The sequence below is a fragment of the Erinaceus europaeus genome, chromosome 12, assembly GCF_950295315.1.
Source record: "Erinaceus europaeus chromosome 12, mEriEur2.1, whole genome shotgun sequence".
Lineage (NCBI taxonomy): Eukaryota > Metazoa > Chordata > Mammalia > Eulipotyphla > Erinaceidae > Erinaceus > Erinaceus europaeus.
The window spans coordinates 31,042,392-31,114,480 of NC_080173.1; positions in this window are offsets into that span (position 1 = coordinate 31,042,392).

Below are 72,089 nucleotides of genomic sequence, written 5' to 3' on the forward strand. Positions count from 1 at the left end.
ACAAAGTGTGCCCATTTCTCTGTATGCACTGTAGAAGTCCCCTAGATAGATGCTGTAAAACAAGGCAGGATGCGAAGACATGGCTGGAGAGGACCATGCTCTCTTCATCTGGCAGGAACAGAGGCTTGGTCACACACAGGGATAGGATGGGTGAGTTTTAACACTAAGCTGTGTGTTTTCCAGGCTAATTCTCTGCTATATATGCACAATGTGCTCAAGCTCTACTTGGAGAATGTACAGACAAAAGCTTTCAAGTTTGAAGAAAACACAACTGTGAAGCTATTGAGAGTAAACTGGAATCTCTTTCCTTTTTATTTTATGTTTTTTCCTTTATTGGGGGATTAATGTTGTATAATAGGCAATGAATACAAGTTTGTACATGCATAACATTTCTCAATTTTCCACATAACAATACAACCCCCACTAGGTCCTCTGGCATCCTTTTCCAGGACCTGTACTATCCCCCACCCCCACCCACACCAGTGTCTTTTACTTTGGTGCAATACACCAACTCCAGTTCAGGTTCTACTTGTGTTTTCTCTTCTGATCTTGTTTTTCAGCTTCTACCCAAGAGTGAAATCATCCCATATTCATCCTTCTCTTGCTGACTTATTTCACTTAACGTGATTTCTTCAAGCTCCATCCAAGATGGGATGAAAATGGTGAAATCACCATTTTTAATTCCTGAGTAGTATTCCATTGTGTATATATGCCACAACATGCTCAGCCACTCATCTGTTGTTGGACACCTGGGTTACTTCCAGGTTTTGTCTATCATAAATTGTGCTGCTATGATCATAGGTATACACAGATTTTTTTGGATGGGTGTGTTGTGTAACTTAGGATATATCCCCAGGAGAGGAATTGTAGGATCATAGAGTAGGTCTATTTCTAGCCTTCTGAGAGCTCTCCAGACTGTTCTCCAAAGAGGTTGGACCAATTTACATTCCCACCAGCAGTGTAGGAGGGTTCCTTTGTCCTCACAACCTCTCCAGCATTTGTTGCTGCTACCACCTTTGCTGATGTATGACATTCTCACAGGAGTGAAGTGGTATCTCATGGTTGTCTTTATTTGCATTTCTCTGACAATCAAAGACTTGGAGCATTTCTTCATGCATTTCTCTGCCTTTGGGATGTCTTCTGTGGTAAATATTCTTTCCATGTCCTCTCTCCCTATTTTTGGATAGGGTCATTTGTTTTCTTGTTGTTGATTTTGGCAAGATCTTTATATATTTGGTTATTAACCTTTTGTCTGATGTATGGCATGTAAAGATCTCCCATTCTGTGAGGGGTCTCTTGGTTTGGTAAAAATCTTTCTTTTGCTGTGCAGAAGCTTTTGAATTTGATGTAGTCCCATAGGTTTATGCTTGCCTTCGTCTTCTTTGTAATTGGATTCGTTTCACTGAAGATGTCTTTAAAATTTATGCGGAAAAGAGTTCTGCCAATATTTTCCTCTAAGTATCTGACAGTTTCTGGTCTAATATCCAAGTCCTTGATCCACTTGGAATTTACTTTTGTATTTAGTGAAATATAGTGATTCAGTTTCATTCTTCTACATGTTTTAACCAATTTTTTCCAACACCATTTGCTGAAGAGACTCACCTTTACCCATTGAATAGTCTGGGCACCTTTGTCAAAGATTCAATATCTATAGGTATGGGGCACTGGCTCTTTTCTTGACATGTTTCTGGTTATATTTCTTGAAATTTGACTCACAAATATTTAGTGTCATCTGAGGAACATATTAAAAATGAAAATACTGGGGTCCCTATTCAACCAAAGGTGCTGAGTCCAATTGAAGAGAGTAGGGGCAAATTGAAGGTAAATATGCCCAAATTTATGAAGTGTCCAGATGACTCAGTCTTAATAAATTCCACCACTCAACTCTGGAAGGTGCCCATTGAACAATGACTAGAGACACTTTCCAATAGTGCAGGAGTAATTCTTGAAATTGTCTTAGAAATACCCTGTATGGTTATATATGAAAAGGACAAACATTTATACTAAGAAAAAGTCTACCAGTCAGAGACACTATTTACTCTGAATGGCACCTGCTTATAAGTTGAACACTATGATGGCAGGATTCCTCAGTGAGAGTCTACTATGCATCACCATGGAGATGGAGATCTCTCTGAGTGCTGCCTACTCAGTCTTAATGGCCTACAAGACCATAAATTTCACAAATTTAAGATTTCACAAATGCAAGATTTCACAAATGCAAGATTTCACAAATGTGAGGACCAAACTACTAAGAGGTGACTTATTTGTCCAGTGTCAAATTCAGGGAAACCATACCCCAGAATCTTGTTCCTCCAAAACCTGTATATTCTCCCCCCTGACACATATACACATATATCTAGTCTCCTCTTAAAAATACTAAGAGAACTATTTATGGTTTCTGTAGTACTGTTGTTGATCTTGTCCCTAAAAGTCTTCTGCTGACACGTATGACACATAGACATGCTGTAACATGTGTTGTCAGCCAGGTGTGCCACCACCTGGCCCCCAAGTTTTCCCTCTTATTATGGCTATTTTTACTCCTTTCATATGGCAGCAGAAAAGAAATTACTCAAGGCCAGAACTTTAGGTAGCAATAAGCAAGAGATAAAACTGTTGTGTTGAAGAAGAGAGAAGAAACAAGAACTTTTTAATTGGTTTATCTTTTGATACCCTAGGCCAATCTTATGGGCAAGCAGCAAAGGCAGAATCACCACCTATGTAGGCTTCTCCATTCAGTTGCCCACTCCATGATGGAAAAAGTCGCCAAGAAAAGACACCTCCACCAAGAGCTCATATTTTTTATTTAGAAACTTCCATTCCACCATTAGGAGAAAGTTTCTAATCAAGACAGCCAGTGGCTCAGTAGAAATGAAGCTGTCAAATAGAAAGAGAAATTACACAATTAAGAGGAACTGGTTCCAGTTCCTCAGGCTCTCATTTCTGTAGTGAGCATGTAGGGGTTCTACACCCCAACATAGCTACCTCATTAAATTTACAAAGCAGAGCAATCTCAACTCAGCCTCAGGGCCTGTGAATGCCACATAAAGGTGATAGGGAGCTCGAGGACCTACCAGCATTTCCTGACAATGTTAATAACCTGAACTTTGTTTCCACCCAAAATTTCTAACCCTGTTCTCCTGGGAATAGTAGGTTACCAGAAGAGTGCCAGGAGGTCTGACTATTGAAAGAAAAAGCAGAAAACAAATAATACCTGGTGCTCTACTTATTTGTAATCCCAGCCATGTTGCATCATAGTAAATAGACTTTGCTAGTCTCCATTTTGGCAGAGCCAGATTGGAACTAGGAGGAATTACAGTGAAGAATCTGTGCAGCTATTTCTGGGGACAAAAGCAGGCCAAAGGCAGTAGACAACTTAAGACAAATGGTTCACTCTTGAATGGCGTACTGTAATGCCACTGCAATGAGATGAATGAGCTGTTACAGCCTACCCTACATAGCCATAGGAAATCCACTAATAACCACACATTTTGTTCAACCCACAGATAACCACAGTTCACAAATGAGACAAGCGTCCTCTGTGTACATACCTTACATGAAATCAATACTTCATTACAGCCAGGATTGCTTGTGTTGCTGACCATGGGGTCTGGTGAGAAGACAAGTAAAAAGCTACTCTCTACCACAGTGAGTTAGACTGAAAGAAGCTGGACACAATATAACAAGGTAGTAACTTAGGTGTTGCACAGTTCTGTTTTATGTGGTACCAGGGATTGAACTGGCAACCTTTGGACCTCTGGCATGAAAATGTGGTATGCTATTGCTGTGCTTCCCCCCAGGTCCTGTTTAGATTCAAATGAACCAAAGTTTGGTCTGTGTTGAAGAACAGGAAGCAACAAGGGAGACACAAATAATTATGTCAATAGAAGACAAGCAGGCACTGTTTGTTATGACAGTTGCTAGAAGCTGCTTCAGTTCACATTCCTTTGTGGATCTCCAAGGCCCTGTGACAAGGGCGGGAGAATCAGCATCTGAGGAGTGTCTCTAGGAAGAGGCAGTGAGGGTAGAGGGAAGAAAAAGAGAGTAGAGAATCAAGTGCTATAGGCATATATCCCAGCTAGTCTGTCACCAGCAAGCTGAAATCTTGCAGCTGATATGACTTATCCACAAAAGGGGGTGATACTCAGTCTGTCTAAGTCAGAGGGTCACTATGAGGACTGAAAGGGATCAAATAGGCAGAAAACAATTCATAGACTTTGAACCACCACAGCATTGTAAGAGTTCTTTTTATTTAAAAGAGTCATGCCATCTACATATGCAATATTGTGAATAATCAGGAAGAAGTTATAACTTAGTGCGACATTAGATAAGATATTATTGACTCCTCGACACACACACCCCACCACACTCAAAAACAGTAAAGGTGAATGAACTTTAATGGAACCTTCCAACAAGAACCAAGAATAATAAGTAGCAGAACCTATCCAATTATTCCACAATTCACCTAAGACAAACTCAGAGAACTCTACACTGGAGAGCACTCTACTTAAAAGCTGTATATTCATCCAATAACCCTCTCAATGTACTTTCTTTAGAAGTTTTCAGTTTTTTTTTTTTTTTTGTATAATCCTCTCTTTGGGTATATATTATCTTCTTGTGGCCAGGTAGTGGCACACCTGGCCGGGCTAGCTTCATGGGCGGGTAACAGAGACAACCAGAGACATACGGCTGGGCAGGGAAGCTGTATTTCTTTATTCAGGAACAACGATTCATAAACTAAGACAGACTAATCACCAAACAGAACTCTGCTGCCTCTTTGCCCGGCGACGGTGCCAAGCACTCTCTCACTCTGCAACTCTCCAACTCTCCAACTCTTGAACTCTGGAACCCTCTCGGGGTTCCTTGGGGCGGGGCCAAGCGGGCCCGCGAAACTAGCAGGACTGATCCAAATTTTCTTGGCAGGGGGAGAGCTAGAACAACCCAATGTAAAGCATACAACACCTGGCTAAGTACATGCATTGCCATGTACAAGGTCCTGGGGTCAAGTCCCTGGTCCCACCTATAAGGAAGAAGCTTCACAACCAGTGAAATAGTGCTGCAGATATCTCTTTCTTTCTCCCTATCTTCTCTTACCCTCTTGATAGTTCTCTGTTTCTATCTAATATAATACAAAAAAAATAAAATTTTAAATATGCATGACCTTTCCTATATCATATACAAAGGTATCCATGCTTGCTTATTCAAGATACCCAGTCATTACAGTCAGGTTCCAAATTTTATGGGGAGAAAAGTAGAAATTGGCATTAGAGCATACCATTAAAAGATATGGGAGGGGGAGAGAATGTCAGAATACAGAGCAAATATGCCAGGGACTCTTCTACATAACAGCTTAGAAATCTTGCAAAGGTAAGAGTAGATTGCCTTTGGACAGTTTCCCTTTGCAGCTGGCTTGGCTGTGTCACTTCACAGCTGTGTGACAGTGAATCAGCAAGTGAACTCTCTGGGGCCTCCACTGCCTCATTGCTAAAAGTTGGTGTGAACATGAGAAATTTAAAGATTATTTTTCTTTTCTTTTTGGTGACCTGAATTCTTATGCATGGGTTCAATATTTTTGACATCCCTTCAATAATATTGTATGCTTAAGAGAAGCTCATTTCACAACCTAGAAATTTCCCCAGCATGGAAACAAAAAGTTTTCATTCAATTCACATGAGTAGGACCATGTGGGAGCATCATTAGAAGTTTTCATATATGAGTTAAGATGATGGTGATGATTTTGCAGTCTTGTAATCACTGGGGCTTTACTGCTCTGAACCACCTATTTTGCAGATAGAGAGAAAGAGATATAAGGAAAGATAACCACAGTACTGAAGCTTCATCCAGTGTTCTGTGTGCGGTGGTGGTGGTGGTGGTGGTGGTGGTGGTGGTGGTGGTGGTGGTGGTGGTGGTGGTGTGTGTGTGTGTGTGTGTGTGTGTGTGTGTGTGTGTGTGTGTGTGTGTGTGTGTGTGTTTCAAACTTAAGTTCTGAGTATGGTAAAGCAGGCACATTATCCAGGCGAGTTATTTTGTCAGTCTTTGTAAATTAGTTATTTTTAACTAATAGTAAGTTAGAAGATTTTAAGATTACAGTGTATAGGTCCATACCACCCCCACCACCAAAGTTCTGTGTCCTCACCCTCATACCTCCTAAAGATAGCCACCATAGTTCTCAAAAGTCTTTGTAACAGTTTACTTGCTTCTGTATTTGTTTGCTTTGTTCATGTGCATCATATCTCTAGATTCCACATATTAGTGAGAGGTGAAGCAGGTCTGAAGTTATCTATCTTTCTCTTCCCTGCTCTACTTTCCCCTCCCCTCTCAATTTCTCTCTGTCCTGGCATCTTATCTCTAGATTCCACATATTAGTGAAGCCTGGTAGTTGTCTTTCATCTCTTCACTTACTATCTTGTCAGTTTTGGTTACTGCTATTCTTATGCATAAAGAGGATGTCAGGGAGTTGGGTGGTGGTGCAGCAGGTAAAGCACATATAGTACAAAGTGCAAAGACCCTTGGAAAGATCCCAGTTCGAGCTCCCCGGCTCCCCATTTGCAAGAGGTTGCTTCATGAGAGGTGAAGCAGGTCTGTAGTTATCTATCTTTCTCTTCCCTGCTCTACCTTCCCCTCCCCTCTCAATTTCTCTCTGTCCTAGCCAATAAAAACAGGGGTAAAAATGGCTTCCAGGAGCAGTGGATTCATAGTGCAGGCAGTGTGTTCCAGCAATAACCCTGGAGGGAAAGAAAAAAAAAGAGGATTTCACAGCAGATTTATCGGGAATTTAAACCAATTTATACTCATAAAATTAAGGGTATGATCATAGGAGGAGGTATGGGCACTACTGAATTATGCCAGATGATGATGCCATCACATTATATGCAGACTGGAACTATGTGAATTCAAAACACTGTAACATAAAATATGTTGAGTCAGTCTGCTTTTCTGTAAAAAAAAAAATGATGTAAAGTAACTTGACTATAGTGAAATGCTTTTGCTGATCACACGGTTGAACTCAGAGTTGAAGACAGCAACAAGAAAAAAACAGAATAAACTGAATTTCTGCTAGTGCTATATGGAGATGCTCATTTTAGTGGGTAAAAATAAATAAATAAATCTCTCCTATATTATCTCAGTATTTATCTTGAAATAGGTACTTTTTGAATTACAGAAGGATTCTAGGAACATATTCCTCAGATAAAGTTTGACCTCTCTGTTTATATTTTCCATTTATCATTTAAGAATTCCAAATCCAGACAGGTTTTGAAGCCCAGGGACTGCTGAAAAACAGCATCACAAAATAGACTGTTTTAGAAAGAAAATGTTGAAGACTGCTGTATAAGGTGTGACCTAAATTTCATAGAAGCCAGAATTCATTTATAATTAAATTTCATCACAGTCATTTCACCCACATAAGTCATCGAGAATGCATGTTCTTGGAGTGAAATTGCTGTCTCAGTATCTGGTGCATATTTAGGACCTCAGAATGCCTGGGATATTTTGTGTCTCTTTTGAGTCTCTCTTTGGACTCTTATAACCACTAACAGAGGATCCTCAAATTCATAGGAGCATTCAGAAATCACAGCCCCTCCACCCCACAATTTTTTTTCTTGCCTCCAGGGTTATTACTGGAGCTCAGTGCTGGCACTGTGAATCCACTGCTCCTGACAGCCATTTTCTTTTATTTTCTTTTTCATTTTATTTTACAGAACAGAGAGAGACAGGAGAGATAGACAGGGAGAGAGAAAGGTAGATACTTGCAGTGCTGCTTCGTGTGCACCCCCTCATGCAGGTGGGGAGTGGGGGAGCTTGAGGCTGGTCCTTGTACATGAGCACTTAACAAGGTGCACCACTGCCTATCACCTCCCATTTTTGTTAAATTTATTTTTATTTATTTTTATAGAGATGGAAACAGGAAGAGGAGATAGTGAGGGAGAAAGAGAAGACACCTACAGTACTGCTTTACCACCTGTGACGCTTCCCCTTGAAGCCCAAGGGCTGCTGAAAAACAGCATCATGAAACAGATAGTTTTAGAAAAAGAATGGTGAAGACTGCTATATCAGGTATGACCTAAATTTCATAGAAGCCATGGTAACATGTGCTATCAGAAGTGAAGATAATATGTCTCTGAGAAAATGCTATCCAAGTTTCACTTAAATTTTTTCATTGTTATGGGCCAGGTGGTGGTGCACCTGGTTAAGCCACACACTACAGTATTCAAGGATCCAGGTTCAATCCCTGGTCCCCACCTGCAGGGGCAAAGTTTCATGATTCATGAAGCAGAGCTGAAGGTGTCTCTCTCTATCTCCCCCTTCCCTCTCAATTTCTCTCAGTCTCTATACAATAATTAATTGATTAATTTATTAATTAATTTAAAATGAATGCTTAAATTGTTAGTGGATTAGTCATGACTTACAAAAATCATAAGAGTTTGGGGGTGTAGTTTCACACCAATATTGGTGTGTCTCTCACCGCACTCACCACCAAAGTCCTGGGGCATTCTCCATACCCCCACAACTATCATTCGTTGTCAGAAAGTCTAAAAAAACATTTGATTACTAGTTTTGGAAAATTCATTTGCTTCAGTTATAAATATTTAAGATGTGAGCAAAGCCATGCAGTAGTCGTCTTCACTTCCTCACTTAGAATAATCACCTCCAGTTCCATCCATTTTGACACCAGCAATACACCCCAATCTTTATAGTCATTTAATTTTCAGTATGCAATACCAAGTACAGTTAATAAAAACAATATGCTGAATTTTCTTTTTTTAAATTTCTTTATTGGGGAATTAATTTCTTACATTCAACAGTAAATACAATAGTTTGTACATGCATAACATTTCTCAGTTTTCCATATAACAATACAACCCCAACTAGGTCCTCTGTCATCCTTCTTAAACCTGTATTCTCCTCACCCACCCCACCCATCCCAGTCTTTTACTTTGGTGCAATACGCCAATTCTAGTTCAGGTTCTACTTATGTTTTCTTTCCTGATATTGTTTTTTAACTTCTTCCTGAGAGTGAGATCATCCCATATTCATCATTCTGTTTCTGACTTATTTCACTTAACATGACTTATTCAAGGTCCATCCAAGATCAATTCAAAATGGTGGTCACTATTTTTTAAAGCTGAGTAGTATTCCATTGTGTGTGTGTGTGTGTGTATATATATATATATATATATATATATATATATATATATATATATATATCACAACTTGTTCAGCCACTCATCTGTTGTTGAACACCTGAGTTGCTTCCAGGTTTTGGCTATTACATATTGTGCTACTAAGAACATATGCATAAACAGATCTTTTTGGATGGGTGTGTTGGGTTCCTTAGGATATATCCCCAGGAGAGGAATTGCAGGATCATAGGGTAGGTCCATTTCTAGCCTTCTGAGAGTTCTCTGGACTGTTCTCCACAGAGGCTGGACTAATTTACATTCCCACCAGCATTGCAGGAGGATTCCTTTGAACCCACAACCTCTCCAGCATTTGCTGCTGTTACCTTTTCTGATGTATGACATTCTCACAGGAGTTTCTCATGGTTGTCTTTATTTGCTTTTATTGATGTGGTGGATCATGTTGACTGATTTACGTATATTAAACCAACCTTGCAACCCTGGAATAAACCCTACTTAGTCACAATGAACAATCTTTTTTTAATTATTTTTTTAATTTATTTTTAATTTAAGAAAGGAAAAATTAACAAAACCATAGGGTAGGAGGGGTACAACTCCACACAATTCCCAGCACCCAATCTCCATATCCAATCCCTTCCCCTGATAGCTTTCCCATTCTCCATCCCTCTGGGAGCATGGACTCAGGGTCGTTGTGGGTTGCAGAAGGTGGAAGGTCTGACTTCTGTAATTGCTACCCTGCTGAACATGGACGTTGACTGATCGGTCCATACTCCCAGTCTGCCTCTCTCTTTCCCTAGTAGGGTGGGTGTCTGGGGAAGCAGAGCTCCAGGATACATTGGTGGGGTCTTCAGTCCAGGGAAGCCTGGCCAGCATCCTGATGGCATCTGGAACCTGGGGGCTGAAAAGAGACTTAACATACAAAGACAAACAAATTGTTGAGCAATCATGGACCCAAAGGTTGGAATAGTGGAGAGAAAAGTGTTGGGGGTGGGGTGCCCACTGCAAACTCTAGTGTAGTTCTGCTTTCAGGTATATATTTTGCACTAGTTTATGGATACATGTGAACATATGTTCTTTCTCACAGAACCTGGTCTATATCTAGGTTTTGGGACATTGTTAGAAAGTGATCTACCTGGGATGGATTTAGAGAATACTATGAAAGGAAAGGTTTCACCTGAGTAATGAAGCTGAAGGGTTGTCATTCCACACCTGAAGTCTCTGGACACAATCTGAGCTGCAGCATGTTGAGGTGGCAATTGTTGCTTTGATTAGGTTGCGATCGGCAGATGCAATATTATTTGATATGGATTGGGAAAGGCATGCGAGAAAGTGGGCCCTATCCTAAGGTTCCAGGATTGGGAGAAATATAGGCTCTATAGTGGAAATGTAAGGTTCCTACTGTCTTAGGGTTCAAGAAGACAATGGATAGTTAATGTTATCATCACATTATTTGGTAATTGGGTTAACTTTGAAAAGTCCTTTTATTAGGGTTTGCTGTATAGTACCCAGTGTCTTTTAAATAGCTGTGCCACTGGTTGCTTCTGATCTACTTGGTCTAGGCTTTTGAGAGAGTCTGGATATCAAATACACAGCCTATATATTAAAAAGACTCAGTCTATGTTTTAAAAACTTTGAGACATACAATTAATTTTCCCCCTCTCATATTAATTAAATAGTGATTTATATGACTACACTTTACTAGGAGTGTACATATACACCATTCCTACCACCAAAAGACTGTGTCCCATCCCACCCACACACCACCGGCCCAGGAAGCCACATGTCCACCCTCCCCCTCACCACAGGGTTTTTACTTTGGTGCCCTAATTTCAATTTAGTCAGATCCTGCTTTTAGTTTCCCTTTCAGATCTTAATATACTGGTGTATCTGGTTGGCTAGAATTTTGTTCATTATTTTAGCATCTATGTTTATCAGAGATATTGGTCTGTCATTTTTCTTTTTGGTTTTGTCCCTCTCTGCTTTTGGTATCAAAGTGATTTTAGCTTCATAGAAGCTGGAAGGAAGAATTCCAGTGTCTTCAATCTTCTGGAAGACTTTTAAAAGTAGAGGTCTTGGGAGTCAGACAGTAGAGTAGTGGGTTAAGTGCATGTGGCGCAAAGTGCAAGGACAGGCTTAAGGATCCTGGTTCAAGCCCCTGGCTCCCCACCTGCAGATTTGCAGGTGTCTGTCTTTCTCTCCCCCTCTCTGTCTTCCCCTCCCCTCTCCATTTCTCTCTGTCCTATCCAACAACAATGACATCAATAATAACTACAACAATAAAACAACAAGGGCAACAAAAGGGAACAAATTTTTAAAAAGTAGAGGTCTTAGTGCTTCTTTGAAGGTTTTGTAGAATTAATTCGTAAGACCATCTGGTCCAGGACTTTTATTCTTGGGAGTTTTTTGATAACTGTTTCAATTTCATTAGCTGTGATGGGCCTGTTCATATTATCTAGTTCCTCTTTACTTAATTTTGGAAGTTCATAGGTATCTACGAACTCATCTGTTTCTTCCAGGTTCTCTAGCTTGGTGACATATAGTTGTTCATAGAAGTCTCACATGATATTCTGAATGTCTGCAGTGTCTGTTGTGATATCTCCTCTTTCATTTATGAAACGATTTATTTGGGTCTTCTCACTTTTTTGTTTTGTGAGTCTGGCTAAAGAAAGAGAGAGAGGGGAATAAAGCATTGTTCAGGACATAATAACTAAGAACTTCTCTAATCTAGACAATATAAAAGACATAAAGGTTCAAGAAGCCCAGAGGGTCACAAACAGAATGAACCCAGACTTAAAGACACCAAGACACATCATATTTAGAATGGAAAATAAGGATAAATAAAGGATAAATAAAGGATCCTGAAGGCTGCAAAAGAAAAACAAAGAGTAATCTACAGAGAAATAACCATAAGATTAGCAGCAGACTTCTCCACACAAACATTATGGTCCAGAAGAGAATGGCAAGACATCTATTGAGTGCTCAATGAGAAAGCCTTTCAACCAAGATGACTGTGTCATTCTGCACCGCAGAAAGGAGAGAGAGGAGGTCCAGGGCAAAGAGGAGACACAAATCTTTATTTGTGCTGGCACCTCAGAGTTGGGTGCGAGAGAAACAGGTTGGGCCACGTGGAGGTAGTGAAAAATGGCTGCCTCACGCAGTAACCTTTCCTGCATCTAAACACCGAAGTGAAGCGCAGGGCAAGAGAGGTGAAGTGCTGGCAAGAGAGGTGAAGCTCTGGCAAGAGAGGTGAAGCACTGGCAAGAGAGAGAGGTGTGGAAGAAGAAGGGCTTTTATAGGAGTAGCTTTTGTGAGAATGGGAAGGGGGAGGAGTAACCATAGCACTCCAGGGTAGGATAATAACTCTCGTGAGAATGGGAGGGGGGAGGAGTAACCAAAGCACTCCAAATATCGCGGGATATAGACAATGCCCTGAGGGCACAAGATGGTGGAACAGGCACTCTGAGAATGTCCCAACTCTCGCAGGAACTAGCAGTAGCCTGAGGGGACAACATGGCAGATGTGACTGTATCTGCACAATTTCCCAGCATCTCCCCCTTTCCATTTATCTAATGGCAGGGCAACAGTCTGTAAAGTCTATGAACTACTCAGGGTCAGTCTATGAAAAACCAGCAATGTGAAGGGAAAGAAGCTGCAGTAAAATTGTCTAAAGTGTCCAAAAGGTATACCAGCAAGTCCGATAGAAGTCTCAGTCCAAAGTAGGCGACTAGGGGGAGAAATGGCAGGGGATGAAACGCTGCATGAGGAAGGTCAGACTCTGGAATTCTGCTTTTCTGTAGAGAGTGAGCTGAAATCACCAAAACGTGACAGACAAAGCAGAAGCAGGAAAAGCAGACAGGCAGTAAAAAAGTTCTGTCCTAGGAGTAGGGCGGTAGCGCAGCGGGTCAAGCGCACGTGGTGCAAAGCACAAGGACCTGCCTAAGGATCCCAGTTTGAGCCCCCAGCTCCCCACCTGCAGGGGAGTCACTTCACAGGTGGTGAAGCAGGTCTGCAGGTGTCTGTCTTTCTCTCCCCCTCCCTGTCTTCCCCTCCTCTCTCCATTTCTCTCTGTCCTAACAACGACAACATCATTTACAACAATAACAACTACAACAACAATTAAAAACAACAAGGGCAACAAAAGGGAAATAAATAAATATATATATGTTAAAATTTTTTTTAAAAAAGTTCTGTCCTTGGAGTCTGTGAATCAGGTTCTTCAGATTGCATCAGGTGACATCTAGGGTTTCGGGGGGTGTGCCACTGTAGTTGTGCCATCTAGCTGGTGATGTACAAGTGTGCAGGGGTCCAGATGTTTTTTTACGGGATTCCTGTGGAAGAAACACAAAAAATATGCTTCTCATGGTTAGCAGGGCATCTGATTTGAATTTTTTATAGAAAAAGAGGTTTGGTGCCTTAGCCAATTGAGTATTGGGGGATGCATCTTTCTTATTCATTTATTATTATTATTTGTCATGGTAATCAGCCGTATTTGGAAGGTCCTGCATGATTCATGGGGAAAAAGAACTTATCTTTTAACAAAGACTCTAAGGTGTAGGGAAGCGTGAACTTATCCTTTTTTTTGTATTTATTTATTTATTTATTTATTGCCTTTACTGTCTTTGTTGTTTTATTGTTGTAATTATTATTGTTGTTGTTATTGATATTGTGGTTGTTGGATAGGACAGAGAGAAATGGAGAGAGGAAGGGAAGACAGAGAGGAGGAGAGAAAGAGACACACCTGCAGACCTGCTTCACCAATTGTGAAGAAACCCCCTGTAGGTGGGGAGCCAGGGGCCTGAACCGGGATCTTTATGCCAGTCCTTGCACTTTGTACCATATGTGCTTAACCTGCTGTGCTACTGCCTGGCTCCCAGGGACTTATCTTTTAACAAAGACTCTATGGCCATGCCAATAGCAACCTTGAGGGCACATGTGGCTCCCCACATGTCCCCCTATCTTATATCATGTTTTGATGTTTGGCGGACTTTGTTTTGTGGCATGGTGGACTGTGCCTGTCTTAGGTTGGGGATCAGCCTTCCGTCTTACCCGTCATTGGAATGCCTGGTCATTTTTTGCCCAATAGTACCAGGTGCCCTGTCTTAGGTTGACTGGATAGAGCTAGTTTTCCCTTTACCATCATTGGCTAGCCAGCCCTCTAAATGGTGGACGTTCTGATGGAGGGGGGCAAATCCTCTGCAGCAACTCCATATGTTGCCATGTCCAGCCTGTGATAGTGAGCTTGTATAGGTTGTATCTTTATGGCATCAATCTGTTGCTGCAAAAAGACCATGAGCTTGTTAAGAATTATAGGACTTACTGTGAGCAGAAGTAAAACAAGCAAGACTCCCACAACTGAGGGTAGCCAGGTAAGGAAGGGGGAATATATCCATAGGTATGAAGAGGCGGGATCATATCTCAAGTCTAAGGAAAGCAGTTAGTGGATGCGATGTCCAGGGGAACAGACATTTGTCTTTAGGGGTAGTAAAGGATGTCTGTGGCATGGGTGATGTTATAAAGGGAAACATCTTTAAATTGTTGGCTGACAAAGGCAGGCCTATGGTGGTAAGACAAGATACACCAGTTAGGTGTACAAGAATATGTGAATGTTGTTAATTCATATAGGTTGAATATGGAGGAACTTCTTACAGTTTAATACCTTACCATATGAATAGATGATTCTTCATATGAAGGCTTGATAGCTGTAATCACTTACTTGTGAAAAAAAAATAAAACTTGTAACAAGTTAGAGGTTTACTATCATTGATACCTCAATGATTATAATTGGTTTAAATATCTTTATGATTTTTTTGAAGGTCATCTAATGTTACCTCTCATAGCAGTCTCTACATCAGGATCTTCAGACCAATTTTGGTTAAAATATATATTTTGGTTTTTTAACTATTTTTACTTTGGACTATAAACAGACTCAGGTTACTTAGAGAGTTAACGCATGTTAGTGACAATGGTTTTAACATTTAGAGTACTCTGAGCAGAAGGGTCATACAAAAATTTTTGGTCATTCAACACACTCACTCACAAATCACAACTGGCCAGTCATAACATAAGACATCCAGAGAAGGGGTAGGAGAGAGGTCTCTGTGAGCCAGATTTTCTAGGTTCTGCCATGTCATATTATGGATCTTGGGAGGTATCCTGCATCTAGTCCTCTTGTATTTCTTTTTTCCTTAGGGATAGCAGTGCCATCAAGCGGGTATTGTTGGACATGGCGGGCAGGAACCCAGACAGATTTAGAGTAATTATGAGGGAAAAACGCATGCAAAACCTCTCTCCATGCAATAGAGGGTCAGGCCCTTTTCAAATTTTATCTAGTAGGTCTTTCCACTTGACCTTAATAGATAGGAGAGTAGATGGTGTTTGCCAGTGAAGAATAATAGGAGTTAAGTCTGAATTATTGTAAATATTAAAGAGATTTAATGTAGTTAAGGCTTTTGCTAGCTGGATATTGGGGGGTACATTCCTCCTTTGTCTTTATTTAATTGAGCCTTAAGGGTTTGATGGGCCCTCTCAACAATGCCTTGTCCCTGTGGATTATAGGGAATGTCTGTGGTATGAATAATGTTCTAAAGGGAGCAAAAATCTTTAAATTGTTTGTTGGTAAACACAGTCCCATTGTCAGTTTTCAGTTGAAGATGTAAGCCCATCACAGCAAAACAGGAGAGCATATGGCTTACAAGGTTTTTAGAGCTTTCTTCCACCTGAGCTGTTGCCCACACAAATTTAGAAAAGGTATCAATTGAGACAAACACAGAAAAAAAGGTTGAAGGATTCTGGTACAGCTTTTAATGCAAGGAAAACAGCATAAAGTTCTTTGTACTGAGGGAAATTCTCAGGAAGCTCAGTAAAGAGAGGTTTAGGGGATTGTTTGTCTGGGTAATATATAAGAGCAGCAGCTCCCTTTTTTCCACCATCAGTAAAGACTGTAGGAGCAGAGGGGATGGGATCTCGAGAGAAAAGTTTAGGTGCTAGTAGGGGCAAAAGAGGTAAAGAAGCTAACAACTTATTAGAAGGAAAATGGTTATCTATTTGTCCTGGAAACCCCACGAAGCTTATGGCAAAGCGGGAATGATGGCGTATGAGCCACTCAGTATCTGTGAGAGAAAAGGGAATAATAATTAAATCTGGTTCTTTCCCTAAGACCTGCACAGTCCTATTTCTCCCTTGGCGAACCATGAATGCTAACACGTCTATCTCAGTGAGGAGCCTTGGAGCTTTGCCTACTGGTATGTGAAGCCACTCGAGAATCCCATGGTTCTGTCACAATGCCCCTACTACTGTGGGGGTGGAGTTAAAGATTAGAAGTTTTACCGGGGAGGAGGGAGAGAATCGAACAAGGTGCATGTCCTGGAGGGCCTGGTTAACCCTTTTCAGTGCCAAGGAGGCCTCGGGAGTTAACCTACATTTTGAGGAGGGCTGTTTGTTTCCTTTTAACAGGTCAAACAGTGGTTGGAGGCAGCTTGTAGGCAGATAAAGATACTGTCTAAGCCAATTTAAATTTCCAAGAAAACTTTGTAAAGAAGCAAGAGTAAGGTTAGGAGGAAAAGTGACATTAGGTTTTAAGGGACGAATTTGCATTAGAGAAATCTCTGAACCTAAGAAAGATATTGGAGGAATTAGCTGTATCTTCTCAGGAGCTACATTAAGGCCACTTTTCTTTAATGCAGGAATGAGAAAATCACATAAGGCATAGAGATCTGTATCTGATTTTCCACATATTAATATATCATCTGTGTAATGAAAAACATTAAGGCCCTTATGAATATATGGGAAAAGGGCAGATTTAACAGCCTTCTGACAAATTGTAGGACTATTGGCCATACCCTGGGGCAGCACAACCCATTCAAATCTATCAGCAGGGCTGGCGTTATTAATAGAAGGAACAGAGAAGGCAAACTGTTTACAATCTTGCGCATGCAAGGGAATAGAGAAAAAACAATCTTGTATATCAATAGCTATGATTGGAATTCCCATGGGAATTGCAGAAACAAGAGGCAAACCCCTTTGGGGGTAGCCCCAGACCTGCATGGTTTTATTTACCGCACGGAGATCTTGGAGAAGACACCATTTTCCCAAGCGCTTTTTAATCACAAAGACAAGAGTATTCCATGGGCTTCAAGAATGACGAATGTGTCCCAAGGACAACTGCTCTCAGACGAGCTCTTTTAAAATTTCTAGCTTATCTCTAGGCAAAGACCACTGTTCCACCCATACAGGCTCATTAGAAAGTCAGTCTAAGCAGGGCGTTTGGCTACGAACAGTGGCATTTAGTATTGGGGGTATTGATTAGACCTGGTCTCGCAGGAGCAGGTGTTAAACTCTGCAGAGGCATCTGTAGCTATCTTAACATCAAGACATTCTAGAAGATCCCTGCCCAATAGGTTGGTGCTAATATCATCTACCAATGAGTGGAAGTGTCCAGTAGAACCTTCCAGGTCTTCCCACATGAGCGAGTCTCGTGTGAGAAAAGATTGGATCACCCCTCCAACCCCATGTATCTGGGGTCCTGGGAGGAGCTCCCAATTTTGGGGAACCTCTGCTTGCCTTAAAATCGTCTTTTCTGCCCCCGTGTCAATCAAATATTTAAAAGGAATATTGCCAATCTTTACTGTCATAGTAGGGTGACCTTGTTCTAAAACAGGAGTGGTCCACAAAATCTCAGGCCCTGAATTTGTACCATTCAGAGGCGTGCCATCTTTATGAAATTTGGACCAACAATCTCTCTTTCAATGAAAACCCTTCCGACATCTGGGACAAAGTGTTCGTGGCTTCTGGCTCCCTGACTGAAGGCGGGGTTGCCCTGACTGGAGGTATGGTTGCTCTAACTGAAGGTGGGGTTGCTCTGACTGGAGGTGTGGTTGCAGCTTATCTGGACATTGGTTACGCCAATGCCCTTGGCGACCACACTGAAAGCAGGCCCCGTTTTGATTATGTGGGATAACTGCATAAACCTGTGTCATAATAGGTGCCTCATAAGAACCTGATGTAAGTTCCTGTGTCGCTAAAATCCAATTATCTGGGTGTAGGTGTTTAAGACTAAGGCATGCCTGACCGAATTGTGGTATCATGCCATCCCAGACAAAAGAGCGCAGGAGGAGAGAGCGGACTTCAGGATTATAAATCTTTCTCTCTAAGGTTGCCTTCACCCTTGAGATGAAGTTTGCTAATGATTCATCAGTGCCTTGGCGAAGAGAGTTAATGGGAACTGATGACTCTACTGTGGTTGGGGTTACCCTTTCCCATGCTTGTGTTGCGCAGATGTGTACCTGTTCAAAATAACCAGTTGGAAACTTGGCTTCTGCCTGCTGAGTTCCAGATTCAAACTCTCCTGCTCTAAACAAAGCATCAAAATTCCATTCTGTCTGTTTGTTACTATTTTCTTGCGATTGTCTAGAGCATTCATCACGGAAGCATGCCTTCCATTGCAGGTAGAGGGGGTCTGGGAGTGCAGCACAAGCCAGGTCTTTCCAGTCCTGGGGGGTGTTAAGGTGCTGGTAAAAATTCCTTAAAATGGACTTGGTCCATGGAGCATGAATTCTGTCCTCCTTCACGGCTTCGCTGAGTTTTCAGAGCTCTTACAGGAGTATGGATGTCACACCTGAGGGTTTTGTCTATTGGGGGCCACATTTACTGGGAAGGTGTGGATTTGGTTTGATGACGCGGGGGAGAAAGTCACAGAGGTGGAAGCTGCCGTAGTGGCCACAGGGGAAACTGAACACGTATCTACGGGGACAGAGCTCTCAGGGCAGACTGCAAATGGTTTAAGGTCTCTAAATGCTGAAAAGATATCCTTTAACTCTCGTATCTCAGCCACAAGGTCTCTTAATGATGAGGTATTAGCAGGGTAGGAGTCGAAGAAGCAGAAGCCTCAGGGGAAGCCGAAACTGGGGCAGCAGGAGGAGGAGTCAGAAAAGCGGCCAAACAAGTGTCTGTGGGGACAGCTGGGGGAGGGGTCAAAGGAGCGGCCGAACATGTGTCTGCGGGGACGGAAGTTTTGGGGCTAACTGCAGATCACTTAGGGCATTTAAGCTTTGAGCACATATGCTTTAACTCTCGTATCTCAGCCTCAAGGTCCCTTAACCTTTTGGCAAGAGGCCTTGAACATATAGTGAAAGTTGCAAATATAGCCAAGATAACCCACAGTGTAGCGAAAATTAAAGTGTCTCTGTGATCAAGAAACTGTCCCAGGAGAGAAGGATATAATGTCTGGGACACCTCTTCATAAAACGGAAAAAAATCCCATGGTGGGGGGAAACGTGGGGCCACAGAGTCAGGCGGCTGCCACTTACCTGTGTCTTGGCAGCTTTTCTGGACCTCAGACCAGGCATGAGTGCGGCACACGTTGGGTGCCAGGAGTTGTTTTGTGCTGCAGGGAAGAGAGAGAGGAGGTCCGGGGCGAAGAGGAGACACAAATCTTTATTTGTGCTGGCACCTCAGAGTTGGGTGCGAGAGAAACAGGTTGGGCCATGTGGAGGTAGCGAAAAATGGCTGCTTCACGCAGTAACCTTTCCTGCGCCTAAACACCGAAGTGAAACACCGGGCAAGAGAGGTGAAGCGCTGGCAAGAGAGGTGAAGCTCTGGCAAGAGAGAGAGGTGCGGAAGAAGAAGGGCTTTTATAGGAGTAGCATTTGCGAGAATGGGAAGGGGGAGGAGTAACCATAGCACTCCAGGATAGGATAATAACTCTCGTGAGAATGGGAGGGGGTAAGAGTAACCAAAGCACTCCAAATATCGCAGGGATATAGACAATGCCCTGAGGGCACAACATGGCAGAACAGGCACTCCAAGAATGTCCCAACTTTCACAGGAACTAGCAGTAGCCTGAGGGGACAACATGGCAGATGTGACCGCATCTGCACAATTTCCCAGCACGACTTTATCCTGCTAGTCTGTCATTCAGACTAGATGGAGTCATAAAAAACTTCTCAGACAAGCAACAGGTGAAAGAATCAACTATAACCAAGCCTACCCTGAAGGAAGTCGTGAAACATCTGCTAGAGACAGTCAGACCACCATAAATATGCTATAGATAAGAACACTTTAAAAATCTACAAGAATGGCATTAAAATATCTTCAGTCTTTGATATCAGTAAAAGTCAATGGCCTGAATTCATCTATTAAAAGGCACAGAGTAGGAAGATGCATCAGAAAACACAACCCAACATTATGCTCTCTACACAGAAACCCACCTAACTCAACAAGACTAACACAGACTCAAAGTGAAATGATGGAAAACTATCATACAAGCCAACAGCCCACAAAAAAGGGCAGAAACAGCTATTCTCATATCTGACATGATAGACTTTAAAATCAATAAAATTAAAAAAGAGGAATGGACACTACTTTAATCTCTCCCTAGGATCCTCTCTGTCCACGAGCCATACCTGTTTGCACTCACTGATGATTTGGTGGGTTTCTGAACTTGTTCTAGTCCTGTCTTGTTGCAGTACCATGTGATCTCCTTTGGTATACCTAGTTGACCCGGGAGAAAAGAGGAGAGAAACACAGCTGCTGCCGCCCATAGTCGAGATTCTGGAAGACTCTCACAATATGCTATATTTTCTATGAACTATGTATGTATATAAGATGACTGTTGTTAAAATAAACAAGAAACATGACTTAATCTGTTGTTCATTTAACATTTAGTACCTTTACTGTTTTGCCTCTTCTCTTCTTTCTTTTTCACAACTGAAAATAAAAGCAATTATGTTTGTGTGGTAGTTAGATTGTTTGATTTTTTTTTATGATGACAGATTATTAAAATTGTCATTGAGAGTCTGATAACTAGGTCAATCCTTAGCATAGATGTGCTGAACAACTGTGAAAACAAATAAAAATGTCTCCTCTGACTTTGCAAAGGTTGAAGTAGTTACCCAGAAGTTACGGATCAAAAAGCTCCAAGATTTCTGTCAAACTTAAATTGACTTTATCACAGTTCCCCACTCTATAGCTTACTCTCTGATGACATGCCTTTCCCCATGATCCCGTATTTCCAAAGCAATTACATTTCTCAGGAAAGAATGCAATAAGCAAAGTAAATTCATAAAACAGGGCTCTGAATGCATTTCTGCCACCTTTAGTCTGATGGCTTATCCTAGAAGATGCCCCCTGAACAACAAGGAGATCATTTGTAATCTTTATTATGATGACAACAACAAATACCGTGCTCCCATGACTGAAGATGCTTGCCAGATTCTTTTTAATTTTCAAGATATACACAGCAGAAGCAGCAACATATGCATAGAATATTCCCCTCAAGTTCATGAGCATGTGCCTAGTGGGTTTTAGACTAGAAATGGGCTGAAGTATTTAGATCCCACAGAGGTGATCATATTGATAAACTGCTTCTCCAAGTTAATTTTAAGTTTTTACCTGTAATTGAATTGATCCATGTACTTTGTTGACAGTGAACATTTCTAGTATATAAAAAAAATACATTGAGATTAGACAAATGAAAAGAAAGGAGAAAGTGAGGGACTGAAAAAGGAAGGAAAGAGAAACTTTTCTTCTTCCACTTCAACTTTTGAAACCCTGACAGAAAGAATAGGCCTCTGCCTTATTCTCTGCATTTTTTTTAAGGAAATGAAAACAGAATCTAGATAGTGGTGCACCCCACGAATGTACATGTTGTCATGAACAAGGACCTGGGCTCAAACCTTTTATCTTCACCTGCATGGGTGGGGGGAAGCTTTATGAGCAGTGAAACAGTGCTACAGGTATCTTTCTCTCTCTCCCTCTGCCTCAATATTTCTATTTTCTATCAAATAAAATAAAGGGGAAAAAAGTGACTACCAGAGTTAGTGGATTCATTGTGTAGGCACCAACCTCCAGCACTAAACCTGGTGGCAAGGAAGAACAAGGAAATGTAAACACATGTTAATGTTCTACAAAGACTATAATTAGGAAAGCAAATATCAAGCATAGCCCAGGACAGACTTTATCATACAGCCCAGTGGAGAAGGATTTTAAACTTAGGTTTTAGAGAATTATCTGTGCTATTCTTTCCTATCACGAATGCAGACATTAAAATATTAGCTATCTCTGCAAAATGCACTTTTGTAAAAGAGGCATGCAGACTTAATTAAGAATTTAACTGTGAATGTTACAGTAGAAGAATTACAATTGTGTCTAATGTGAAAGGTTTTAATTTTTCTCCTGTCTAGTTTATTCATTATTTAGGTAAAATTATGATAATCAGGTATTATATGCCAGATTACACAAATGAATGGTACGAATGTAGATTTTTTTTTAAACTATCACATACTGCAGCTTTTCATTCCACCAAATTTAAGGAAAGTGTAGGTTATACATATTAATGAGGGTTTAGCACCATTTAAATTTGCCAACTATCACTTGGAAAATACAATTCTACGTTAGAGTGACCTTGAGACCACCAGCACATTAACCAACAGTGCTCCTTTCCTTTAATGCATGCTATAAATCCCCCAGTCTAAGTCTGACAGGCATCTCTGGAAGTGTCACTGCCTCTGAGTAAGCCCTCACCATCCTTTGCCCTATATTGGAGAACCCTCACACATGCTCCTACTGTGAGCTGTCTCCCCTTCCCAAGTAAGTCAGTAAAATGACATTTAAAGTCTGTTTTGAATGGTGAACTGTGATTTCAGAATGCAATGGCTATAATCTCTCCTCTGCTCCCTCCCACCCCACCCCCCCAACCAGCACCACCAAGTGCTCAACAAAGATATAAATTAGGTGAGGGCGCATTTGCATGATAGATGGTTTCAAATACAAAGCACTTATTAGGTGCTGGCTTCTGCTTCCGGAAATCAGGTTGTAAATAACATAGGATCCAGTTTTTATGAAGTTTGTGTTGCATCTCTGATTAGTTTCTATAGCATGGACATGGGCCTAAGTGAGAAAAATAGTCACACCTCTAGTTTCCATTCCATCCCTCTTCTATCAAATTCTTTTACCCAGTAGCTGTGCGTTCTAGTTTCAAATATAAGACAGCTAGAGATAAAGGTGCCTCTTAGCTTGTCATGTGTCAAAGTTACTTATAAATATTTCTTGAGAACCACCCCAAGAAAGAGTTAGCTGGGTTAAGGCAGGCCCTTGCATTTCATGGCTCCTGACCAAATCACCCAAAGATGCCAGCCACATTCACTCATCCCACAAATTGACCATGACCTAGTTTACTGAGTTCTTGTTTCAGAAATCAATTGGTTATGTTTTCCAATGCTCAGCATCTGTCTATGTAAAAATATTTTTTTAAAAATCACTCGGTATATGTATGTCCTGAGAATGAGGTCATGTCTTATGCTTGGTCCTCACATACATTGCCTGCAATAACATTTCATTCATTCCTACCTCTAGTTTATTTGCCGTAGCATATATCCAGGAGAGCCTGTATTAAAATATGGTGTACATGAGCAAGCCTTACTCCCTGAAGCCTTAGATTTGGGGAAATCCTTGCCATATCTTATGAGGTCTTATCCAAGCAAGTGTCACTTTCCAAGCACCACAATACTGGCCTCACTCTTTCAAAAACACATTAAAAATATAGTCACTGTGGGCAGAGTTGTGGCACCTGGTTTAATGCACATGTTAAAATGCTGCCACCTAGGTACCAGGTGGTGGCACACCTGGCTGAGCACACATGTTCCAATGTGCAAGGACCTGGGTTCAAGCCTCCAGTCCCCACCTGTAGTAGGGAAGCTTTGCAAGTGGTAAAGTAGTATTGCAGGTATCTCTCTTTCTCTCCTATCACCTCCTACCCTATCCATTTCTGGCTCTCTATCCAATAAATAAACATAATTTTAAAAAAATGCTGCCACCTCAAGATTCCCTGTGTTCAGAACACTTTTTCCTGAGTTATTACTATGTCTGATTTTAATTTCAAAAAGGTCTCTCCTTATCCCCTCTTGAAAAACATTTCCTATAGCTTAGTGCACTGGATTCATTTTCTTTCTCCATCTCCCTGAAGGTAGGGAGCCAGGGCATGAACTTGGGTTCTTGTGCATGGTAATGTGCGTACTTAACTGGGTATGCCACCACCCATCTCCCAATCCTCGAATTTTGTAAAATACTGTTAAATCACTGATTTAAGTGAAAAAAACAAGTGTGAGTTCAACTGACATATGGAATTCAAATTTTTAGTTTGCCTTCTATTTCCAATAGACAGTGCAGCTCTAAGACTCTTCATCAACTAGGAGGTATAGGATAAAGTCTAATGAGAAGAGACTGCATCAGATAGATGGGTTGTAATTTTTGGTATTTCTGGTACTATCTACATGACTATGAGAAGAATACTCACCTACATCCTAAGGGACTCTGTTGTTCATCCATTCAAAGAGTGTAAAAGAAATCACTTATAAGGAGTAAAGAGGAACTCATGGGAGGGTCAGATATGTCCAAGATATATGGGCTATCTCTTTCCTTTTTGTTCTTAAATACTGAATTCTGCCATCAAGAGTCTACATATTTTCAAGTTCATTCCCATACCTAGCATTCACCTGCACCTAAGCAGGCCAGGTTATGTGTGCTGAAACATCTATGTGGAAATTTCAAAAATATATTAAGAGAACCTACTGGGTGAGAAGTTGTGCTATGGACTGGAAGTAGGGGAAAAGTTTCAAAAGCATGTAAAGTAAGGAAGGGAGTCTCTCTTGCTGTTGCAGGAAAATACAGATTGATGATGATGATGATGATAACGGCGATGATTATGTGTGTGTTCCCCTCTTTCCTATAATCACCAAGTAAAGACTCTTTTGCTAATTCTCTGATCTGCTTCTTGAGTCAGGAGTTCAGTTAAGACTAATCAAGATATTTCTCCTACAGACACTTTTTTTTCTCATATTGATTTTCAAGTTTGTGGCTGAAATGTGACACCAAAAAGCCACACTCACTTTTCCAAATATTCTCACGTATCTGGAATGAGATTTGCAAGCATGCTAAAACAGAAAAAGGCTGGTCAGGAAAGAGTTAAGCTGGAATGCTTTCTTAATTTGTGTTTGTGGAGTAGACAGTGCATTTTTTTTTACTGTACCTGGAGATTTCAGACAGAAATTTTAGCATGTTTGGCATTTCACTTCATGTAGAGAATGAGCCTTAGCTCTCTCTCTCTCTCTCTCTCCCTCTCTCCTGGTTCTGTGGTTTGGCCAGGCATCCACAGAGCTGAAGAGAAAAGAGTAAAAATAATTATAAAATGCTTCTGAGATTCATGCAGAGACCCTCTTGCCTCTCAGAAATGTCAGTCGGATTCCCAGGAGAATCAAGTGGTATCTCTATCCAATTATTATTATATGATTTTACAACCACAGAGAATTTTCTTAAGCAGATTGTATAGCGATTTCTTGAAATTCCCGTCTTTCCTACCCTCCTATGAATTTTTGCATGTGATGTAAGTGCCACAGAGAAAAAAAGAAAAAAAAATCAAGTGCTTCATGTATTTCCTAGCCTGCATGTCTAGTTAATTATTGAGTTTGCCTGGTAAGGAAAAAATAAACAAACAGAAAATCATCTGTTTTTTTATCCTCCTCAAATTATATAGGTAACAAATCACACTGCATTGTTTTCCCGGGGATACTAACACAGATGTAACAAATGTAACATGAGGAGCAAATCAATATTATAATCATTAAAGCAGTCAATGGAATAGCGTCTCCAGACCACAGAATGTTCTCTATTCTGATGGTGACAAGTGCTTGTCAGAAGCCTTTAATGCCAATCAGGCCTCTCTGGGAGCAGCTCGCCTGCAGGCATACCACCTGGCTGGATACAATGGCCCAAGTTTTCAATAGTATCCACCTCCTGATGTTCTCTGATCTTTGTGGCTTGACTTCTCCTCTTAGATTCCCTTGGTGAATATCCCCAGCTGATCAACTTGCCCTGGCATTCTCTCATTTTATTGTTTTCTTTCCTCTTGCTATGTCTTGGCCTTTGCTTGGGATAGAGAGTGGATTTTCTAGAATCTGCTTTAATTGATACTGCATGGTGGAAAGAATCCATTTGCAGAATCCTGGGCATAAGGTGATAGCCCAACCCAGACCAGGAAATCCAGTTAGATTTTAAATAATGAGAAATCAATACCTAACTTAGGCTACTCCAAGGCAATTATGATAGATACAGAAAGCTGAGCCTCCGACTCTTACTTGTACAGTTTAAATATCAATCCCCTATAACTAAAGCCCTGTCAGCTACTTAAACTGTACAAGTAAGAATGCTCTAGCACACGGAAGATGCTACAGCACCAAGGGAAACTCTGTTGATGCCACATCTCATCCTCTTTTTTGCCTTTCTCTCTCTGAATGAAAAAATATATAAATAAAATGGTAAGGAGTTAGCTATTTTCAGCCTTAAAAGAGTGACAGAAACATGATGAACTTGTATAGATACACTTAGTTTATTTCCATACAGCTCCTTCAGCACATAGAATTTATCAACATGCCACTTATGGGAGTCAACTAGAGAGAAAGCTACATACTCTAATATCAAATTTATTCACTTTTATTTCATTTAGGTTGACAGGATAGCTCACCTGAGAGGGTGCTGGCTTTGCCAAACATGTGAGTCTAGGTTAGAATGTGACTCTCACTGTACTGGGAGAAGCTTCAGTGCTTATCCAATCCCCACTTATCCATCCATCTATCTATCTATCTATCTATCTATCTATCTATCTATCTATCTCACATCTGAAAAAAGCAAATCTGAAGCTGTGAAGGCCCAATGACAACAACAAAAATAATGATTTTGTTATACTGGATTATTGTCATGATGTTTAAGAAAAAAGGTGACCCTTTTAAACAATACATTTTTTGTAGATTGGGGAATAAACATGGGGAAGAAGCAGTGCAGAATTAAGGGCTCTTAATCTGTCCTTATAAGTCCTTTTGAGTACAAAGCTAATACAAATTGGTTAAACATGAACCTAAATGTGAAAGAAAAAAAAAAAGGAGTAAAAGTTCTATAACCATTCTCACATATCTGGCCACAAGTAGTAACCAAAGCTCAGTGCTGTAGTCCTTAATAAAAAAACTTTGACTCCAAGTAAGTTTATGCTAAGTATGAGATGAAATGCCACAAAAACAGAAATGCTGGGTATAGTTGTGCATGGAAAATCTAAAAACCTCTAGGCCAAAAGATAAGTTTTTGTAATTAAAATATATTGATAAGAGAAACTATTAACATGGAATCAAATGCATCTGAAAATATCTACAAAGTCCTTTTCTTTTACTTAAGCTTTGATCAGTTATCTTATTTCTTAAAGCCTTTTTGTAGAATATTTCTATACTAGTGTCCTAATTTAATTTGGGTTATAACAAATGATTTTATGTTACAAGAAAAATACAGAATTCCTCTTTCTCAGACATCAGTTCCTAAAGAGAAAGAGTTAGTCAATTTGTCTACCTCCATAACTATTCAAGAGTATTTGAAAGAGGTGGGTGACTGACACTTACTGAAAACCTAGCTTGTGCCAAGAAATTTAAAGAAATCATTGTTTTAACATTAAAGTTTGCAGTAACGTGTATTCACTTCCATTTTGCAACTTAACTGGAGCTAAAGAAGAGAGTTAATTTGTTCAAGGCCATGCAACTAGTAATTGACAACAGTAGAACGTAAGTCATGCCTTTCACAACCTCAGTGACAATGTATCTGAACTACAACCACTGAAGACACAAGTCTATAAAATAATAATAATAATAATAGTCCCTACAAAGATATGCCCTAAGAACCTGACACATAGTGATATACATTTTTCTAAAAATACTATAGGATCTCAAAATAGAAAAAAAAAAAGTCATATTTCTAATACTTTCAGATAACTGGTTCTTAGATCTCAGATCATAAAATACTGCCATCCTTAAGGAAGCTGTGCTTGTTCTAAGGCAGCAGATGCAGTGGTTTTATAAATTTAGCAACTTCTGTTTTCTTTTATTGTAAAAAACAAGGTAACCAAAAAGTCCTGCCAGAATCTACGCTTGAAATTACCCTTTCCTTTGTCAATTACTTTTGTTTGTTTTTTTCAAACCTAAATCCATCTTTTCTTCATTGTGGAGACATTTGCAAAATTCTTTCTCTCTCAGTCTCTCTCTCTCTCTCTCCTTATGTTTGGGCCTCATCAAATCAATCTGCATTACAGGTCATCATATATTATAATTATCATTGCTTTAAGGATTCTTAGATAACAGATCACAGTACTACCTGGAAATTATTCCAAGAAGATCACAGTGCAATGATTTTTCATTTGTCAACAATTTCTAGAGTCCTCCTTCCTTGGTGTTCTTCAAAAAATATTCAAAATCAACACTGCTTTGTATTATATTTCACAGTGGGCAGTACACTATCAAAATTGAATGAGATACTCTTTAGCATTCATGCAATGTTACAGAGGAATACTTAATAACATCCAAAAGATGCATATGTATATTTGATAAAGGAAAAGAAAACACATCTCAAAAGAGTTTTAAAGGGTATAAACTTCATAGAAAAGTATCTGGAGGTATATATACCAAGCTGTTACTAGTGATTATTTCTGTTCAAGAAGAACTAGTTTCTTTTTTTCTCTTTTTTTCAGTTTTCTTTTTTTCATATTTAATTTATTTATTTTAAATAGGCAGATACAAAGAGAAAAATTCAGAATGGGGAGTGGTAGTGTACCTGGTTGAGTGTACATGTTACAATGTGCAAGGACCCAAGTTCCACCCCCAGTCCTCACCTACAGGAGGAAAGCTTTGTAAGTAGTTAACTAGAGCTTCAGGTGTCTCTCTGTTTATCTCCTTCTATATCACCCCCTTTCTTTTGTATTTCTGGCTGTCTCTGTCCAAAAAAATAAATAATAATTTAAAAACCAAAAAAAAATGCTGAGAGGGGAGGGGGGAGGACTGCTCAGCTCTGGCATATTATGGAGTTGGGGATTGAACCTAGGAACTCAGAGGCTCAGGCATGAAATTCTATTACCTCACTATAATGCTATAACCCTATCATTCTCTGTATATTTTTAAAGTATTTATTTATTTATTTATTTATTTATTTATTTGAGATAAGAGGAGGAGGAGAGAGAACCAGTGTATCACTATAACATAAGTGATGTCAGAGATCAAATTTGGGACCTAGAGCCTGAGAATTCAATATTTAATCCACTGTGCCATCTCTTAGTCTATGATACAAATCTTTTAATGTGATAAATAATAATATACACTTGATTTGCATGCACACTACCCATGTTTGAACCTAGCCCCTACCACACTGAAGAAAGCTTCTCGATTGGTGAAGCAGGTCTGCAGATGCCTCTCTCTCTCTCTCTCTTTCTACCTCTATCTCCACATCCCCTCTCAATTTCTATCAGTTCTATCTGATAAATATAGAAAGGACATTGCAAAAGAAGCACAGCTCCCATCTTTAGGTCCAAGAGCATCAATGTCTCTTATGGATAGCATTACCATGTGAGAAATACTTCTGACCAGTTGCAGTACTTGCTCCTTTTTCCTGTTCTCAGACTCTGTGTTGACCTGACCTGGAGGAATGTGACTGTCACTTAAGGGAAGATAAAATATGGCCAGCCCAATAATGGGAACCAGCACAGACGCAGCTTGCTATCACAGCCACAGGACAAATACATCAAGAATTCTTTCTGCTTCAGGATGCAATTTACCTGTCTTCTCAAGTCTTCACCATCCTCACAGAACAGTGAAAGGACAAAGAAGAAATGGAAAAATATGGGTGGGGTGGGGGTGGACAAGGTAAGGCAGGGCAACATAGTGTTCTCTATGCCCCATGACCTTAGGAAATCCTGGGGAGAGAAAACAGTATCCTGAGAACTAACACGTATTGAATAATACTTGTCCAAAAATATTTTTTAAAAGAATTATTAACATGAGAGGGAGAAGGAGCAAAGCAAAAGAAAGAGAGGGACACATACACACACACACACACACACACACACACACACACACACAAACACACACTCACAAAATCATAGCATCACTCTGGCACATAAGATACTTCATGTTTGGGAGTCAGGTGGAAGCCAGCGGGTTAAGCGAACATGGCGCAAAGCGCAAGGACCAGAGTAAAGATCCCGGTTTAAGTTGTAAAGCAGGAGGTCTGCAGGTGTTTCTCTCTCTCTCTCTTTCTCTCTCTCTCTCTCTCCCTCTCTGTCTTGCCCTCCTCTCTCCATTCCTCTCTGTCCTATCCAACAACGAACAACATCAACAATAACAATAATAACCACAACAAGGCTACAACAACAAGGGCAACAAAAAAAAGAAGGGGAATGGCCTCCCGGAGCAGTGGATTCATGGTGCAGGCACTGAGCCCCAGCAATAACCCTGGAGGCAAAAAAAAAAAAAAAAAAAAACTTCATGCTTGAGAATCCAAATCTTTACCCACTGCACCACCTCCTGGACCTCAGACTAACGCTTTCCTTTTTTTATTTTTTATTTATAAAATGGAAATATTGACAAGACCATAGGGTAAGAAGGGCACAACTCCACACAATTTCCATCACCAGAACTCCATATCCAATCCCGTCCCCTGATAGTTTTCCTTTTCTTTATCCTCCTGGGAGTATGGACCGAGGATCATTATGGGGTGCAGACTATCACTTTCCAAGTGATTTCTCTATTTTAATCTTCAAACCATAATCATGAGGGACATAATGTGATCTCCATGATATAAGGAAATTCAAACAATGCAAGTGAGTGAATCTGATAGCCAGGAAGGAGAGCGAGAGTGAGAGAAAGAGAAGCCACTTATCCTAGATCCTCCCCCAAGTGGACAGTGGCTCTCACCAGTCCTGCCTGACCCTGGAGCCTGCACTTTGCCATTGCAGGACTCATCCAAACACCTACATTTGCTGGGGCCTCAGCTGTGATCAACAGCGGGAGCAAGGCTGGTCCTCATTAACTTATTTTCACTCATTCCCTGAGCTCTCTTCTCCACATTGATTTGGGAGGGTTTTTTTTTTCTTTTTTTTTTTTCCTGGCCTTTTGGCACACTGTTTATTTGCAAGGAGTTCTCCAACTAGACATCAAAATAACTCGTCAAGCTCTACTTCTATGTCAGCCGCCTGACACACTACAGCAGACCTGCGCTCTCCTGGAAGATCTTATGGAGCTGCTGATGCTTACCTTTCTCATCTCGATTTCTGACATGAGTGTGACAGCTCTGTGCACCACTCTATTTCTTTTTTTGTGTTTTACTTTCCACTTCAACAAACCAAGTTTCACAAATCCATTTCTTGGTATTCTCAGTTCAGTACAGCCCTCCAAAGAAGCTCTGGCAGTACAGCCTGATCGCTGTTATTTATTGCTTGTCCCCTCCATTCTGGATATGCTAAGGGACAAACCTCCATCACTAAAATATTAATGCCAACTCCTGGGACATCAAAGGAAGTAGAGGGGACAGGGAAATGGTAATGCAAGCTTGAGAAATAAATAAGATGAGAACAGGCTGTCTGCAGACCCAGAAGCTCAAACAGGAATCATCAGACAGCCCCATGCAGACAGGGGATTGCCTTTTGTTGTGTTGCTGTGGTTAATTCAATCCTATTCTGGTAGCCTTTAACCTTTGGGATCAAAGTGCTCCCTGCTTGGCAACTCTTACATTTTCTAGAACTAAAGAAGATTATTTCCTGCAAAGTCTGCAATGGAGAGTTTTTGATGAAAGGTCACTGGGTCAAAACAAAGGGCATTTCATGCTTAACCACAGGATACCTAGTTAGTGGCAGGGATCTGTGACCCTGTGATGCAATAAGGGACACAGAGATTACATCCTTTTGCTCTGCTCAAAAATGGAATTGTCTTCACTGATTTCTTTACCAAATTAGTAAATAAATTCATACCCACTGCAAACATTCTCAAAATTTCATATATGATATACATCCTCTCTACTTCATAAAATGACTCCTATTAGCACTCAGATAAATACTCTTTGTAGTCTTCTAAACAGAAAATACCATTTTAAACATAAAGGGATACACAACTAACACACTGCAATCTTCTTTATGTTTGATCCTGTACTGAGGTCATATTTCCATGTCAAAGCATTGGTCTCACAGTTAAATAAAACAAAATAAAGATATTTTAATTCCATTTCTTTCTCTTGAAACCCCATCAAAACAATTTAATTTTTAATTTGATTTAATTAATTTATTTACTTATTGGATAGAAACAGAGAGAATTTGAAGAGTTATGGAGTGTTGGAGAGGGAGGAAGAGAGAAAGAGAAGAGAGAGAGAGAGAGAGACCTACACCACTGTTTAACTGCTTGTAAAGTTTACCCCCTGCAGGTGGGACTGGGGCTTGAACCCCAGTCCTTGAGCATTGTAAAACTTATGGTCTACCATATATGCTACCATAGGCTATGAACCACAAGCCACAAACTCAGTCATATGTCTTGAATTCTAGCTCAAAATGTGATAACCATTGAAGGTTACATGTAACCTCTACAGAAACTTGGCAGGATAGAGAATTTTCTCAATATGTCAATGAACCAGATCTGAAAGACCACTATAGGAATTCACTGGGAAAATCAATGAGATTGAGGGATATGGACATCCCAAAGAAGAAACAGGACTGTTCTAACACACTCCCATTCTTCTCCACAGCATAAAAGCTAAGAAGGCAGAGCTCAAGAAGGGATATGCCAGAAGATCAGCAGGTGACTCACCTGATGGGTGATTCATCTGATGGAATGTACACATCGCTATGTGTAAAGACCCAGGGCCATGTGAACCCTTGCAAGAGAGAACCTTCATGAGTAGAGAGTTGTGCAGTCTAGACAGTCAGGAATACTAAGGTGGTGTTCTCTCTCTCTCTCTCTCTCTCTCTCTCTATATATATATATATATATATATATATATATATATATATATATCAAAAAAGGGAAGAAAATGGCCATCAAGTGTGGTGGTCTGTCAAGTCAGGCAAGCACTGTGCCCCAGTCATAACCCTGATGGCAAAAAGAAAAAGAAAAAAGACAGAAAAGAAAAGAAAAAAGAAGAGGGGGAGGAGGAGGAGAGAAAGAATAAGGCATTTGCCATTGATATCACTCATAGCCCAGACTTCCAGACAAGGTGGTTGATGATACAGTGTGCCCACTTTATGCCTATCTCGCTGCAATTTTAAATGGCACCACCTACACTATAGACTGAATGGTCATTGACAATAAATTCTATGGCTTATTTATTGTTAAGATAGACTTCTGGAGATGAGGTGAGGGAAGAAGAGAAAGGATAGCACTATTAGGTTTATAAATGCTAGATAACAGACAATTTTGACTTTATGGGTTTCCTCTGAACCACAGCAATATTGGAAACACTGAAACCCGGAGGGAGACATCAGCCCTTGATAGAGGAAACAGCAGTGAAACTTGAATCTTATCTCCCCCTGTCTATCATACATACTTATTTATAAACAATTTACATGGTTTTTGGCTGAATTTCTAAGTTATTCAACTACTTAGATGAATTGCTTGACAATTAGTAATAGCTGGAATGGATTCAATGCAAAAAAAAAACATTTTAGTGATTGGACAAGAAGGTGTCAAGAGAATAAAGGCAGTACCATAAACAAAAAAAAATTCAGGTCAAGGAATATGTATCGGGTTGGGGAGACAGCATAATAGCATAATGATTATGCAAAAAGCCTTCCATGCCTGAGGCTCTGAGGACCCAGCTTCAGTTCCCAGCACCACCATAAGCCAGAATGAGCAGTTCTCTGGTATTTTTCTCTGTATCTCTATCTTTATCTCTCTCATTAAAATATTTTAACTTTCTTAAGTCACCTTTATTTATTTATTGGATAGAGACAGCCAGAAATGGAGAGGGCAGGGTGAGGTAGAGAGGGAGAGAAACAGAGAGACACCTGTAGCACTGCTTTACCGCTAGCAAAGCTTTCCCCCTGCAGGTGGGGACAGGTGCTTGAATTTGGGTCCTTGTGTATTGTAACATATGCTCTTCATTAAAATATTTCTTAAAAAAACTAAATGCATATTAAGAGGAATTGTTCAATCAAGAAAATACTAACAACAATGCATCTGCAATAATAATAATAACTCAAAAAAACTTTAGATGGCTTAAGAATCTACTAATGCATAATAAAGTACTCTAAAACTTAGTTTCTTAACATTTATTCTCTCACAAATATCCACTTTGGACTGGATTTGGGGAGCACCATCATGTTCCACATAACATTGCAAGGGTGACTCAACTAGGAATGATGAATCCACTAACATGATTTTTACATCAGCCACTTGGTGCTGGGTAAACTGGGGCTCAGCAAGGTTTGCTATTTGGGTCTTTTATTTCCCTTTAAGCATGTCTAGGTGACCAGGCAGAGCTTTCTTACAGCATGGTGAAAGAAACTAGACTTTTTGCTTGGAAGTTTATTCTAAAAATGCAGCAGCCAATGATGTCCAGAACTAACATAGTATTACTTCCAGCACATTTTACTTGTTAATGTGGGTAGAAGGGCATGTCCAAATTCCTGGAGTGAGAACCATACTAGCTCATAAGCACTGGAAGGCATGGCTCATTAGGATACAGTAGTGCAATGGCCCATTACTGTGAACCCTGTTACCCTTACTTATTACATTCTCTTAACTCCCCCTGCACTCTTACAAAATATTCCCCTCTAAATGCCATTGCAGTGTAAGATAAAGACTTAAGGTCCTGGGCTGTTGTTTAAACCTGTTCTAAATATGAAAAAAGTAAGTTTCTAGTAGTCTCTACAAACACAATAAAATATATATATATATATATATATATATATATATATGTATATAGCAGGATCAGAAACATTACAATAAATGCTTACTTAAAACAGGGAGACAATGGGGCCAGGCTGTGGCACACCTGGCTAAGCACATATACCACCATGATTCAGGACCCAGTTTGAGCCCCCACCCCTGCAGGTGTTATTGCCACCAATCCCCAGCTATAACCTTGGTGGCAATAACAACAACAATAATAAATAAGTAAATAAATAAAATTCAAAAGGGAGACAATGAGAAGCACAGACTAGTTAGTAGTCAGTAAAAATATTCTGAAATCTGGAATCTGGAGATAGCTCACCCAGCAAAGTGTACATGTTAGCAAGCCCGAGGACCTGGGCTGAGACCCTGGCCATCACATGGTAGCACCTGCATGGGGAACCTTGACAAGCAGTGGAGCATGGCTGTGCCCAAGAGCAGAGGAATCATGTAGATGCAAGAGTCTTAGCAATGACCCTGGTAGACAAAAAAAAAAAAAAAAAAATTCTACACTATTCTATGGTTATTTCACCCCAAAAGTTTTAGCTTCAGGTTTGGACTTGGCTATACCCTTTCACTTTTCTTTCTACTTAAAAAAAAAAAATGATCCATGTGTATAAATGATCAGGTTTCTCAATCTGTTTTCTGCTCAAAGAATAGGGAAGCTATCAAGGGAGGAGACTGGATATGGAGCTATGGGTGTGGGCATTGTGTGGAAACGTACCCCTCTTAGTCCTATAATATTGTCAATATTTCCATTTTATAAATAAAAAAACTAAAATAAAAAGTAACTTAGGGGCCTACAGAGTTCCTTTTATTCTGACAAATTTCTATTACCTTAGTATAAGCTGAAATAATTCTTATTATACCTTGTAGAACTCCTAGCTTAAATTCCTAAGGCAAGAAAAAAAACTCTTCCTCCTTTATGACTATGAGTCAGAGTACTTTAAGGCAAACAAGACTCTTGAGATATTTTTTTTTTTTGAGTCTTCATGTCTAGGTTGGATCTAGAGAAAGTCTACCAGTCAAATTCTTAAAATTGTTGGAGTCTTTTACTTTTAGGTAGTAAAGAGCTTACAAGACACTGGGTTTATTAATCTTTCAAACATCCAAACAAAATATTCTATCAGGTTTTGTGTTTTTTAGCATAAAGTTACATTTTACCTACAGTTCCCTGTATTTTTCTATTACTCGGTGACTATTTGACTTATTTTAGAAAGTTTTCTTTGCTAAATACTAGATATTTATTTCTGAACCAGCAAACTTTGGACTGGAAATACTTCTAGTTTTCTTTATCAATGAAATTATCCATTCCTTAGTTGTCAATAAAAGGATCAGTTAATAAAAGTATCAGTTAATATTCTGTCAAAAATATCCCTAGTGAGATATTCAAATAAACTATATACCTTTTATTTTATTTCTTATTATTATGATTGACTGATTGATTTAATAATGAAACACAATACCATAGGATAAGAAGGGTAGAATTCCACATAATTTCCACTACCAGAGGTCTATATCCCATTCCCTGCACTGGAAGCTTTCCTATTCTTTTCCCTCTGGGAGCATGGACCCAGGGTCATTGTGGGGTGCAGAAGGTAGAATGTCTGGCTTCTGTAATTGCTTCCCCACTGGACATGGGCACTGACAGGTTTATCCATTCCTCCAGCCTGTTACTATCTTTCCCTAGGAGGGGAGGACTCTGTAGAGATGAGGTTCCAGGACACAATGGTGAAGTTGTCTGCCCAGGGAAGTCACGTTGGTATCATGGTAGCATCTGCAACTTGGTGGCTGAAAATCATTAAGATATAAAGCAGAACAAATTGTCAAATAGGCAGGAAAATAAAAGTAAGAATATTGCAGATTACATTTGAGGTCTCCATTATGGAAGAAGCTAAAAAGTCTATTTTAGGTATATTTCAAGAGGTCCATGACTTTACTAATTTTTGCCTCAGCCCGGCAGCTAACATGCAGGTGGGCTAAAGGTATTGTCTGTGGTGATGGTTTCATGTTTTGTTTTTTAAACTACAATAGGCTAAAGACTACCTAGTTGTTCTAATATATAAAGTGTAGCAGAATTACTTTTATCCTAAAAGCCTGGGATGTTGGCAGTATCCCAAGACCTTCCTTATCTTTGTTCACTGCATGATTTCAAGAAGCCTTTTAAAAGAAGTTGTAAACAAGGTGGGTGATGGCACAAGTAGTAAAATATAGAAGTAATTATGTACAAGGACTCAGGTTCAAAACCCTAGTCCCCACCTGTAAGGGAGAAATTTCAGAAATGGTAGAGCCAACTGTATGTCTCTCTCACTCTCTTTCTCTCTCTCTCTCTTTCTCTCTCTCTCTCTCTCTCTCTCTTTCAGTCTCTTTTCTCTCTCTTCCCCTCCCTTCCTTCCTCTCCCTTCCCTACCTCTCCCTCTTTCCCCTTATTCACTCTCTCCTCTCTCACCTTGTTTTTATCTTTCTGCCATAATAAAAATTAGAAGCAGTGGATTCACCCTATAGGAACTGAGTTCCAGAAATAACCTATATGGACAGAAAGAAAACAAAAAATAAAACAGGAAGGAGAGAGTATAAATAGACAAGTGATAAACCCCAATGAACAAGCTTCATTTCTTTCTTTTTTTTTTTTTTTTGAAATGAAGGTAAATCAACAGCAAGAAAATAAACATACTTAGTGGGGCAGGGGTAGATAGCATAACGATTATGCAAAGAGACTCTCATGCCTGAGGCTCCAACGTCACAGGTTCAATCTACACTGCCATAAGCCCAAACTGAACAATGCTTAGGTTAAAAAAAACAAAAACATACTTAGTGCACTTGCTTTCTGCTTTGTCTTTGTCATGTGTAGGACCCACCAGCCATGGCACCCACTGCACTGGAAGAAGAATTAGTGCTGAGATATATATCCTTTTGCCTCTCTCTTCCTATCTGAAAAATTGGCCAGAAGAGGTAAAGCCCCAGAAATCTTGATCTCCTCTCCTCTCCTCTCTCTCTCTCGGAGAGACCCCAAGCCATAACTCAAGAAGAAAAGGAAAGTAAAAGAAAATACAATCAGAGGCATACTGATAAAGCTAACATATATTGATATATAGAGGAAGAATTATATTGGTATATAAGTCAAAGAGTAGTTCATGTACAGAGGGAAAATATTAAATTTGCTTCAGACTTACTCCACAGTAACATGAGATAATAAAAGGAAACAGAGAAAACGTGTGAAAAAATCTGTGGGAAGCCAAGTATACAAGTACAAAGCTAAAGAAAGAAATTAATAAGCCTTAAGGATTTCAGAACTCTCCCCAGTGAATCCTTATTGGGGAGGGAGGGAAGAATGAATTCAGCCAAATAAAAAAATAACATGAAGAAATAAAAAATGAAGAGTTGGGAATGAGGAAGCAGCTTCGTATTGAGCACACGCATGACATAGTGGGTTTGATCTCCAACATAGCATACTAAATGGGCACAGAGACTAGCAATGTACTCACCTGGAAGGGTAACGAAATTTGTCATGTGAATGACCCAGATTTGGGTCCCTAGTATTTCACAGAGGAGCTCTGTTTCTCTCTTTCTCCCTTTCTCTCTCAGTATCTCAGTCAGTCTCTCTCTCTCTCTCTCTCATCTGAAAAAGTTGGCCAGGAATGATGAAGCCCCAATGATGACAAAAATAAATATGTATAAGTTAGTAGAATGAATATGTTATGACAAAATACCCAGAGAAAAACCAAAGATGAAGACTATGGTTCAAGGGGATTGGCTGGTGGCACACCAGGAGAAGTGTACATTGTAGGAAGCACAAGGTCCTACACAAGGATTCCGGTTTGAGCCCCCAGCTCCCTACCTGCAGGGGGGGAATGCTTCACAGTGAAGCAGGTCTGCAGGTTTCTTTCTCTCTTCCTCTCTATCTTCCCCTCCCCTCTCAATTTCCCTCTGTCCTATTCAATAAAAAATGGCTGACAGGAGCAGTGGATTTATAGTGCTGGAACCAAGCCCCAGAAATAATCCCGGAGGTAAAAAAAAAAAAAAAAAAAAAAAAAAAAAAAAAAAAAAAACATGATTCAGTATGTTCTTTATTGGGCCAGAGAGACAGTATATGTATGGTTATGTAAAAAGTGTTCATGCCTGAGACTCCAAGGTCCCAGATTCAGTCTCCAGCACCTCCATAAGCTGGAGTTCTGGTCTTTCTATATATACCCCCTTCTCTCTCCATATATATAGTGGTAAATTATTTTTTAAAGAAGTGATTTTTATTATATCTAGCACATGTAATATCCATATCACAGAGCATGGGTAGTGGGAGAAACTGGTTGGCATGATTGACAAGCACTACATCTCTTGCTTATTACTGTTAGCCATAGTTCACAGTGTTAAGAAACACTTTCTAAATTAACACTCTTGCTTGAGTTTTTACTTTATTGATTGATAACTAGGCTAAATGCCTCTTTATATGTTTAGTAGCTGTATGGACACTGTCTTCCCGTGAGTACCCATTCATTGGGGAAACTGACGATCCTTCCTAGCCAACTGAATCCACATGGATCCCAATCACTTTCAAAGCCAGCAACAAGCAGCTCCTGACAGCTTTCAACCTGACGCTGTTGACTGGCTATGGAAGAAGGGCAAACACTAGAAGAAGAAGAAGAAGAAGAAGAAGGAGGAGGAGGAGGAGGAGGAGGAGGAGGAGGAGGAGGAGGAGGAGGAGGAGGAGGAGGAGGAGGAGGAGAAGGAGAAGGAGAAGGAGAAGAAGAAGAAGAAGAAGAAGAAGAAGAAGAAGAAGAAGAAGAAGAAGAAGAACAAGAACAAGAACAAGAACAAGAACAAGAACAAGAAGAAGAAGAAGAAGAAGAAGAAGAAGAAGAAGAAGAAGAATGGGAAGCCTGGTTAAAGCACCAACATTTGTATTCAGGAGTCTTTTTTTTTTTTTTTTGGTTTATTATTTCTCAGTAGTGGAAAACTGAGTGGTACAGGTTTTTAACTTTCCTTTTGGCTTTTTCAGAATTACCTATATAGTACAATAATATAGTGTAAAACAATTATGCTTTAGTCTGCATAGCATTTAATTGTGTAGAGGTACGTTAAATTCAGCATTCTCCTAAAGATGTAAGTGAAAGCTATTTCCAATTTAAAGCGATCATAAATAGCAGTAGGATTAACACTCTTGCATAAACACACAGTATTACAGAGCACACTGTTGAGGAAAAGGACATTTGTCAGCACCCAGAACAAATTCTTTCCCTATTTCCATTATAAACACACTTGCCCCACTAGTGTCTTGACTGCATGCTCCTTCAGGTAGGTGTGGGAACAAGGGAATAAAGGAAAAAGAGAAAAGAAGTGATGATTGAAGATTGAAGGGTATCTATATTTTGTTTCCAATTTTATAACTTAAAAAAAGTAAAAACTTGAAATAAAAAAAGTAAAAACTTGAAAGAAACATGAAATAGTCAAAATCTCACTAGCTGTTAACTGTCCGTGACTACTTCATGCTGCCTCAGTACAGGAACTGTTTTTAAACTAAGCACCAGAGAGCCTAACATTTCACCTTTCAGGTCCCACTCATGTCTCCTACAAATAAGGATTTCTCCTATCATCCTCATACAGCACAATCCAGCATTAGAAGCAAAGAAATGAAACAATAATTCCCTACTGTGATGTATCACCCTGAGTGGAGTTTTTGAAGCAGATTCAAATGTTCAAGCGTCTGAATTCCGTGGTCATGGGGAGGCAGAGAAGGAGCCTTCACAGACCTTGCTATTTGCTCTCTCAACTCTCTACACCCTTTACTACACTCTGAAGCCAGAGTGTCAGAGCTATTAAATCTAGGTTTTCAAATTTTCAAAGAAATAACTACTCATTATAGAAAATGCAGACAGTAGATTGAAACAAAGGGGAAAATGACCCACAGATCCATTTTGCTGTTCCAGACTCTCCCTGAGACTGATGGAAGCCAGTCAATGTTGTCCTTATGCAAAACTCTGCTCAGGCATGGTCCCTTCTCCTAGCTTGCTCTAGCAGGTGGAAAAACATTAGACTCCACTCTGGACTTAGTAATACTTTGTAATTTGGAAACCTGCCTACCTGCTAGAAGAAATTTCAGACCAGGGCTGTATGTCCAGGTGCCAATGCCAGACCTTATTAAACATACTTCATAACTTGGGCAACTTTATTTTTTAATTGTTTTTCATCCCCAAAATGTGAGCTCCAGATGAACTGTTTTTATAGATTCTCCCCACTGGAATAAACAGAGCACTTTCAGATCTCTCCAGGAAGGAGGGCAATAAGTTTCCTGGTAGAAAGACAAGAATTAGAGACTGTAGTTAGAGCTTGAAACATAAATAACTTCCAAATCACTCAGGCAGCTGGCAGGGCCAGGACATGCTCAGCAGATGGTGTCCAGGGGCTCAGCAGTCCTCTTTCTGGCATGTGCATGTGTTTGGCAACTAGTTAGATACAGTCAGGGCTCCAAGGAGACCTTCTCATAGGAGGACAGGGCAGCTCTCCCTGCCTCTCTTCTCACTGTACACAGGAGTCCTCACCTTTCCAACTCCTACACTTGCCTCTGCCCCTGCAAGTTTACTGGCATCTGTTCTTCCTGTAGTACCAATTCTGAGTGACTCGTCTTACACTAGAGACAGAAGAGAAACACCTCCTTGTGAACTCTCCTCTAGGCTCAGGAACCTTTCTAGGCCTAAGGATGCCTTCAACCTCTTTTAAAATAAAACACAAAATACAGAGGACTAAAGTGATGTCTCTGAAGGCTAGTGCCCTGTCCTAGGTTTGAAACCTCCATGTAAACAGCCCACTGAGGCTTTCATGACTTGCATTAATTGGTTTCCAAAAAGTTGCTTCATCTTTGTACACATCCAGCACCTTCCAGCATCATGGCTACCTTGGGGACCAAGGAAAATCACAAATGAAAAAGTAAAATATCCAAAGGGACTAATACAAAAGAAGAGAAAACATAGTCAAAAGCCAGAAAAAGTAAGGAAATAATACTATACCAATATAAAAGAAATAAAGATCAAAATGACAATTAAAAAAATCAAATAAAAGCAAGATTAGGAGCTCCTGTATGGTAGTGAATCAGTCAAACTAGAAGAAATAGACACATTCTTAGAAATACACAGCATTTAAATTAATGAATCATGAAAAAAGCCTGAAGAAATACATCACTAGTAATAAACTTACAGGTAGAATGTTCTCTTTAGGGTGCTGGGTGATGGTGCACCAAGTTGAACCCACTCATTACCATGCATGAGGACACAGATTCAAGCATCTAGTTCCCATCTGCAGAGGGAGAATCTGCAGGTGTCTCTCTGTCTCCCTCTGAAATTTCTTCTCCCTTCTAAATTTATCTCTATCATTTAAAGTAAAAATAAAAGTAAAAAAAAGAAAAAGAAAAAGAAAAAGGCTGCCAAGGGTAGTGTATTCCTAGTGTTGGCACCAAGCCCCAGAAATAACCCTTAAGTCAATAATAAAAATAAAAACAAGGGGTTGGGCAGTAGCACAGCAGGTTAAGCACACATGGCATGAAACACAAGGACTGGCTTAAGGATCCTGGTTTGAGCCCATGGTTCTGCACCTGCAGGGTATCACTTCACAGGTAGTGAAGCAGGTCTGCAAGTGTCTATCTTTCTCTCCCCCTCTGTCTTCCCCTCTTCTCTTCATTTCTCTCTGTCCTATCCAACAACAATGACATCAATAACGACAACAGCAATAATAACCACAACAATGATAAAAAAAAAAAAAAAAACAGGGGCATCAAAAAGGAAAAAAAAAATGGTATCCAGGAGCAGTGGATTCATGGTGCAGGCACTGAGCCCCAGAAATAACCCTGGAGGCAAAAATAAAATAAAATAAAAACAAATAAAGGATCTCTTTAGTGTAATGACATTGAAACTCTGGCTGTGGTGAGTAGTACCCATACATAAATACATATATGTCCATATGTTTATTCATGTAGTTATATATCTAAAAATCTTATAATAATATTGTAAGCCACTGTCAAATCCATTAACAATAAATTATTATTCTTTATATGCATACATGCCTCCCTCAAAATAAAAATCCCAGGATTAGCTGACCTGACTAATGACTTTGTAAGACATTTAATGAAGAATTACTACCACTACTTCTCAAAATAACCCTAAAATTTGAAAGGAAGGAACATTTTCAAATATATCTTAAAAAAGACAACGTCACCTGGATTCTAAAACCAAATTGACCTAAATCCCAAAAAAGAAAGTTACAGGTCAGTATCTAATAAATAGATGCAAAAATCTTCAACAAAATTTTAACAAATTGAATTCAACAATATATTAGAAGAACCATAAACCCTGACCAAGTGAGACTTATTCCAGGGATGCAAGGATAGTTTAGCATATGAAAATAAGTGTTATATACCACATGAACATAAAGAAGGAGAATTATATAATGATCTCAGTGGAGATAGGAAAAGTATTTGATAAGATTCAATATTCATTTATAATAAAAACCCTCAACAGAGTAGATTTAGATGAAACATTATATCTAGATGAAATATTATGAAAGTAATAAAGCTCATATATAAAAAACCTACAATATCTATATCTGACTGATGGAGAACAGAAAGATGTTTTGTTGTTGTTTTTTTGGTGTTTGTTTGTTTGCTTGTTTTCTGGAGCACTGCTCAGCTCTAGCTTATAGTGGCACGGGGGGGGGGGGTATGAACCTGGGACCTGGGAGCCTCATGCAGGAGAGTCTGTTTCATAACCACTATATTGTCTCCCCCATCTATTTTTCCATCTATATTTTCAGAGAGATGCCTTAATGTCCTAGAGCATGTCTGAAGTTATAGGTTCAGTTCCCAGCACAGCTTGTGCCAGAGCTAAGCAGAACTTTGCTTTTTTTTTTCTTTATCTATCTCTATCTTTCTCATATTAATAATTTTGTAAGAGATCAGAGACAAGCATTTCTACTTCTGTCACTGTTGGAAGTCCTAGCCAGAACTATTAGACACAAAGAATAATATAAAATTATTCAGACAGGAAAAGGAGAAATGAAATTGTTACTAGCTACAGATGACATAGTAACATAGACTGAAAATCCCAAAGACTCCAGTAAAAGAAACTACTAGATGTAATAATTTAATACAAGGTATCAATGTACACACTTGATATACAAAAATCAATTGCATTTCTACATGTAAATTATGAATTAGAAGAAAGAAAAGGGGGTCAGGTGGTAGCACAGAGAGTTAAGCACAGATGGTGCAAAGCACAAGGGGGGCTTAGGGATCCCAGTTCCAACCCTGACTCCCCACCTGCAGGGGGTTACTTAGCAACTGGTTGAAGCAGGTCTGCAGGTGTCTATATTTCTCTCCTCCTCTCTGTCTCTCCTCCTCTCTCAATTTCTCTCTGCCCTATCCAACAACAACAGCAATAACAACAACAATAATAATGACACCAACAAGGGTAACAAAATGGAGAAAATGGCCTCCAGGAGCAGTGGATTCATAGTTCAGGCACTGAGCCCCAGCAATAACTCTGGAGGCAATAAATAAATAAATAAACAAATAAATAAATAATAAAATAAGAAGAAAGAAAAAAACAATCCCATTGACAACTGTATCAGAATCAAATATAAAAGATATGAAGGATGTTTAAACTAAAAATTATTATGATGTTGAGAAAGAACCAGAAGAGGATATGTAGAGATGGGGAAGTATGTCATACTCATAGATTGATTGACTATAGCTAAATAGCTATATTATCTAAAGAAATGAATATAGATGTGTGTGTGTATAGATATTTTGTACGATTATCATTCAAAAATAGCATGCTTGAGAGTGGGGCAGAGCCAAGATGGCGACAGAGATGGAGCTACTGGCCTGAGTCCTGACAAAAACTACTGGAAACGGTAGGATTTTTTGCCTTCAGATGGACAATAAATTCGGGGTCCTAGCTGTGACTCCAAAGGGGTGAATATAGCTCAGTTTGGATTATAATATTGAGGAAAAAAGAAAGGAAAACATTTTATTATTCCAGAATCACACCCCTGCCCCCCCTCCATAACTAGACACTGCTCCTGGCAGACTCCTAGCAGGCTTCCATGCTGAGCTTCTTTCTTTACCAAGATTCCTGGCCCAACAGGGGTTCCATTCCTTTTGTATTCCTTTCCTATTCCTTTCTGAAACCCTTGGCACTCTTTCTTTCTAAGTGGCCAACTGGACCTACAAAAGGGACAGACTGCCCTGAGGTGTTTTTTCTATTTTTCCTCATTTTGTTTTGTTTTTTGGTTTGTTTATTTTTGTTTGTTTGTTTGTTTTGTATGTTTGCTTCACTTTCTTAACAATCAGCTGCCTCTGCTCAGGCTGCTTGAGGCAATCTGGGAAAGATTATTTACCCTGTTCTATTTTATTATTAAGATATATAGGTGTATCCCTTCCTCCACTCCTTTAGGTTGACCAGAATTAACTTTTAGTGTATTTTCCAGTGCTAAAGGACCGCGCGGCTTCCCCACTGAGAGAGAAAATTGTTTCACTACTCCTACCTGTCTATTTGCATAAATGTCTATTCCTGCTATTCTTGTCTAGTCCTGAGGTTTTTTTGTTGTTGTTGTTTTTTACTTTCTTAACAATCAGCTGCCTCTGCTCAGGAGGCTTGAGGCAATCTGGGACAGGTTTTTTACCCTGTTCTATTTTATTATTAATATTATATAAACGTGTATCTCTTTTCCCCCAACTATAGGTTGACCAGAATTAACTCTCAGGATATCTTTCATTGCTAGGGGACTGGGCATCTTATACATTGTGAAAGGAACTTGTTTCACTACTGAAACCTCCTCTACAGACTCTCCCCTTCTCTCTCCTCCTAGCTAATTAAAAAATAAAATAAAATAAAAATAAATGAATCAATTAAATAACTTTACTTTCACAGCTCTTTTATTACAGCTCTTTTTCTTATCTTTTTTCTTTCTCTCTCTTTTCTTTTCTCTTTCTTTTTTTAATCTTGTCTTTCATTTATTCCTTCATTCTTCTTTGTCTTTCTGAATTCACTGGTACTCATTTGTGAATTATTTTGGGGAAGAAATCTGACTCATAGTGGACTCTCTATGTGTGTATCTCTACTCTACTTCCCTTTCTCCTCTTTCTACCCCTAGAATATACAGTGGATAGTAGATTTGCATAATTGTCTATTTTGCTATTCCTTCTTTCTCTTTCTTCTTCACTTGGACTTGGTGGTTATTTTTTCATTGACTGGAGAAATTGTTTGGCTAAATGGTAGTGATTAAACTGCTTCAATCCTTGCTTCATTTGCTATTGTAATTTCTGAGGTTGGTGATTGCATTTGTCATAAAGGTATTTAGTACAGTGTTGCTTGTACTCAAAACACAACAACTGAGGAACAACAGAATACAAAATTAAGAAACATATTAATCAAAAAATGTTTAGATCAAAAAAAATAAAACTGCTACTACAATGAATGAAGACAAGAGCTCAGAAGAAACTACACAACACCTATGGGCATCTAATCTTTGATAAGGGGGCCCAAAGGATTAAATGGAAAAAGGAGGCTCTCTTCAATAAATGGTGCTGGGAAAACTGGGTTGAAACATGCAGAAGAATGAAATTGAACCACTTTATCTCACCAGAAACAAAAATCAACTCCAAATGGATCAAAGACCTAGTTGTCAGACCAGAAACAATCAAATACTTAGAGGAAAACATTGGTAAAACACTTTCCAACATACACCTCAAGGACATCTTTGATGAATCAAACCCAATTGCAAGGAAGACTAAAGCAGAAACAAACCAATGGGACTACATCAAATTGAAAAGCTTCTGCACATCCAAAGAAACTATTAAACAAACAGAGAGACCCCTCACAGAATGGGAGAAGATCTTCACATGCCAGACATCAGACAAGAAACTAATCACCAAAATATATAAAGAGCTCAGCAAACTTAGCACCAAAAAAGCAAATGACCCCATCCAAAAATGGGCAGAGGAAATGAACAAAACATTCACCACAGAGGAGATCCAAAAGGCTAACAAACATATCAAAAACTGCTCTAGGTCACTGATTGTCAGAGAAATGCAAATTAAGACAACACTAAGATACCACCTCACTCCTGTAAGAATGGCATACATCAAAAAGGACAGCAGCAACAAATGCTGGAGAGGATGTGGGGACAGAGGAACCCTTTTACATTGCTGGTGGGAATGTAAACTGGTACAGCCTCTGTGGAGAGCAGTCTGGAAAACTCTCAGAAGACTAGACATGGACCTTCCATATGACCCAATAATTCCTCTCCTGGGGTTATACCCCAAGGACTCCATAACACCCAACCAAAAAGAGGTGTGTACTCCTATGTTCATAGCAGCACAATTCATAATAGCTAAAACCTGGAAGCAACCCAGGTGCCCAACACCAGATGAGTGGCTGAGAAAGCTGTGGTATATATACACAATGGAATACTATGCAGCTATCAAGAACAATGAACCCACCTTCTCTGACCCATCTTGGACAGAGCTAGAAGGAATTATGTTAAGTGAACTAAGTCAGAAAGATAAAGATGAGTATGGGATGATCCCACTCATCAACAGAAGCTGACTTAGAAGATCTGAAAGGGAAACTGAAAGCAGGACCTGATCAAATTGTTAGTAGGGCACCAAAGTAAAAACCCAGTGGTGGGGGGTAGACATGTAGCTTCCTGGGCCAATGGGGGTGGGAGTGGGCGGGAGGGATGGGTCACAGTCCTTTGGTGGTAGGAATGGTGTTTATGTACACTCCTAGCAAAATGTAGACATATAAATCAGTAGTTAATTAATATGAGAGGGGGAAATCAATTGTATGTCTCAAAGTTTCTCAAAAGACAAACTGAATCTTTTTAATATATAGGCTACGTATTTGATATGTGGACTCTCTCAAAAGCCTAGACCAAGTAGATTAGAAGCTTCCAATAGCACAGCTATATACAAGATACTGGGTACTGTACAGCAAACCATAACAAAGGGACTTTTCAAAGTTAACCCAATTAACAAATAATGTGATGATAATATTAACTATTGACTGTCTTTTTGAACCCTAAAACAGCAGGAATCTCACATCTTCACTATAGAGCCCCTACTTCCCCCAGTCCTGGAACCCTTGGATAAGGCCCACTTTCCCATATGCATCTCCCAATCCAAACCAAATAATATTGCATCCGCCGATCACAACCTAACCAAAGCAACGATTGCCATCTCAACATGCTTCACCTCAGACTGTATCCAGAGACTTCACGTGTGGAATGACAACCCTTCAGCTTCATTACTCGGGTGAGACCTTTCCTTTAATAGTACTCTCTAATTTCATCTCAGGTAGTTCACTTTCTAACAAAGTCCCATAACCTAGATATACACCAGTTTCTGTGAGAGAGAGCTTATGTGCACACGTATCCATAAACTACTGCAAAATATATACCTGAAAGCAGGATTACACTAGAGTTTGCAGTGAGTACCTCCCTAACACTTCCTCTCCACTATTCCAAGCTTGGGATCCATGATTGCTCAACAAACTGTTTGGCTTCATATGTTAACTCTCTTTTCAATCACCAGGTTCCAGATGCCACCAGGATGCTGGCTAGGCTTCCCTGGATTGAAGACCCCACCAATGTGTCCTGGAGCTCAGCTTTCCCAGAGACACACCCTACTATGGAAAGAGAGAGGCAGACTGGGGGTATGGACCGACCAATCAACGCCCATGTTCAGTGGGGAAGCAATTACAGAAGCCAGACCTTCTACGTTCTGCAACCCTCAACGACCCTGGGTCCATGCTCCCAGAGGGACAGAGAATGGGAAAGCTACCATGGGAGGGGGTGGGTTATGGGGATTGGGTGGTGGGAATTGTGTGGAGTTTTACCCCTCCTACCTTATGCTTTTGTTCACTAATCCTTTCTTAAATAAAAAAATTTAAAAATAAAAAAAGAAGAAGAAACTACAAATCAGCCAGAATTAACTATAGATAAGAAAAGTATGCAAGCAATAATAAACTTATTAATCACAGAAATAAAAACAACATTGGAGGAAAGTAATGGCAGTATTAGGGAAACAACAATTGAGAACTCTAAGGAAAATACTGATTACCTTGAGGCAATTAGAGAACTGAAAGCTGAAAGAGCTGAACTGAGGAAAGAAGCTGAGGGAAGGGAAAGCAGACAAAAAGAAGCAGAAAACAGAATTAGTCAGACAGAGGATGAGCTAGAAAGAACTAAGAAAGAGGTGAAAGAGCTCAAAAAGAGATTGAAAGACAATGAAAACAACAACAGAGACATATGGGATGATCTCAAAAGAAGTAGCATTAGTATTATTGGCTTGCCAGAGGAAGAAAGAGAGGAAGGGGAAGGAAACAATCTAGAGTAAATTATAGAAGAAAACTTCCCAGGCCTGAATAACAGAAAGGACATCAAGATTCAAGAGGCCAAGAGAGTTCCAAGCAGAATCAACCCAGACCTGAAGACACATCATAGTCACAATGTGAACAAGTAAGGATATAGAAAGGATCCTAAAGGCTGCAAGAGAAAAACAAAAAGTCACATACAGGGGAAAACCCATAAGACTATCAGCAGACTTCTCCACTCAAACTCTAAAAGCCAGAAGAGAATGGCAAGATATCTATCGAACCCTAAATAAAAAAGGGCTAGACTTTCATTCAAACTAGATGGAGGATCAAAACCTTCTTATACAAACAAGAGTCAAAGGAAGCAACCATCACCAAACCAGCCATGAAAGAGGTTCTAAAAGACCTCTTATAAACAAGAACTTCAATATAATACTTACAATATCTCAGAGTAAAAAAAAAATTTGTTGAACAATGGCACTACAATACATTAAATCCATAATATCAATAAATGTCAATGGCTTAAACTCACCCATCAAAAGGCACAGACTTGGGGGATGGATCAGAAAACATAACCCAACCATATGCTGCTTGCAAGAATCCCATCTGACACAACAAGATAAACATAGACTTAAAGTGAAAGGATGGAAAACTACCATACAGACCACAAAAAAAGGCAGGAACAGCCATTCTTATCTCAGACACAATAGATTTTAAATTAAATAAAGTAATAAAATATAGGCAAGGACATTACATAATGATTAGAGGACCAATCAGCCAAGAAGACTTAACAATTATTAACATCACCAATATGCACCAATTGAGGGACCATCTAAATACATCAAGCACATACTGAAAGAATTTCAAAAATTCATCAGTAGTAATACAATAATAGAGGAGACTTTAATACCTCACCCTCAAACTTAGACAGATCAACAAAGCAGAGAATCAACAAAAATACAAGAGAATTAAATGAAGAGATTGACAGACTAGACGTCTTGGACATTTTCAGAGTCCTTCACCCCCCAAAACTGGAATACACATTCTTCTCAAATCCACACAACACATACTCAAGGATAGATCACATGTTGGTCCACAAAGACAGCATCAATAAATTCAAGAGCATTGAAATCATCCCAAGTATCTTCTCAGGCCACAGTGGAGTAAAACTAACATTTAACAACAAACAGAGACTTATTAAAAGTCACAGAATCTGGAAACTAAACAACATACTCCTTAACAACCACTGGGACAGAGAGTCACTCAAGCAGGAAATTCAAATGTTTCTAGAAACAAATGAAAATGAAGATACAACCTATCAAAATATTTGGGACACAGCTAAAGCAGTATTGAGAGGGAAACTCATAGCCATGCAATCATATATTAAACAATCAATCAATGTCAATCATTGTAAGTCAATCAATGTCATTCACCACATCAATAAAAGCAAAGCCAAAAGCCACATGATTATCTGAATAGATGCAGAGAAAACCTTTGACAAAATCCAACACCCATTCATGCTAAAAACTCTACAAAAAATTGGAATAGATGGGAAATTCCTCAGGATAATGGAATCCATATATGGCAAACCTATAGCCAACATCATATGCAATGGACAGAAGCTGAAAGCATTTCCCCTCAGATCAGGGACTAGACAGGGCTGTCCACTGTTACCATTACTCTTCAACATAGTATTGGAAGTTCTTGCCATAGCAATCAGGCAAGAGAAAGGAATCAAAGGAATACAGATTGGAAGGGAAGAAGTCAAGCTCTCACTATTTGCAGATGATCTGATAGTATACATAGAAAAACCTAAAGAATCCAGTAGAAAACTACTGGAAGTTATTAGGCAATATAGCAAGGTTTCAGGTTGCAAAATCAATGTACAAAAAATTAGTGGCATTTCTTTATGCAAACACTAAATCTGAAGAAGAAGACATCCAGAAATCATTCTCACCATTTCAGCAAAATCAATAAAATACCTAGGAATAAAGTTGACCAAAGAAGTGAAAGACTTGTATACTGACAACTATTGTGTTGCTATGCAAGGAAATAGAAACTGATAGCAAGAAATCGAAAGACATCCCATGCTCATGGATCGGAAGAATAAATATCATCAAAATGAATATTCTCCCCAGAGCAATATACAAATTAATGCAATAACCATCAAAGTTCCACCAAACTTCTTTAGGAGAGTACAACAAACATTATAATCATTTATCTGGAACCTGAAAACACCTAGAATTGCCAAAACCATCTTGAGGAAAAGAAACAGAAATGGAGGCATCACACTCCCAAACCTTAAACTATATTATAAAGCCATCATCATCAAAACAGCACGGTACTGGAACAAAAATAGGCACACAGACCAGTGGAACAGAATTAAACCCCAACACCTATGGACATCTAATTTTTGATAAGGGAGCACAAAGTATTAAATGGAAGAAGGAGGCTCTCTTCAATAAATGGTGCTGGGAAAACTGGGTTGTAACATGCAGAAGAATGAAACTGAACCACTTTATATCACCAGAAACAAAAATCAACTCCAAATGGATCAAAGACCTGCATCTCAGACCAGAAACAATCAAATACTTAGAGGAAAACATTGGTAAAACACTTTCCCACCTACACCTCAAGGACATCTTTGATGAAACAATCCCAATTGCAAAAAAGACTAAAGCAGAAACAAACCAATGGGACTACATCAAATTGAAAAGCTTCTGCACATCCAAAGAAACTATTAAACAAACAAAGAGACCCCTCACAGAATGGGAGAAGATCTTCACATGCCAGACATCAGACAAGAAACTAATCACCAAAATATATAAAGAGCTCAGCAAACTTAGCACCAAAAAAGCAAATGACCCCATCCAAAAATGGGCAGAGGAAATGAACAAAACATTCACCACAGAGGAGATCCAAAAGGCTAACAAACATATGAACAACTGCTCTAGGTCACTGATTGTCAGAGAAATGCAAATTAGGACAACACTAAGATACCACCTCACTCCTGTAAGAATGGCATACATCAAAAAGGACAGCAGCAACAAATGCCGGAGAGGTTGTGGGGACAGAGAAACCCTTTTACATTGCTGGTGGGGATGTAAATTGGTACAGCCTCTGTGGAGAGCAGTCTGGAAAACTCTCACAAGGCTAGACATGGACCTTCCATATGATCCAGTAATTCCTCTCCTGGGCTTATACCCCAAGGACTCCATAACACCCAACCAAAAATAGGTGTGTACTCCTATGTTCATAACAGCACAACTCATAATAGCTAAAACCTGGAAGCAACCCAGGTGCCCAACACCAGATGAGTGGCTGAGAAAGCTGTGGTATATATACACAATGGAATACTATACAGCTATAAAGAACAATGAACCCACCTTCTCTGACCAAACTTGGACAAAGCTATAAGGAATTATATTAAGTGAGCTATGTCAGAAAGATAAAGATGAGTATGGAATGATCCCACTCATCAACAGAAGTTGAGAAAGAAGATTAGAAAGGGAAACTAAAGCAGGATCTGACTAAATTGAAAGTAGGGCACCAAAGTAAAAACCCTGTGGTTAGGGGGAGGATGGACATGAGGTTTCCTGGGCCGGAGGGGGGCTGGGCGTGGGGGTGGGTGTGGGGGTTTGTTGGTGGGATGGGACAAAATCTTTTGGTGATGGGAATGGTGTTTATGTACACACCTATTAAATTGTAGTCATATAAATAACTATTTAATTAATATGAGAGGGGGAGAATTGATTGTATGTCTAACAAAGGGACTTTTAAAGCTAACCCAATTACCAAATAATGTGATGATAACAGTAACTATCCATTGTCTTCTTGAACCCTAAGACAGCAGGAACCTCACATTTCCACTATAGAGCCTAAACTTCCCCCAGTCCTGGGACCCTAGGGTAGGGCCCACTTTCCCATATGCTTCTCCCAATTCTTATCAAATAATATTGCACCCACTGATCACAACCTAATCAACACGAGTGCCACCCCAGCATGCTTCACTTCAGACTGTGTCCAGAGACTTCAGGTGTGGAATGACAACTGTTCAGCTTCATCATTCGGGTGAGACCTTTCCTTTCATAATATTCTCTAACTCCATCCCCGGTGGTTCACTTCCTAACAAAGTCCCATAACCTAGATATAGACCAGATTCCAGGAGATAGAGCATATGTCCACACGTATCCATAAACCAGGGCAAATATATACCTGAAAGCGGTAGTACACTGGAGTTTGTAGTGAGTACCCCCCAACACTTTATCTCCACTATTACATCCTTTGGGTCCATGATTCTTCAACAATTTGTTTGGCTTTGTATGTTAACTCTCTTTTCAGCCCCCAAGTTCCAGATGCCATCAGGATGCCGGCCAGGCTTCCCTGGACTGAAGACGCCACCAATGTGTCCTGGAGCTCTGCTTCCCCAGAGACCCACCTTACTAGGGAAAAAGAGAGGCAGACTGGGTGTATGGATTGACCAGTCAACGCCCATGTTCAGCAGGGAAGCAATTACAGAAGCCAGACCTTCCACCTTCTGCAACCCACAATGACCCTGCATCCATGCTCCCAGAGGGATAGAGAATGGGAAAGCTAGTGGGGAGGGGACAGGATATAGAGATTGGATGGCGGGAATTGTGTGGAGTTGTACCCCCACATCCAATGATTTTGTTAATGTCTCCTTTCTTAAATAAAAAAAAATATATAGCATGCTTGAAAAAAATCAGGAAAGTTGTTTGAAACTACAAAAAAAAACTGAATAGAAAAATAACTCTTGAGACAAAAGTACCAAAATGGAGGTATAACACTCCCTAATTTCAAGCCAAACTACAAAGTAGTAGTCACTGGAACATCAGCCTTTTAGAATAAAAACAGAGAGGTCAATAGAACAGAATGGATAGCCTTGAAATAAGCCTACATACATATGAGTAACCCGTTTACAACAAAGGAGCCAACATCAAACAGTGGCATAAGTAAAGGTTCTTCAACAAATGATGCTGAAAATATTGTAAATGGACCACTATTCTTAGGCATACAGAAAATTCATTCAAGGTGAAACAAAAACTTTGTTGTATAATATTAACCATAGAATACATACAAGAAAAAGCAGCACAGTCCACAAGACTGACCATGGTGTCTTTGGGGACAGGGTCCAACAGCAAGAGAAACAATTGCAAAAATAAACAAAGCAGTTACATCAAACTAGAAGGCTTCTGTACAACAAAAGAAATGTCAATAAAAATAGACACCCTTAATAAATGAGAGAAAAATGTTCAAAAATCACACATTTGTCAAGAAGTGAATATAAAAAATATTTAAAGAAATTTATAAAGCTAAACATCAAAGAAAATACAGTTAGAAAAATAGAGGATGTGAATGGACATTTCCCAAAGAAGACATACAGATGACCAAAAGGTGCATCATGTTTTATTAATAGGGAAAATTCAAATCAAAATAATAATAAGCTGTCATCTCACATGTATGAGAATGGATTAATATCCAAGCATAAGTAGCAACCATTATTGGAGAAAAGAGATACCTTGTCATTGGGGAATCCGAATTCTGTGTAGTAACCAATAATACAAAACTGCTTACACTATGAGATATATGCATGTGCAGACTAACAACCTATTACACACAATAACCGAGAGCTGGAAACAACCAGAGGGCCTTATAAACAGGTGGTTGCTATCTAAAGAAAATGTAAATATAAATAATGAAATAATACTGAGCTCAGAACAGATGAGATCTTGCAGTTTGCAGGAACATGGATATACCTACAAGGTATTATGATTCATGAGATAGATCAGATAAATACAAATACCACACTCATATGTGCCACAAAAGGAAAAAATAAAGATTTATTTATATGAACTTATTCATAAGATGAATATAATAAAAAAAATACTGTTGGGGAGCCAGGCAGTGGCACACCCAGTTAAGATCCTGAAGAACTAAGCCCAAGGATTCAGTTCAAGCCCCTAGCTCCCCACCTGCAGCTGAGATGTTTCACAAGTTGTAAAACAGGTCTGCAGGTGTCTTTCTTTCTCCCTCTCTATCTCCCCCTTCTCTCTCAATTTCTCTCTGTCCTATCCAATAAAAATGGGGGAAAAATGGCCAGGAGCTGTGGATTTGTAGAGCAGGTACTAAGCCCCAGTAGTAACCCTGGAGGCAAAGAAAAAAAAAAACAAAACTCTTAAAGATTACTAAGCCTGAGCCTGAAATCTGATATGCAGGTAGATGCTACTAACTATCTGGGGAGATGATGTTATGGCTGGAAAAAGGACCAGAAAGCTGGATCAGGGAAAAGAGTAGCTCCCAAATATGGGAAAGGAGTATAAATATTGTTGGCTGTAAACCCCATCAAACTGATATAATCTGGGGCCCATATTCAGCTTGGGAGCCTATGTGACCTCTTCATCCCTATAGGTCTGAGCTCACATTCTGTGGTCTTGAGTAGGAACATTCCAAGCTGCCCCAATATCAGGACCCATCTTCCTCAGGTGTAGCATAGAGTATTTTGTCCAACCTCCCTTCAGAGGATGGAACATTCTCTACCATTGTTGATCTAAATTGAGGGCAATGTCCTATGGGGGCCCATAAAGGGGTCTGTTTTGTTGTTCCTGATATAGATGACAGGTAACAATGGAGAGAGGGATTTATTAGAGGTCTAGACCCATCATATCTGTTTGGGAATCTCAGGACTTCCCAAATAGGGTCCCAGCTGATAGGGTGGCCTGATAGTGACTAAAGAGTCATCGTTAAAGTATGCCAGTCTCTTACCTTTATTCAGTTTTTGCAGTCCTTGCTTTGATAAGGATAGATTGAGAGTGAGTGAGGGAAGTATAATAGGAAGTAGGTGAAGAGGGTAGCTAAGTCTAAACAGACACTGTTTCATTATGAACTTCATACTGACTCATTGTAGACTATTTTGTACTTCTGCTTTCAGGAAAAATAAAACTAGTATATAGTATAGCCACAGGCCCTTTGGAATATAACTAAAATATGCCTACTAGCTATCTACAGAACGGAGACCCTCCTCAACCTTTCATGTGCCCTAATCCAGCCTTTAGGTTCATTATTAGTCAACAACTTGTTTGGCTTTATATGTTAACTCTCTTTTCAGCCACCGGGTTCCAGATGCTACAATGATGCCTACCAGACTTCACTAGATAGTCAACCCCACCAATGTGTCCTGGAGCTCTGATTCCCCAGAACCCTGCCCCATTAGGGCAAGAGAGAGGCAGGCTGGGAGTACGGATCGATGACCTGTCAACGCCAATGTTCAGTGGGGAAGCAATTACAGAAGCCAGACCTTCCACCAGCTGCATCCCACAATGATCTTGGGTCCATACTCCCAGAGGGTTAAAGCATAGTAAAGCTATCAAGGGAAGGGATGGAATACAGAGTTCTGGTGGTGGGAAGTGTGTGGAGTTGTACCCCTCATATCCTATGGTTTTGTCAGTGTTTCCTTTTTATAAATAAATAAAAATTAAAAATAAATTTAAAAAAAAAGATTACTAGGCCAAATTGGTGGTTTACAGAGGGTAAGAGGAAAAGGTGGTGGTTAAGTAAAAATGATAAGCTGTAGGGGAGTCAGGCGGAAGTGCAGTGGTTAAGCGCACGTGGCGCAAAGCACAAGGACCAGGTAAGGATCCCGGTTTGAGCCCCTGGTTCCCCACCTGCAGGGGAGGTGCTTCACTGACGGTGAAGCAGGTCTGCAGGTGTTTATCTTTCTCTCCCCCTCTCTGTCTTCCCCTCTTCTCTCCATTTCTCTCTGTCGTATCCAACAACCACATCATCAACAACAATAAAAACAAGGGCAACAAAAGGGAAAATAAATATAATAAAATTATTTAAATGATAAAACTGTAGAGTGAAGAACATATTTGGATTCAGTGTAGTATTTATACATGATTTTTGTGATGCACATCTGAAATATACACACATATATACATATGTGTCTATATAAATATTACTACTACTACTGGAAGCTCAGAGTCAATACTATAATCCCACTGCTCCTGAGAGCCACTTTTTTCCTTTCCTTTTTCCTTTTTATATAGGGTAGGACAGAGAAAAACTGAAAGCAGAGGGGAGATAGGGAAAGAGAGATTCCTGCAGACCTACTTCACTGCTCCTGAAGCTTCGCTCTACAGATGGGGAGCAGGGGCTCAAACCCAGGTCTTTGAGCATGTGTACTCCGCTGCATGCACCACCACCCAGGTGAAACTCATATACTATTGTAATACTATGTTATTTTGTTTCTTCAAGAAAAGAATAAAAGTGACTACTTATCTGCCCTGCATAAAGATGAGAAATATATGTAGGCCCAGTGACAAATTAGTAGTAGTTGTTAAACGATCTTTAGAGAGACTTCTTTCTCTTTATCAAAACGTTCTCATCTCTAGACTCACTCATTACTTTTGAAAGTGGATGGGAAGTGGGAATGGTGGTGCTTCTGATTTGGCACGTGGAAGGAAGGAAGCCACAGACTAAGAAGCATGCCACCTGCTGAGTTGGCTTAGCTGCTGCATCCTCTCTCCAGCTGTGTCCAATTGCTGATATTTTTTTCCCCCAAAGGCCCAGGGAAAGGTTTCCACACTGTTAGCCTGAGCTGATGGCTCACAGCAGCTGTTTTCTAAGCTATGGCTAGTGACAGATTCTAACCCATGTTGAAAAGCACTGTTTATGATTTTAACACTTTGTGTCTCAATTAAACTCACTAGCTGATATACACAGAAAATATGCTTTCTTAATTGTGAACACAAAGCAGAAATAAGGACAAGACCTGTCAAAGGAGAAGAAAGAAACTCCCATTTTATGTAATACCAAGAAGACTCGGGGTTAGAAGACATGACTACCAGTGCCAGCACTGTCTTTCAATTTGTCTTTGGGCAAGATGGCCCCATCCCTTTCTCGGTAGTTTCTAAATTTCTTAAGAAAGTGCAAGGCAGTTACTGAATTATTTCATCCATATGAAAAATATAAATAATTTAAGTAAACATATTGAGAAAAATCTAATTTCTAGTGGTCCGGGAGGTGGCGCAGTGATAAAGCTTTGGACTCTCAAGCATGGGGTCCTTAGTTCTATCCCTGGCAGCACATGTGCCAGAGTGATGTCTGGTTCTTTCTCTCTCCTCCTATCTTTCTCATTAATAAATAAACAAGATCTTTTTAAAAATATAATTTCTAGACTCCACAGAAATTACAGTGATTACCAAATTTAGTGGGGGGAAGGGGGAGAAGATCTTTTTGGTGATGGGATGACCCTGGAACTTGGCTAGTGAATATGTGAGTATATATGCATGTAGAAATACAAAGCAATACCCCTTTTACAGTTTATAAGCCAAATGATAAACCAATAAAAGAAAGTTAAAAGTGTTATCAGGGAGTTGGGGGGTAGTACAGTGTGTTTCGGTGTAAGGATCCCAGTTCAAGCCTATGGCTCCCCACCTGCAGGGGAGTCCCTTCACAGGCAGAGAAGCAGATCTGCAGGTGTCTCTCTTTCTCTCCCCCTCTCTGTCTTCCTCTCCTCTCTCCATTTCTCTCTGTCCTATCCAATAACGACATCAATAACAACAAGAATAATAACTACAACAATAAAACAACAAGGGCATCAAAGGGAATAAATAAATAAAAATAAAAGTGCTTTCAAATCTCAATAATTTATACCCTCTTAATGATTTCTTATCACATTCATATATCCTTATACAATTTTTCCTGTTTCATCTAATTCTTTCTCCTCCCCCTCCTCTACTTTCTCCTCCTTCTTTTTCTGTATTTTTTGCTTCAATTCTCCAGGCTGACTTTTTCTGCTAGAAGGTACAAGGCAGAAAGGGAGGGGGGAAGCATGGCACTGATGCTTTCTTCTATTTCTTCTATGCAGTGGACTCTGGACCCCAATCTTCATCATCCATATGGCATTAATTAAGCATACGTTTAATTCATTTCATTTAGCCCTGTTCTATATATGAGTACCTATTATGTAATAGCACTGGCAAATCAATTATATTGTTCCTACAGTATATCATAATTAGTAAACACAAATTTAATGAAATATAAATTGCAACTATTAGAAGAAACATTCTTGTATGACCTAAAAGCATCCCAGGAACCATCAGTAATGGGCGTTCACGTAAGTACCGTATTTGATGATGAACATGTATGTGCCTTTCACATTGCAGGATTCATTCATCCTCCAAGCAGAGTCTGATGTCATGTCAGGCTCATACACATCATGTGAAGCCCTTAACATTTGTGTAGTGCTTTATAGTTTTCAAAGCACTTTGATTATCTTGCAAAGAAGAAGAACATGGTGGGGATAGCCTGCTTAAAGGTGTGTGTAAACGTAGTAATGGGAGGAATAGTTGGAACATCCCATAAACTAAATCATTATCCCCACCACCAGGAAGTCTTTCTTGATCCTTAAGTCCAGTTTTCTTACAAAGAAGAGCCAAACAGTTCCTGAGGCCAGTGGCCTCCCTCCAAAGAATCTATCATATTTCTTTCACCTTAACCTTGAGACTTTTGTCATCTTTAAATTGGGCCTTGCTCTTTGGCACTTATACCCACCCCCTGATAAGTTATCTTACTGAACTACGAGAAGGAAAGTCATGGTTTTCCAGGCAACTTCAAGGCATTATTAAAGCAATATTTTTTTGAGATTATTACCAAACCTAATGCTATGTTGAATCTTCAGTTATGGAGTTCATTCTAAAGCACTTGATTGTGCCCAGAAGAGAAATAGTCTTACAAGTAATTTTCCCAAGTATGCTTGCAAAATGGGTAGTACATGGCTCAGTAAATACAAGCACCTGGACTGTTATGAGCTATCAAAGTAAGCTGGATTGACTTACTGATATAACCTGTGATAAATGAGTTCTATCTAGAAGTTCTCTCAAAAGCTTCAGAGTCTTTTTATGGCTGTCTTGAGCTTATCAATATAGAAGAAAACTGATACTGTCTGATATTTGAGAGGGAACTACATAGCCAATGATTTGATTTGTTCATGATTAACTTTTCAGCGCTGCTAAATAGTTAACTATTGATATCATAATTTGCTTATATACTGGTTATATGACTTTTAGTTAGGATCTAACTGCAAATAGTATAAGAAGTGTTTTTTTCCCTCCAAATGCATTCATCACTCAGTCTGTTTTTTTCCAATTGCACTTACCCCTCAGCCTGTTTCCCCATCCATTATTATGTATTTAGTAAAGTAGCTGAGTAAAGAAATAAAAATGAACAAACAAGAGAGAGGGAAAGGAGAGAAACAACAAAAGGAAGAAAGGAAAGAACAAAGAGAGTATCTTTGTAGGAATTTCTTCCTGCCCATTTGCTAGTTTAAGGCCAAGTGCCCTGCAGCAGATAGACCAAAGTTATGTCCTAAGTGTAAAAGGCAACTGAGCTAAATTTCTCAGTGTTTTCCCAAGGAGGTCACTTCCCTTCAGCCACAATCATTACAAAAAAAAAAAAAAGCTAAACATGTTAGTAAAAGATTTCAGATCACATGTCAACCATGTTGCCACTAATTTATCTGAATTGAATTTTGCCTCATCTATTCTAATTCATAAATCATCAGTGGCTACTAAAAATTAAATTAAAAAATTAATATTTTATTTGACCTTCACAACAGTGCTATAAAGAAGGTCCTACTACTACCCTCCTTTAGTAGACGTGAGGATTAAGACTAAGCGAAGGTCAATATTTTTTTCCTGGGGGCATGAATAGATGGACAAACATCCATGTCCAGCAGAGAAGCAATTACAGAAGCCAGAACTCCTACCTGATACATGCCAAAAATAATTTTGCTCCATACTTCCAGAGGGGAAAAAGTAGGAGGAAGATGACCAGAGGGCTCTGAGCCTCAATTCCAAGAGGACCCAGAACTTTTTTTGATCAGGAACCTTTGTTTGTGCCCCATCACTAAGAGAGAAGAGAATTTAAAGAACACCTTGGGGAAACTATGGTGATTACTTTTGGAAGGTGGTGGGGGCACAGATATTTGTTGGTGGGAGTGATGCAGAAGTATACTCCTAATATCCTATAATCTTATAAATTACTATCAAACCACTAATAAAATTTTAATTAAAAAAGTAATTAATATTTTTATTTAGTAGGTTAATGTCTCACTTGAGTATAGATTGTATAAACAAAGGCATCAGTTACACCATTTCTTTTTTCCTTCCAGGCTGGAATCCCTTGGGGTCTGGTGACTACATGTCCACTATATATCCATATAAAATTGTTCTTATGAGGTCAGAAACACCTGCATAGGTGCTATTCTCTCTTACAATTAAGTCTTGGTTTTCCAGTATTAAACTACCCATGAGGAACATAAGACTAATTTAAATAGTTTATTTTTAAAATTTTGTATCATCTTTATTTATTTGATAGAGACAGCCAGAAATCAAGAAGGAAGGAGGGTGACAGAGAGGGAGAGAGACACCTGCAGCCCTGCTTCACTGCTTTGTGAAGCTTTTCCCCTGCAGGTGGGGACCAGGGGCTCAAACCTGGGTCCTTGATCACTGTAATGTGTGTGCTTAACCAGGTGCGCCACCACCTGGCCCCCTAAATAGTTTATTTTTATCCTCTCAAGAGGTGAATGATTTTTTTTATCACTTTCTACAATTACAAACTTGACTTTTTTTTTTCTTAGAATCATTACTGAACTAGTAATATCCATTAAAGGTTGTTCTTAATAGTTTTGTCTTTTGTTGTCAGTCATAAGTAATAGGAAAAATGTAAAATTTAACTAACAGAAAATATTCTATTTTTTTCCTTTTATGTTTCTTTTCCTTTTTTTTTTTTTTGCATGCTTTAAGCTATTACCTAACATGAACAAGAAATATAAGCAATGTTGAGACTAGCCCCTATAATATTTTTAGAAACACAGATACATGTCACAGAAACTAGATCATTAATGCCCAGGTTAATGCTACCAACTTCCTATAAATTAAAATTCTAGATGACCAATTGCTATGATGTAGTCAACTATCACTCACCATTAATTTGCTTTTTTTTTTTTTTTTTTTTTACCAGAGCACTGCTCAGCTTTAGTTTGTGGTGGTGCAGGGGATTGAACCTGGGACTTGGAAGCCCTAGGCATGAGAATCTCTTTACATAACCAATATACTATCTACCCCCACCCACTAATCTGCATTTTATATATTTAAGATGTTGTTCTGTGCAAAAGACTGAGCAGGCAGCTGTAGGTTGCTAAAGCATTGCATCTGGAAAAGCTGAGTTCTGTGGGGGCATAGGGAAAGAGTTTGCCACTTTTAAGCTCTTGTGTAAAGTGTAGGGTATAGTTCTGTGAACCATAGGAAAACCCCACCTGTATTACAAGCATCTCTTTGCAATCTACAAGCACTGGCAACCAGGTTGCTGGAACAGGACAACATAAATCACTCCTCACCCATGGAGAAGGCTAAGGCATCCAAGGGCCAGGTTTGCTTTGCTAAGGTTGCTCTTCTTCAAGTTACTTTTTTTGGATGTCTCAATGAAGGGAATAAGAAAGGATTGAAGAGCCAGGGTTGTAATAGTTTCATATCCCTCAACAGCATCCCTTTCAGTTAAGTGTACATTAGTTTCATTAGAAGTCAAACCGATTTGACTCTGAGTTCCAACTCCATAACTTAGTATTCAAGTAACCATGTAAAAAGTCATTATTAGTCCAAAATCTCTCTGAGTCTCACTCTGCTCGTGTGGACTAATATTATAGCAGTAATTGAGTAATTGCCATCTTTTTTTTTGGCCTCTAGGGTTATCGCTGGGATTCCATGCTGGCACTAGGAATCCACTGTGGCTGGTGGCCATTTTTACCATTTTATTAGATGGGACAGAGAGAAATTGAGAGCGGAGGAGGGTAGAGAGAGAAAGATGGACACTTGCAGACCTATTTAACTGCTTGTGAAATGAAGCATCCCCCTTGCAAGGGGGAGAGCTGAGGGCTCAAACCCAGATCCTTGTACCCATCCTTGAGCTTAGTACTATGTGAGCTTAACCAGGAAGTTACACAGCCCTGTAACTTCCATTCTTAAGTTATATGAATAATAAATAGAAGAATGCTCATAAAGTACTTTCAATAGTGCCTGGCAACATAGGGATTCAGAAAGGTGTAGTTGTTATGTTATGATGTTCTCCATATATATATATCACCTTCCTGACCTGGGATTACAAATTCCCATGCTTCCTCCTGATCTGTCTGGACCTGCTAAGAAACAAAAACACACATTTCCTACCTGGCTCAGAATGCTAATAGAGGCCTCCTGATCTCCCTATTATATACACCTTTAACTTTTTTGCTATCAAGATTTATGGAACCAACAAAGTGTTTGTTTCTTTGGAGACCATTAAGATTCAAGAACTGGAATAAGTCCAGTCATGAACAAAGTAGACAGGTCTCTTATCTTTTGGAAGTAACACTCTAAAAGGAGACACTGAACATTAAAACTGAGTGAGTCAGGAGCTGGGTGGTGGTGCACCTGGTTGAGCGCAAATGTTACAATACACAAGGAGCCAGGTTCGAGCCCCCAGTCCCCACCTGCAGGGGGAAAGCTTCACAAGTGGTAAAGCAGGGCTGCAGATATCTCTCTGTCTCTCCCCCTCTCTATCAACCCCTTCCCTCTCAATTTCTGGCTGTCTCTATCCTACAAACAAATAAAGACAATTGAAAAAAAACTGAGTGAGTCAGGAAATTCAACCTGTGAGAATACATATGGTCACCTATTCTAGTCTTGGATTGGAGGGATGAAACTTATGCTTTTCTTTCTTTCATAGCAAAGCCTTGCACTCCCAATCTCAGCCAATCCTCTGCAAGTTCATGCCTCTGATTACCAAAAAAAGGACCAGGCAGGCCAAGGGAGGATGTGCAGTCTAAGTGTCTTTCATGTGCAGTTGGCAGCCTCTACACTGGTGCAGAAGTGCTGAGGTGTTAATGTGGCAAAAGAGTCAATAGGTAGTCAACATACATCTCAGAGTATAGACTAAGTTTCCACTTTAAAGCTCAAACCCAAGACCTCACAGGGGTGCTCTAGATGAAAGTATGATTTCTAGCACATTAAAAATACATTTAGACTTTCAAGCCAGTATTTCAATAAATAGTGTGAATTTTTTTCTAACAGCCACCTTTCTGAATAATTAGTCCATCTCATCCCCATTAATTTAAATACTGATTTCCTTGTATGTAGACGTTCCCTGTATTTTATGAAAAAATACTTAAGATAGCTCTGAGCTCTCTGTCCTTGTTTCCTTGTCTATATCGTACTTTTCCCCTGATTTCCACAGCTCTATAATGTGTTTGGATATTTTTTAGTGTTGGTATGCTTCTGGATTCTGCTTGTGAAGCCTTCTGTTTTTTATCATCACATTGGGCTCGTTTGTGTTGCCTGCTATGTGTTCTGTTTGCACATCCACTGTTGGCTGGGCAACCCCTGCCTCCAGGATGTTGGTTTGGTTCCCCCCCCACCTCTGGGACATTTGGTTTAGTCATCGCTGGTTCACGCTTTTTTCTTCCCCCCGCTCCCTATCATACATATTTCTTTTGTTCCTGACTCTTCCACCAGAGGAGAGAGATGCAGGACAGAATTGTGCAGTGATTAGAAGAGATTAGTTTTTTGAACTGCATCCCCGCTCCTCAATAAAGAGATTCTGCTTCTCAGATCAGCCATGAGTCTTTGGTCATCTCTGTCACCTGCCCGCAAAGCCAGCCCAGCAAAAATGACATTTTAGGGCAACTTCTCTTTGTCTGTGATTACTGGGAATGTTCCTTAAAATAGATATTAAATATACTTACAAAGAAGCTGAATCTGAAAGTCTATTGTTTTATATATTTCTTAAAGTCAAATTTAAACTTATGAAAATAGGCTGTGGTTTCTAAAATGATATATAGAATTCAGTACTGTTGGTATGCTTCTAAATTCTGCTTATAAGACCTTCTGTTTTGATCATCACATTAGGTTCACTTGTATTACTTACGATGTGGTCTATTTACATAATCACTGTTTTACCTGGGTCCCGCCCTTACACTCCAAGATGACTGATTTCCTGATAATTATTTAATAAGTCAATTTCCTTGGAAGGCAGACCAGACCCCCCTTTGTTTATCCTGCTCACATGTTTTATTACGTATTGTCTTAATCTCTCCTGACACTCTAGGTAGAACCACAGTCAGTTTGAGTTAGGTCAATATGTTGAAATTTCGGAGTTTTCTTTGTGGCTTACAATTCAAAGCCAATAAATTGGATACATGGTCTACTATTTAGACACTTTAAAATAAAAATAACAGAGTGAGATAACATAATCAAAATTTCCATTGACTAAAAACCAGCTTCTGGACAAGTTTTATTTTATTCCACTATGAAACATTCAGACCAATTCTTTTAGCAATGGTACTGTGCCGGGCTGGGCTAGCTTCATGGGTGATAGAGAGACGACCAGGGACTCATGGCTGAGCTGGGAAGCAGTATCTCATTTATTAATCAGATACACCGCCTTTTATGCATCTCTTCACCAGAAGTGGCAAGGGAAAGGAAATGACTAGGAGAGGAGGTGGAGCAAAAAAAGAGCGTGAACAGAACATAGAAAACTTCCATCTAACCAGTGGGGATTAAACCAAGTCCACACACAGCAATGTGGTTGTCACATTGTATTTGTTATTGCTCCACCAGAGAAAAAGGAAAAAATGAAAGTGGAAAAAATAAATCCATAAATATCTCCAAAGAGACTACTGCAATTTTAATTAACTGAGTAATTGAATCTGATTTCTTTAAGTTTAGAACTGAAATAGGAGGAGTTCTTCTAGGGTCTTATTCTCATCAAAATGGCATATATCAGGTGAGGAGGAGGGGTGGGGAAAAATACAAAACAAAAAGCTCCATTCAATTTTAGCTCAGTAACACTTTGTCATGAAGAAGATATTAAAAGGAAGAATTACATTCCTTAGAGTCAGTAAGCTAGAAAAAAAAATTATCTTGCTGGGTCTATTGTTTTCCTCATGAAATTGGACAGTTCGCAGAAAAAAAAAGGAGAGAGAGAGAGAGAGAGGAGAAATTCCACCATATTATAAAACACGGTGATCCCCACTAAGTGTGAAGCACTGGGCACTGTAGGAAACAATGATGCTAAAGCACAGCCTTGCCCCCCCCAATTCCAAGAATCCAAAGACTAGAGGAAGATACAGATGTGCAGATGAATGGCACAAAGCTTCTGCAAGGCTAAATAGTAGTGGTGGAGGCACTGGTCTGGTGGAAAGATGTCTTCAATCAAGGTGTCACTTTATAGAGGGGGTCAGGGATGAGTCAAAGAACTTCTATTAGCCACCTGCCATTTCTTGCTCCATACACTCTTATCACCTCCTACCCCACAGAGAAGCCTATGGGGGCTACCTGTGTTGCAGGGGCCAGGAGAGACCTTGTGGGAGTAGTTTGGGGTAAGTGAACTTGGAATCAGCTCTGCAGATTCATGTTCCTTCCTTCCTTCCTTTATTAATTCTACCACCACACACACACACACACACACACACACACACACACTCTTTTCTTGCTACATTCATTCTTTCCTATCTCTTTCTGCTCTTTCATTTTCTACTTCTTTTCTTCTTTCTGTTTTCTCTTTTTTTGCTTCTTCTTGATCTGTCTTTTCTGACATCACCTTTCTCTCTAACATTTCAAGAAAAAGGTAACATAACACAACAAAAATAGTATCAATATATGTAGGGGGTTGGATAGAATGTTAAGATTTGGCTCTCTGGCATAACCTTCTCAATACAGTTTTCACCGTAGCCTTACACCAGAGCACAAAAGAGCTCAGATTTAGAGGAGCTTTGACTACAGTGAAGTTTTCCATGTAGGAAGTGCAGACCTGAAGTTAGTCATAGGAAAGCCTACACTCTCTCTCCATCACTGCCAGACCTTTAGATTCAAGTCCTCTATCATTAACACGTGTGCTGCTTATATTGTGCTGTAAGGGGCCAGCAAGATAGCTAGTCTGGATAGCCTGCTGGCTTTGCCACATATGTGACCCAGGTTCCAGTCAGACCACTATCACATTGGAGAAAGCTTCAGTGCTGTGATATATTTCCCTCTCTCCCTCTGTATTTTTCTCTGTCTGAAAAAGTTGATCCAGACCCAAAAATCCCCCAGAAACAATAAGAGAAAGGAAAAGGGAGAGGGAGAGGGAGAGGAAGAGGGAGAGAGGGAGGTAGAGGAGGGATGGAGAGAGAGAGAGAGAGAGAGAGAGAGAGAGAGAGAGAGAGAGAGAGGGACTACACTATAAGTTCTTCATCTGTTCTTCATCTTAGGTTGGAGAACTCAGCAAAAGAGCCAGAAATACATTTATTTCGAGAGGCCTTGGACTACTGTCATCACAGAGATACTTGAAATCATGATAAAGTGTGATGATTACCTAAGAGTAGGTACTGAATGGGCCCATGTGTTTCAGGGTGCTTCTAAATGGAGTATTCTGAGTGTCAGTCTCTTGTTTCTAGGAAGTGGTATACCCATCCAGGGCTTATGACCAGACCACTGTTTGGGACAGTTAGCAAGAGATGATGCCATCAGCTGGCTGGAAGATGTGTCTACTGAAAATGTGTGAACTAGAAAAGGGGAAAGTTCTCTGTCCCGAGTGTGAGGTGTCTTGAGTTTCATTCTTACAAAATTCCTGTGAGCTAAGGGAAGGTATGCTCCCTTTTTAGACTAGGAAACATGGGGAAATGGGAAGAGTGATGTATGTTTTTAATCACCCAGTCAAATAATGTAGGTTCAATGAGGACCGAGAACTTTTTCTCTCTCTTTTTTTTTTTCCTTGCTATAACCCAACAACCTGCACAATGCATAGCACATACAAATGCTTAATAAAAACATTATGGACAAATAAAGGGGCAGCAACTACAAGAATAACCAGAAGTTCCATGCTAGTCAGTGCTCTATATGTTACAGGGATCAGAATAGATCACCACAAACATGCTACTTCAGCAGAAGAATTATTTGGAACTGAAGCTAACTGAGACACATCAAATTCAGGAAGAAAATATTTAGCCTCCTTTTTTGGTTTACTGAAGATTTATTCTATTTATGTTTATGAGTGCTAAAGCAAGAGATAAAGAGCAAAGAAAGGGTAGAGTACCTATCAGGTCTGGCATCTGTGATGCTAGGAATGGAACTTAGGGCTTCTGGAATTGTATGTATGCACCCCATAACTATCCTGAGTCCATACTCCCAGACAGATAAAGAATAGGGAAGCTTCAGGGGTTGAGCAGTGGCTGACTGGACTGAGTATAGATAGTACTAAAAGTGCAAGGACCTGCACAAAGTGCAAGGACCTGGTCTGAGCCCCAGGCTCCCCATCTCCGGTGGGGTACCTCACAAGCAATGAAGCAGATCTCCAAGTCTCTCTCTCTCTCCCTTCCACTCTCAATTTCTCTGTCCTATCCAAAAAAAAAAAAAAAAAGCTACCAGATAGTGCTGACACCAAGCCCCAGAAACTGTAGGCAAAATAATAATAATAAAATAATAAAAATAAATAAATAAATGAAAAGAACAGGGAAGCTTCCAATGAGGAATAGGATACAGAACCCTGGTGGTGGGAATTGCATGGAATTGTACCCCTGTTATCCTACAATCTTATCAATTGTTATAAATAAATAAAAATAAATAAATATTTATATAACAGCTCTTTGTAGGCAACACTAAAGGGCTGTGGAAGAGGCCAGTGTGATTATACAGTCAGTTCATGAAGTTGTAACGCTGCTCTTGAAAGTAGAATTAACTCCGGTGGGTGACGGGTGAGTTCAGATAGAAGCCTGGGCTCTCTTTATACACTGCACAGCCGAAACAAAATGAAACAGCAAGTTGTTGCTATGGAGAACATGGAAATTAAAGCTATATACTTCCAGATGAAATACACTTCATTATCACAGCCCAAACATAAAATAAATAGGGCAGAAATACAGCTATCTGTTCCCATAAAGAACAGGGAGGAAATTTGGGGAACAATTCCTGAGTAACTTTAAATGCCTCTTCTATCTTTTTACTGCAGAGCCAAGAAGGGCAAAAAATTATGACAAACTAATTATTATGATGGATGGGAGCAGGTCCCTTCCGTTAGCTACACTGCTGGAGCAAAGAGCAGTTCTCCAGCTTGCATACTTCAATAGACAAGACACTACAGATGATAATGGGCAATACAGATTAACAACATTATGTTAAAACAGGATAATTATTCTTTTTCATATGCTATTGCTTTCCCATGAACCCAGCCCTGCCTAACATTTTTCTATTCCTTGTTTCCAAGGCACTATCTCTATCAGGAGAGTTTCTCTTCTACTAATTAAAGGTGACATTTTGCTTGTTTTTTCCTGTGGTTTCAAACAGCAGGGGTACAAGGACTAGAGGCTGATAGAAGCTGTGAAGGGAACCTTTTCCAAGAAGAGGAGAGGGTCAGAGGAAGACCATGGATAGAAAATAAACAAGCTTTGCAAAAACAAATATTACATTCCTTTTCTTTTCTTTTTTTTTTTGTTTTGTTTCAAAAGTAGATTTCTTTTTCCAAACTCTAATAATGCACTTAGCAATCTGGTGTGATGGTAAAGTGCACATGTTAAAATTCAAGCGCCTATTCCCCACATGGAAATGGAAAGCTTCAGAAGTGGTGCAGCAGTTCTCTGGGTTTCTCTCTCTCTCTCTCTCTCTCTCTCTCCATCTCCCCTTCATCTTTCAATGTCTCTGTCCTATCAAATAAAAGAGAAAAAAAAAAGACAGACTTATTTTTTTCCTTTGACTGGAGGTCACCTCTAGACAAGATAACATAATTAAGCAACTATACATGGTAATAAATATATTGATTAATTCATTATGGTGTCAGTCACTTATCGATAGTTACAATGGCTATCTATCAGTTATCTACCATGTGCCAGACATTGAGCAACTTCTGGGACTCAGTGGATAACAACAGTGACATATATCCCTCCTGTTCTGCTTGAGGAGTCAAGCCAACTAGAAAGACAAGATATGCACAAGGATTGCAATTTGTAACAGAAATTTGTAATGAGGGAAAGTAGAAAGAGAAATGATTCTTTATGCAGCAGTCACCAGAAGACACCTCTGAGGAGCTGGGCGGGGAAATGGGAGGGGCTAGCAGAGTCGCAGAGGATGAAAATAAGCTAAATTTTCAAAGAAGGGGAATAATGAGAGAGACAAGTAAACAGCATTTGCTAAGTGGAAAGACTAAGGGCATCCTGGAAAAGATCAAAGTGGCTATGGCAGAGTGAGCAGTGGAAGAGGAGCAAGTATAACTGCAGACACACAGAGACCTGCACAGCCATGATCCAGTCACTGCAACCCCACCCTTCATTTGAATTTCAGGATATACTGAAGAGAGAAATTGGAGATTGAGTAGATGCTGACTTGCTAGGGTGGAGGGGGGTGCAGGTGGGAATTCAAAGAACAGTCTTGGATGGTCAGAAAGGTATTGCCTTGAATAACTTGGTAGATGGCCAGACCATGTACTGAAACTGTCTATAAACAGATTGGGACAGGGAATGAGAGGGTAGAGGAAGCAGCGCCAAGGTAGAAATTTTTCACTGTCTGCATGGATAGCTCTCAAGCCCATCTTACACTCCATGGAATTGTGCCCCAAGGAACTATATATAAATGCCCATTGTCCTCAAAGAGCATTCCATTCCAACTCAGGAGATTCCTTCACCAACAGCTTACATAGACACATTTTACAGGTGCAACCCACACTGCAGCAGAGGGGTTTTAGCTTAAAAGTCAAAAACATGGGAAACAGATATGCCAAATACTTGGCCAAGAAATATTTAAGCTGGGAGTTATTGATATATTTCTATGAGGATCCCTTCAACTAAAATAAAACAAAATAATGTTTGAGATTAACTATGTTTAACAAAAAGTTAGTTATTATGAGTGTTTAATGTTTTTACTTACTTTATTATATTTATTGTATCTTTTTATTTTATTTTTATTATATTTGCTAGGACATGAAGAAATTGAGAAAGAAGGGGAGGTATCAAGGAAAAGAGAGACACACCTGCAGCACTGTTTTCCCATTCACGAAGCTTCTCTGAATCTTTGTATATGATAATGTGTGTGCTCACCAAGTATGCCATTGCCTGTCCCCTACAGTGTATCTTTAGGGCACTGCTTCTAAGATTCTACCATGCTTATAAGGTACTTGGGTATTTTGTTATGAAAAAGATTTTGATACAGTATATTCAGAGATTTTGCCCTTGTGACAAGTTCCCCAGTGGTGCTGAGATTACTTGTCTGATGATGACAATGACAATTGCAGCAGCAGAACTGTAATACACTTTATCTCATTTGATATTGTGACAACCTCCAGGGAAATTTAGTCACTTTCTACTTTCTACAAGAGAAAAAAAAAACACAAAATTTAAGAGTTTAAAATTCTATCTTTTATAAACAAAGAGTAATTAATAAGACCAAGGATATAAAGAATAGAGCACCAATACCATTAAAAATTATAATCAGGACATTCATAAGATTACATAGACTTTGATCTTTAATCACATTGTCATTTATCAAATAAGTGAAAAAAAGCTTTGAACCAGAAGCGATTAGTGTATTTGCATGAGGATCAATTCAGCAAAAATAAAACAAAACATTTGAGACTAACTATATTTAACAGATATCTTTGTGTGTGAGAAATTTTATTCATTTTTTAATTGGGATATAATTTACATACATTGAAGTGCACATATCTGAAGTGTTCAGTCTTATTCATTTTTAATTGAGCTATAATTTACACACATTAAAATGCATAAATCAAAGTGTGACAACCACCCTAAACAAGGGAAAATAAAAGTATTTCCATCATTCCAGGAAGTTTCA